Source organism: Aethalodelphis obliquidens, unplaced genomic scaffold (assembly GCF_003676395.1).
Source record: "Aethalodelphis obliquidens isolate GAN/ISIS:26980383/991018 unplaced genomic scaffold, ASM367639v1 scaffold43, whole genome shotgun sequence".
Classification (NCBI taxonomy): Eukaryota; Metazoa; Chordata; class Mammalia; order Artiodactyla; family Delphinidae; genus Aethalodelphis; species Aethalodelphis obliquidens.
Window position 1 is genome coordinate 11,911,503 of NW_020837987.1, and position 66,976 is coordinate 11,978,478.

General features: G+C 50.6%; 2 protein-coding genes across 2 annotated transcripts; both read right to left on the reverse strand.

Annotated features, from left to right (window-relative positions):
* Positions 1-760: 760 nt before the first annotated feature.
* Positions 761-1,520, reverse strand: NANOS2 (nanos C2HC-type zinc finger 2). Its single transcript, XM_027079265.1, has one exon. It carries the CDS (start codon positions 1,215-1,217, stop codon positions 801-803), a length of 417 nt encoding a protein of 138 aa, XP_026935066.1. The 5' UTR covers positions 1,218-1,520; the 3' UTR covers positions 761-800.
* Positions 1,521-27,285: 25,765 nt separating this feature from the next.
* NOVA2 (NOVA alternative splicing regulator 2) lies at positions 27,286-59,400 on the reverse strand. Its single transcript, XM_027079917.1, has 4 exons — positions 58,696-59,400; positions 49,808-49,951; positions 44,419-44,585; positions 27,286-34,549 (listed from the first exon to the last, which is right to left on the reverse strand). The coding sequence occupies exons 1-4, from the start codon at positions 58,973-58,975 to the stop codon at positions 33,467-33,469; spliced, it is 1,674 nt and encodes a 557-aa protein (XP_026935718.1). The 5' UTR covers positions 58,976-59,400; the 3' UTR covers positions 27,286-33,466.
* Positions 59,401-66,976: the final 7,576 nt, after the last annotated feature.

Consider the following 66,976-nt stretch of genomic DNA (forward strand, 5'->3'; position numbering starts at 1 on the left):
GGCAGTTGGGAGATGGCGGAGAGACGCTCTCTCGCTGGGGAAAGGACCCATCGGTGATTTGCCGTGTCCGGCACCAGTGCCGTGAAACGGAGTGAACGATGGGAAGAACAACCAGGGGGAGTTCAAGGGTATCGGCTCACTCCAAGGCTCTCCAGCCCCAGATAAGCCTGCGAAGACGTGGTGCCCCTCAGGCGTGCCCCGTCCTTCCCCCAGCTCCTGATGGATAGGCTGCTGAGAGCAGGGAAGGACCCATCTGGCGCTGTCCACGATGAAACGGTGGGTCTGCTGGTGGCTGGAGCAGACGGAGAAGGCTGGTTCAAGTCAGCATCCCATCTTGAAGTTCTTGGGCTGGAAGGTCCAAGCCAGCCTGTTCACAGCTCTCCAAATTCTGAGGGTTGCTCTGAGAGAGCACAGTGGGCTCCTGTAGGTCCAAGAGTCCAAGAATTCTGCAAGGAATGGAACCCTGAGGGCTGAGAGGTCAAAGGGGCAGGGCTAGTGTCCCAGAAGAACTAAAGATCCATGCACCGTGACCCAGAAGGAGCCACAGGGTTGTGTGGTCCAAGGGGCAGGGGTCCTGCTTCACCAAGAATCCACAGACACTGCCAGGACAGAACCCCAGGGGGTGAGAGTTCCAAAGGGCAGGGCTGGCCTGGCTCCCCATAGCCTCCGTTGTTTCAGGATTCAGCAGGGATGGAGTTCTGGGGGTCAGACATTCCAGAGGGCTGGGGGAGTCAGGGAAGTAGGGGAGTCCAGGGACTTGGGAGGGCTGGGGGGTGCAGGGGGTGGGCACTTGATGGCCCTCAGCGCTTGACCTTGCGGCCGGCCGAATTGCGCCCACTGCGGCGGTAGAGAGACTGCTGGCCTCCGTTTAGCGGGCAGTACTTGAGTGTGTGGGCCTGGTCCCCCGTGGCCCCGCACAGGGGACACACATAGTGCCGCAGGATGGGACACACCACCACGCCCTCTGGTGTCTTCAGCTGGTGTGAGGAGTACACGTGGCGAGATTCCCCATTGTGTTTGCAGAAGTTGCACAGGGTGGCCAGGCCCCCCCTGGCCCCCTGCCCTCCCTGCCCCTGATCCTGCCCCAGCTGGGGCCCAGGTCCCGGCTCCCCGGTCGCTTGGGCCTCCGGCCCTTGCCCCCGACTCTGGATCAGTGCCAGCACCACCTGGCTCAGGTTGAAGTAGTCCTTCCACATGTCGAAGGGTGGCTGCTGCATGGCGTCCAGGTGGAGGTGGTGGGCAGCTGGAGACAGGTGGGCTGGGGGCCCGGGGACAGGAGCAGCAGATGCTTTTCTGGAGCAGAGAGGAATTGCACCCCCTTTTATACTCCCCAAAGACCCTTCTAAGCAAAGGTGGAGCTTAGGATTTAAAGGGCCCAACCCCTTACCCTTGATCCCTTCTGACTTTAATTCCCCATGGAGATCTGGAAGGGGGTCATTTCCCTTGTTGCTGGTCCTTGCTTGGCCTGCAAGGTGCTCTGTGACCTCTGGAAAGACCCTTCTCCCTGGGCGTCAGTTTCCCTATCCATTCAGTGACATTCCATATCTGAAAATTCCCCTAACCCCCATCTTCCCTTACTCCAAGGCTGGGAGTCTGCTGCCCCCGTATACTCCAGAGCCATTCCTAATCATAACAACAGCCCCTTACTGTGAGCCAGACGTTGTGCTGCACAGTTACCTTCATGATCTGATCTAATTTTCACAACAACTCCATGTGGGTAACACAGTTATGATCCCATTTTAGAGACAAGTCACTAAAGCTCAGAGAGGAAAACTCAGTGGCCCGGAGTCATATAACACGCAAGTGGCAGAGCTGAGGCTCTAACCCCGGGCCATATGACTCCAAAGCAAATGCCTTCCTATCTCTTTTGGATTAAAACCTCATTTTTCATCACATCTGGAACTAAGAGCCACTTATTCACCAAGTATCCATTGAGTGCACACTACGGTATTCAATGTTTTATAAAAATGATCTCTTTGAACCCCATAATCACTCAAGGAGGTGGGCACCATCACTTCATCTTATAAAGAAGGATGTTATGCTCAGAGAGGTTAAGGAAAACACTCAAGGCCACACAGCAGGGAAATGGCAGAATTGGGATTTGCACCCGGGTCTGGCCCCAGAGACACTGGGGATTGATCTGAGAAGCAGCAGAGGACCTCGGCATGGCACAGAATCCCTTGGAATGCCCACCCTTCCCCCTTGGCCTGGTACATTGTCCCAGATCCTTCCTGACCTTCTGGACCCAGTAAAAGCCTTGCCTCCTGCCCATGCCAACTCCAGGATTTCTTCCTCCACCTGTGGTCCCCAGTTGGTCCCCTTGACCACTCAACATAATCATTGAGGCCCCTTGCATTGGGCTCTGGAAACTCAGCAGTGACCACAGCTATCTTGTACCTGTTTCATGGACAACCAGTCCAGTAGGGAAACAGCCAGCAAATGAGAAAACAATAGATCATAAAGAGCCGATTACATAGGCTGGTCTGGGAGAGGCGGCCTGGAAGCTGAGACCACACAGGACAATCTTCCAGGAAAAGGAACACAAGCTGTGGAAGCCTGAAGCCTGGGGACAGCTAGGGGGCAGCGGTAGCCAGAACGGAGTGAGGGTCCCAAGATGAGGCCAGCCCCGTGTGCAGGGGGTGTATGCCATCAGACTGTGACCTCCCTCAGGAGATGTTTTGGAAATGATGGGGGTGTTTTGGGTTTGCCACAGTGATTGGAGGTGTAATGACGTGCGATGAGATGTAATGGACAGGGACCAGGGATGCCAGATGTCTCAACCATCCGTATGACCAAGATCTGTCCCGGACACACTTAACTTTCCAACGTCCCACTGGACACCCATGTGGGTAGAAAAACCCACTTATGATGGTCTGAGTCTAGAGCTCAGCTATGTTTTACGTATAAACACTAAGTGTTTTTGCAATATTTTAAGATACACTGACCTTTCCTGAAATGCAAAGACCGTGTCCATCACAGCCTGCCTATTCTTGATTTTGTTGGGAACTTGATCCGGAGTTGCTCACTCTTTCTAGAAGCCACATCACCCCAGGCAATGCTGATTGTGGTGATTGTCCAAACAACACACAGTTTATTCCTATCTCGTTCATGGCGAGTCTACACGGAGATGCTAGTATCTGCCTGATGAGATGCTTTTTAGAGCGGCCATGCCTGAGCATCATTTCTACACCAAAATAGATGATTAGTTGATTATAAGTTGTTGCCTTTTTATTTTTCCTTTGTAGTTCAGTTAGGACACGATATTAATTTCAGAAAATAAAATTTGTGTGTTGGTGGGCTCTATTACCTCTGAGTTTAATTTCAGAATACTAAAGGGGCATCTTAAAATGTTAGATAAAGTGGGTGTCAGGCCTCACCCGCTTAAGAACCCGTGATATAGGCCAAGATCAGCCCATTGGTCTTTGCCTTCAGAGCAATAGGAAGCCACTGAAGGGTATAAGCAAGGGAGGGACGAATGAGAAATGTGTTTTAGGATGCTCCTCTGGTTACTGTTGATTGGATAGAGGCAGTGAGGCTGTGCCCATCAGCTCACATTGTTTCCGTCTAGTCAGGGAGCAAAGTCTGAACAAAGTCTGTTGAGAACTCCCTTTTGGCGGACACTGTCTTGCCTTCAGAAAGAGCTTAATACATGCTTGTAGAGTGAATGTATTCTCTCTGTGGATGGGCTCAAGGTTGGGAGATGACAAAGGGAGGAATTTGTGAATGTCAGAGGAAAGGTCTTCTTGCGGTGTGATCGTCTAGCTTTCTGTAATTTCCTTTTGAAGTAATGATTTGGATAATGACTTGTTTGATGTCTGTCCTCACCGGTAATCTGTGAGCCCAAGGAGGTCAGGGTCAGGGCTGTCTCGGTCACTGATGTGTCCCCAGCATCAGCCAGCACAGGGCCAGGCGAGCAGAACAGGAGATGTTAGCAGGAAGAATGTCCACAGACTATTAATACATCATTCACATGGGTGATTCCTGTGTCTTGAGTGCTTACAATGTTCTTCACTGCTCAGCTCTAACGTCTCCTCCTCCAGGAAGCCCTCCCGACCCTCAGGCTGGGTCAGCCTTCTCTCGGCGACCCCATCCCAGCCCTGCCCACTCTGGGTCATCACTGACTGGGGGTGGGTCTGTTTCTCCCTCTGGACTGTAAGGGCAGGGTTAAGGCTGTTCCCACGTTTATGTGTCTCCTGTCATTTAACCCTCATTGCTTTTATTTATTTATTTATGGCCTCGCTGCACGGCTTGCGGGAATCTTAGTTCCCCAAGAAAGGATCGAACCCTGATCCCTGCAGTGAAAGTGCAGAGTCCTAACCATTGGACCACCAGGGAATTCCCCTCATTGCTTTCTCGAGTTAAGTACCAGTATTATTCCTGATTTGCAAAGGCAGCAACTGATGTTCAGAGAGGTTAGGTGACTTGTCTGTGGTCACACAGCTGGCAGGCAGCAGAACTGGGATTCCAAACTGGGTCTACCTGAGTTCAGTCTTTGCCTTTAACCATTGCCCTACACTGTTCAGTAAACACTCATCAAGAGAATGAACTAATAAATGAATGCATACACAGCATCTTCCAGATCACCCGGTCCAGCTCACCTCACTTTCTTATTTTACAGAGGTGGAAATGAGGCCTCAAGGAGGATACAAGGAAGGATCCTTGGAAGGATCCAAGTTTCAGTCTCTTAAAGTCATGGTTCCTTGCCAAGGTCCCCGGATTCACAGGCACACTGAGTACCTTCTGGAAACCTATTAATGAAAACACACCAGTGGTCATAGGGTAGGCTGTGAGGTTTTCAGCTTGTTCATCTCCCTGAAGAGGTAAATCAGACCTTTGTGTTATTATGTTGGGATCATCGGGTTGGGCAGTGGGGTGACTTGAGCACAACTCCCCCCCCCCCACAGTTTAGGGGGTGGGCAGCATCGTGGGTAAACGTTCAGTGATAAGCTCCGAGTTCAAGCCAGGCTCTACCACCTGCTCACTGAGTGGCTGTGGGCTTATTATTTAACCTCTCCTAACCCCAGTTTTTTCATCTGTCAAGAGGGGATGACACAGGTGCGTGCCCCAGGGCACGGATTGTGTTTGCGAATAGCACATTTTGGCTGTGGGGTATGATTATTCAATGTTAGTCATGAAAATTGAGACACAAGGCAATAATCTTTTTTTTTTTAAGGCAATAATCTTAAGGGCACTTATTTACTGAGCATCTCCTTTGGGCCGGCATCATGCTCAGGGGCTTTCCTTGCTTCCCCCCCAGACCCTGTGAAGTTGGGTTTAGCAATAGCCCCATTTTACAGATGAGCAATGGGAAGCTCAGAAAGGCCGAGGGTCTTGTCCGAGGTTATACAGACAGTGAGTGGTAGGCTGGAGCTCGAACCCAGGGCTCGGAAAGCAAGGGAGCCAGGGACTTCCTAGGCGTAGGGACAGAATGAGGTGAGCAGCCAGGAAGGATGGGGGGGATTGGAGTGACAGTTTTCACAGGGAGGACCTGTCGATCACTGATGGACATACTCCAAGGCAGAAGAGGCCAGGCTCTCTCCCATGTGGAAGAATAAGGCTCCTGGAGGGAGGAACCAGGACGGGTGTGGGAGGCCTCTGCGGTAAGTGCTTTCCATAAAGTCACAGCCGAGACCGCCAGCTCAAGATGCATGCGTCCCCTGTGTGCAGCAGGGCGGGACCCGGGGACCCAGTCAGTGCTGGTCGCTGCAGCTGTGGCATCTGCTGGAAGTGTGAGAATCCCCTTAACAATCGCACCTATTGTTTGGAGACTCTCAGATTCTCTTGCTTGTGAAATTTTTTTTTTTTTTTTTTTTTTTGGCTGCAACTCAGGGCATGCAGGATCTTAGCTCCCCAACCAGGGATCGAACCCGTGCCGCCTGCAGTGGAAGCACTGAGTCCTAACCACTGGACTGCCAGGGAATTCCCAGTATTTTTTCTTTATTATTTATTTTTTCCCCAATTGTTTTCTTCTAGGACTCTGTTACTGGAGCCATGACTACCCTCCCCCCACCCCCAGGCTCACCCCCCATCCTGTGGTGTTTTATTGGATCAGTAACTGAAGGGCATCCCTTCTCAGGCAAGCCGCCTTCTGCAGGGTTGCTGCTGTGTACTGAGGGAAAGTCAAAGATGATATTGATGAGAAATTCATCAGCCTGGTGTTTACTTGATCATATCCTCCACCCCCACGGCAAGGCCCCATCACTCCCTGCTGCACAGACTCTGCAGCTGCCCTGTTTACTTGTGAGTTTCCCTCTCAGCCTCATGTCTGCCAGAAACAGCTCATGTAGGGTCCAGAGAGGGGTGGGGAGGAGCTAGGGGGAGTCAGGAGGAGAGAAACCCTGAGAAAGAGGGGGAGAGACTCCCAAAGGGACGGAGGGACACACTGGTGCAGAGACCAAGACAGGGGGGATGAAGACCAGGGGAAAGTGAGACACCCGGAGACCAAGGAGGTCATGGTCATCGTCCTCATGGTCTCTGTTTATTGGGTGCTGGCCTGTGAGGTCTCATGAAACCCTTGCAACAACCCTGTCAAGTAGTGTTATAATATCCCCATTTTACAGAGCAGGAAACTGAGGCCCAGGGAGGTGACATTTCTCACTGATGTCATCCCATTAGCCTAGACTCAAATCCAGGTCTGCAGAGAGAGAAGAGGGACACACTCACACTCCCAGGGATGGAAAGGGACAGAGGTTCCAGCAGAGAGAGATGGAAGCAAGGGGCAAAAAACGAAAATAACGTGGTTGGGTGTGTGGCTGCTGTGGCCAGAGGGCCTGGGTCAAATCTTGGCACTGCCACTTACAGAGATGTGGCTTTTAGCAAGTGATGTCACCTCTCTGGGCTTCTGTTTCCTCCATTTCACAAGAAGGAAGACCTTGTGAAGACCCCCTGCTCTGGGGCTGTTTTGAAGATGGCAGCTGAGAACACAGGTGAAGGCATTAGAACAGGTACGCAGTGAGCTTTAGCCATTATTTTTAGTTTTATTCCCTCGCTAAAGATTCATTGACGAGTGCTAGGCAGGGGGAAGGAGAGTGTGCAGGCCCCAGTAGAGGAATATTTGCTCATTCATTCAGCAAATATTTACACAATACCTAACATGTGTCTGGCCCTGTTCTAGGTGCCAAAGATACAGCAATGAACAAAAAATACAAAAGTCCCTGCCTTTACAGAGCTGAAATTTTATATAGATAACAAGAGAGAAAAGTGAAATATATCTCAGGTAAGACTGTGTGCTATAGAGAAAAAATAAAGGGGGTAGGGAGATAAAAGTGATCAGGGGGGACTTCCCTGGCAGTCCAGTGGTTAAGACTCTGAGCTTCCACAGCAGGGGATGCAGATTGCCTCCTTGGCTGGGGAACTAAGATCTTGCATGCTGCGTGGTACAGCCAAAAATTAAAAAACAAAAAAGAGTGGTCAGGGAAGCCCTCCTGGAGAAGGTGACATTTGAGAAGAGTCTTAAAGGTGGTAAGAGAGGGAGCCCTTGTAGATATAGGGGGGAAGAGTGTCCCAGACTGAAGGAACAGCCAGTGCAAAGACCCTGAGGTCAGAGCGTGACTGCTGTGTTCAGTGAACATCATGGCTTGGGTAGATTGCGAGGAAGAGTGGGGAGTAGGTGAGAGGTAATACAGGACCCCATGGGCTACTGCAAGGACTTGGGCTTGTGCTCTGAGTGAGGTGGGAGCCATGGGAGGGCTCTGAGCACAGGAGTGACATGATTTGATTCAAGATCTAACAGTGGCTTCTGAGGAAGGTTGGGCTCTAGGATTACGTGTGCGTTTGAATAAAACTCTGTGCAGTGGTTCTACTATTAAGCCCATTTTGCAGCGGAAAAAACTGAGGCTCAGAGATGGAAGATCCATGTTCCAGGATGGCAGAGTCCAAGGAGAGCCCAAGTCTGTCTGTCTGACTTTATCATCGCTGCTCTGGAACAGTCTCACATATCGCCTCCTGGAGGATGCGCGCGCGCACACACACACACACACACACACACACACACACACACACACACGCGCACCCCTGTGATTCTGATGTACCAAGGGCTGGGCTTTCTCAGTAGTCAGCGATGTGTCCCCAAGTATAAGGCCTGGTAACTCCCACTCAACCATCAGAGAGCACAGAGTAGGCAAACGTTTGTCGAATGAATGCATGAATACCAACCTGAGGACTTTGGACTTTGTGCTAATAAGGCCACTGGGAGCCGAGGAAGGTTCATACGCCGTGGTTATATCTGAGCTCTTTTTGTTTTGGCCGTGCAGCAGTATCTTAGTTCCCCTACGAGGGATCGAAGGCGCGCCCTCGGCAGTGGAAGCAAGGAGTCAACCACTGGACTGCCAGGGAAGTCCTGTGAGCTTTAGAAAACACTCTAGGCTTCCTCTCCATTCTGGGCCATTGCATCTACTACTCTCTCTGCTTGAAACATTTCTACCCGATAACACCGACTGCTCCTTCAAATCTTAGCTCCAACATTCCCTCTCCCAAGAAGCCCTCCCAGACCCCCCGCTGGGTCAGATGACCCCTCTGGGCTCCTGCAGCTCCCAGTACTTCCCCCATCCCAGCTCTGCCCACTCTGAGTCGTGTCTGGGGACAGGTCTGTCTTCTCCACAGGACTGGAAGCCCCATGAAGGCACGGCCAGGAGTGTCTTGATCACAGCTGTGTCCCCAGCACTGTCCTATACAGGGGCTGGGCACAAAGGGATATTTGGGGGGATAAATGAATGAGACCAAAACTAGAGCAGAATTGGGGAGGGCAGGGATGGGGGCCTGTCCCAGCCAAGGGCTCTGTCTCTTATACAACACTAACTGTCTTACTCTGAGGAGTAGTTGCCCAGTTTTTCTCCAGCCTTGTTTTGAACCACTTTCTCATTCACTGCAACCACCCAGAACTTCCAGACAGAGCAAAATTAAATAGACCAGGATGGAAATGGGGGAAACTGGAGGAGAGGAGGTATATGGGAACTCTAGTGGTGAGTGCAACACAGCTTTTCAGCATTCTAGGTTTTTGGTAAAGCTTTATATTAAAAAATATATTGTTTTTTGTTAAGTCAGACTATTATTTCAGTTTTTTTTTAAAAGACTTACTTCGAAGAATAGAGTGTGGAAAGAGGAAAAATAGTAACTTTACTTTTTATTATTATTTTAAAAATATTTATTTTATTTATTTATTTGGTTGCGCTGGGTCTTAGTTGCAGCAGGCAGGCTCCTTAGCTGTGGCATGCAAACTCTTAGTTGTGGCATGTGAACTCTTATTTGCAGCATGCATGTGGGATCTAGTTCCCTGACCAGGGATCGGACCTGGGCCCCCTGCATTGGGAGCACGGAGTCTTAACCACTGTGCCACTAGGGAAGTCCCCCAAAATAGTAACTTTAGAGTGGAGTGACTTGGCAGACATCACCTTAACCAGGTGATCAAGGTTAACATGTCCCATGATGTTATATTGATATTGCATACCCATGATATGGAAAAAACCTACATGTCTGTTGATGGACAGTCTTGGCTATTGTAAATAGTGCTGCTATGAACATAGGGGTGTAGGTATCTTTTTGAAGTATGGTTTTCTCTGGATATATGCCCAGGAGTGGGATTGCTGGATCATATGCTTGCCTCTCTGTTTATATTGGAAACTCTGCAGGCTTTTATCCCCTCTGTGTTTTCATCTTATCAATGTTTTTTGGAAAATTAAATTTTTCATTTTGAGACCACTGCAGAGTCACATCCAGTCATAAGAAAGAATAGAGATCCTGTATACTCTTTTTTTTTTTTTGCGGTACGCGGGCCTCACTGCTGTGGCCTCTGCCGTTGCAGAGCACAGGCTCTGGACGCGCAGGCTCAGCGGCCATGGCTCACGGGCCCAGCCGCTCCGCGGCATGTGGGATCTTCCCGGACCGGGGCACGAACCCGTGTCCCCTGCATCGGCAGGCAGACTCTCAACCCCTGCGCCACCAGGGAAGCCCCTGTATACTCTTTTTTAAAAAAATAAATTTGTTTATTTTTGGCTGCATTGGGTCTTTGTTGTTGCACGCGGGCTTTCTCTAGTTTCCATGAGCAGGGGCTACCGTTTGTTGGAGTGCCCGCGGTCTTCTCATTGCAGTGGCTTCTCTTGTTGTGGAACACGGGCTCTAGGTGCGTGGGCTCAGTAGTTGTGGCACACAGGCTTAGTTGCTCTGCAGCATGTGGGATCTTCCTGGACCAGGGTTTGAACCTGTGTCCCCTGCATTGGCAGGCGGATTCTTAAGCACTGCGCCACCAAGGAAGCCCCAATCCTGTGTACTCTTAAGGCAGTTTCCCTAAATGATAATATCCTACAAAATAATAATACAGTACCACAACCAGGATGTAGACGTTTATACAATCCACTGATCTTGTTTAGCTTTTTTTTTTTTTTTTTTTGCGGTACGCTGGCCTCTCCCTGCTGTGGCCTCTCCCGTTGCGGAGCACAGGCTCCGGACGCGCAGGCTCAGCGGCCATGGCTCATGGGCCCAGCTGCTCTGCGGCATGTGGGATCTTCCCAGACCGGGGCACGAACCCGTGTCCCCTGCATCGGCAGGCGGACTCTCCACCACTGCGCCACCAGGGAAGCCCCTTGTTTAGCTTTTGCCCTGTGAACTCGTGTGTGTTTGTGTTTACTTGTATGCAATTTTGTAAGATGTAGGTTTGTTTACGTACCATAGCAGTCAAGACACAGAACATTTCCATCACCCCAAGCATCACTTGTGTTACCCTTTTATAGACACACTCACTTCCTTCCTGGCTCCTACGCTCTCCTTATACCCTGGCAACATATTCTATTCTCCATTTCTATGATATTTGTCATTTCAAGAATGTTACAGAAATAGAATAATACTGCACTTAACCTTTTGGGATTGGCTTTTTTTCATGCAGCAGAATTCTCTGGAAATTCACCCAAGTTGTTGTACATGCCAACACTTCATTCTTTTTATTGCTGAGCTGTGGTCCATGGTTTGGGTGTACCATAGTCGATTTAACCATTCACTTATTGAAAAACATCTGGAGTGTTTTCAGTTTTGGGCTCTTTGAATAAAGCTCTTGTGAATATTCATGTACCAGTTTTATATGTGAACATTTATTTTCATTTCTTTGGGTAATTCCCATAGTGCAATTGCCGGGTCGTATGGTAATGGCCTGTTTAGTGTTATAAGAAACTGTCAGACTGTTTCTCCATAGTGTCTTTGAGATTAAAAAAAAAAGTCCAGCATTTCCATTGTGTTCAGCAGGAAGGGTGCTGTGACTAATTCAGCCAGCCATTACCCAATGCAGAAAAAACTATGTTAAACTTTCCAATTATCCGAACATATTCCCTTTAAGAAGATGGCCAGCCCGGGGGGTGAGTGGCGGCAAAACGGGTGAAGGAGATTAAGAGGTACAAACTTCCAGTTATATAATAAATAAGTCATGGGGATGTAATCTACAGCATAAGGAACGTGGTCAATAATATTGTAATAACTTTATATGGGGACCAATGGTTACTAGACTTACATGGTGATCATTTCATAATGTATGCAAATGTCAAATCATGATGTAGGACACCTGAAACTAACACAATACTGTATGTCAACTATATTTCAACTTAAAAAAAAGATGGCCAGGCCGTAACTTCTCCAGGTTAAAAGCTTTCCTAGAGATTCTACTGGTGTTCTGAACTATCTTCTTTTCTGTGGATGAGTCATTTGTATTCTCTGGTCCTTTGCTATTTCCAGGCATCCCTGAGGGAAGCATTTTAGAAGGTGGAGTAGGGATGGTGGGGAGGAACACCTGAGGAGGGGCTGGGAGGGGATGGGGGGCTCAGCTGGGAAGAAGTTCCAAGGAGCCAACATTCTAGCTATCACTGTTCTCCCTTTTAATTGCGTGTGGAAATTTGATATACTGATAAGTTTCTGTCCCTCAGTTCCCTGCTGCGGGAAGTTCCTGTTTGTCCCTCCAGATCCACTTTTTTTTTCTTTTTGCGGTACGCGGGCCTCTCTCACTGTTGTGGCCTCTCCCGTTGCGAAGCACAGGCTCCGGACACGCAGGCTCAGCGGCCATGGCTCACGGGCCCAGCCGGTCCGCCGCGTGTGGGATCTTCCCGGACCGGGGCACGAACCCGTGTCCCCTGCATCGGCAGGCGGACTCTCAACCACTGCGCCACCAGGGAAGCCCCCAGATCTACTTTTGCCCATCTCTTCCCATCTGTTTCTGTCCGGGATGCTGACCCGTACAGATTACATCAACAGGATTCAGTCAATGCTCGACCCCCACCCCATCCCAAGAGATGGGAGGAACTGAGACGAGAGAGAGGTCAAGGCATCACTACCTGACAGAGTTCATGCCCTTCCCAAAACCGTCTCTCTGTCCAGATCTGGGTCCTCTTCCCTCCCCTCACAGCTGTCAGCCTGGGGTGCCCACCTTTACCTGGCCCAGGGCACTGCACCATGCTTTGGGATGTCCCTATACCTTGCCCACACCTTTGTCAATAGCTCCTTTCTCAAACTCCTCAAATGACCCAATTTGAATGTGCCCTGTTTCTGCCGGAATACCAGTCTCTGGCCTCCCAGGTGGCAGGTGGGGGCATCCTGAGCTTTCTTGTGGGGATGACAGCCCCCTGCACACAGGCTAGGCACTTTATAAATCCTAATGGCCCTGCCCACCCCCTCTCCCATTATCTCATCTCAGAGGGCCCTTCACTTTCCAGAGTCCAGCACCCTTCTTCTTTGAACAAAACCTACACAAACACAAGGCCATGGCTCAAGGACCCCCAGCCTTCTGAGAGGCCCTATGGACACTCCACCTTACGGACCCCTAATATATTTTGTGTCAATTATTTGTTTAATTTAATTTTAATTTTTATCAAATCACTTTGAACTCTTGTAGGTGTTTCTCTGGGTATTTTACCCTCAGGATTCTAGGTAACATGTTTAAATTGCTACTTCTATGGAGAACAGTATGGAGGTTCCTTAAAAAACTAAAAATACGGGCCTCCCTGGTGGCGCAGTGGTGGAGAGTCCGCCTGCCAATGCAGGGGATACAGGTTCGTGCCCCGGTCGGGGAAGATCCCACATGCCGCGGAGCAGCTGGGCCCGTGAGCCATGGCCGCTGAGCCTGCGCGTCCGGAGCCTGTGCTCCACAGCGGGAGAGGCCGCAACGGTGAGAGGTCCGCGTACCGCAAAAACAAACAAACAAACAAACAAACAAAAAAACCTAAAAATACAACTACACTATGATTCAGCAATCCCACTCCTGGGCCTATATCTGGAGAAGACCATAATTCGAAAAGATACATGCACCCTGAAGTCCACTGCAGCACTATTTACAATAGTCAAGACATGGAAGCAGCCTAAATGTCCATCGACAGATGAATGGATAAAGAAGATGTGGTACATATATACAATAGAATATTACTCAGCCATAAAAAAATGAAATAATGCCATTTGCAGCAACATGGAAGAACCTAGAGATTATCATACTAAATGAAATAAGACAGAGAAAGACAAATGTCATATGATATCACTTATATGTGGAATCTAAAGAAATGAACTTATTTACAAAACAGAAAGTGACTCACAGACTAAGAAAACAAATTTATGGTTACCAAAGGGAAAAGGTCGGGGGGAGGGATAAATTAGGAGGTTGGGATTAACATATACACACTACTGTATATAAAATAGATAATCAACAAGGATCTACTCTATAGCACAAGGAACTATACTCAATATTCTTTTCCCTATATGGGAAAAGAATCTGAAAAGAAATAGACATATGAATATGTATAACTAAATCACTTTGCTTTACACCTGAAACAAACACAACACTATAAATCAACTATATTCCAATATGAAATAAAAATAAATCATTTGCTACTTCTTATTTTTCTATTTCACATTATCAATTGACTTCCGCTATGGAAGGTAAAGATTGAGGTTTCTTCATACACACCACTTCACAAATACACTTCCTCTCCCCTTCCTCACTGCAGAATCACCTCCCAATTGATCATGAGATCAATATTCACGTCTATATTATGATGACTAAGTAAAATCCTGTCCTCAGCTGAGCCTTAGCATATGCTATGATTATACTTCTTTTCTGAGATAACATTTGTTGTTTTCATGAGATGGAATAATTGTCATTTATGTTGTTGGTTTAGTTTTCCACCATGGATTCAAACCCCAAACTCTTCACTATAAGAGTAAAAAGACCTCTCCTATGTTCAAACACACCAGGTATCATATTAGTTTTATCAAGTGAGAGTAGAATTATTCTAAAAAAAATTTCAGGTGTGATCATTGTATTATAGCAATGTTTTTAAAAGCCCTTATTTTTATTTTTAAAATTTTAAGAAAATTTATTTTATTGAAGTATAGTTGATTTACAATGTTGTGTTAACTTCTACTGTAAAGCAAAGTGATTCAGTTATATATATATATATATATATATATATATATATATATATATATATACATTCTTTCTCATCTTCTTTTCCGTTAGGTTTATCACAGGACATTGAATATAGTTCCCTGTGCTATACAGGAAGATCTTGTTGTTTTAAAAAGCCATTATTTTATGGGACTTCCCTGGCAGTCCAATGGTTAAGACTCCGTGCTTCCAATGCAGGGGACTCGGGTTCGATCCCTGGTGGCTCCCTGGTTGATCCCTGGTTGGGGAACTAAGATCTCACCTCCCACATGGTGCAGCCAAAAAAACCCTAAAAAACAGAAAACTCTTATTTTTAAAAGACACATCCCGGAATATTTGTGGATGAAATGTTAGGAGGCCTGAGATGTGTTTGGTGTAACAGAGTGGAGGTTTCCATGAAGCAAGCCTGGGATCCCCTCCCCCAGAGTCTGCCAACCTCCTGCTCTCAGCGGGACTGGGTTGCATCCTAATTCCTGGACCTCAATCCTTGGCACTGTTTCTCCAAGACTGGGAGTGGAGTACGATGATGGTGGTCCACGGACTGTAAGAAGGAGCTTGGGACCTTGTTAAAAATACAGCCTTCGGGCTTCCCTGGTGGCACAGTGGTTGAGAGTCCGTCTGCCGATGCAGGGGACACGGGTTCCTGCCCCGGTCCGGGAAGATCCCACATGCCTAGGAGCGGCTGGGCCCGTGAGCCATGGCCGCTGAGCCTGAGCGTCCGGAGCCTGTGCTCCGCAGCGGGAGAGGCCACAACAGTGAGAGGCCCGCGTACCGCAAAAAAAAAAAAAAAAAAAAAATACAGCCTTCTGTGTCCCACACCAGAGAAGCAGATGTTTCTGAGGATGAGTCTTAAAATATTCCCATCTTTAATGTAACTTCAAATGGTGGTAGTCTAGAAATAGAATTCTTAGTGAACTTGTATGTTCCACGTTCTATATTTCGGTTTGATTGAAATGTGTACAGTCAACTCATAGCACTTTTCTAATAATAGAAAAATAAAAGGCCATCAGATGAATTATAAAAAAAATCTGCATTTTTAACCAGCACTCTGGGTGATTCTGACGCACATTGAGAGTTCTCCTTAAGAACTTTTTATTACGGAAAATTTCAAACACACGCTGTTATGGACTGAATTGTGTCCACCCCAGCTCCACCCCTCCCACCCCTACGCCCGCCAATGGGGTGGTATTTGGAGATAGGGCCTTTGCAGAGATGATTAGGGTTAAATGAGCTCATAAGAGTGGAGCCTCATCTGATGGATTCGATGTCCACATAAGAGGAAGAGACACTAAACCGACCTCTCTCTCCACCAGCACAGAGGAAAGGCCATGTAAAAGAAACTAAATCAGCTGGAACCCTGATCTTGGACCTCTAGCCTCCAGACTGTGAGAAAATTTATTTCTGTTTTTTAAGCCACCCAGTCTATGGTATTTTGTTATGGCTACCTGAGCAGATTAATACATCCACCCTCACCTACCCATCACACAGCTTCCACTCTTGTTGACACATGGCCATTCTTTTATTCATTTTTTATTTTGTTATTTTTTGGCTGCAAATAGTGAAATTATTCAGTGAAATTTTTTCATGAAGGTACCACTAGGTAGGTTTATTTACAAACTTTATATATAATATATATTTCTTCCTGTACTGATGTTTCAATGTACATTATAAATTTACACCACCTGAAAAATCCAGTTAAAATGAAAAAGAACCAGATAAAAATCAACAGTAGAAACAGGTTCTAATATTTCCTTCTAGCCTCCTGCTGGGCCATCTTGCACGCCCCCACTTGGGACAGTACTTGTATGGACCAGGACTTGGTATAGCATTTGTAAGTGCAGAATTTTCTTGCAATCTGTGGATCTGCTTCCCTGAAGTATTCATGGACACCCAAGATATTTGTGGACACCCTCAGGGGAGCCTCTCGACCACCGTGTCAAAAGTCTGTGCTCCCCAGTGAGATACCCTCCGTATATGAAGAGTCTCCTGTCTGCTTTCTGTGGTACCTTCCTGGGTCTTAGGCTTCACCGGGAATCTGCTGAAAGCTATGGCCACCCCACCCTCCCAGGAAAATCCACCCCCCCCCACCTACAACTTTGCATACAGATGCCCTGGAGCACAACCATAGCCTACCTTTACGGAGTAAGTGTCCTTGATTCATTCTCCCTCCCTCAACTTTTTAATTTGAAAAATTTCAAACTCACAGAAGAGTTGCAACCTAGTAGAATGAAACCCCATACAGTATGAACTGAGGCATCAATTTTTTTTAACTTTTTTTTTTTTTGGCCGCACCGCGTGGCTTGTGGGATCTTAATTCTGGGACCAGGGACTGAACCCAGGCCCTCGGCAGTGAGAGCGCAGAGTCCTAACCACTGGACTGCCAGGGAATTCCTCGAGGCATCAGTGTTTAACACTTGCTTCCTCTCTCTCACAAGGGTGTGTTTGTAAAGTTTATATGTAATACGTTTTACATATAATATTATATATAATATAATGTAATTATATATATATTTTTTTGGTTGATTTTTTTTTTTTTGAGAGTTAGTTCCAGACATCATGGCACTCCTGTACACGCTTCAGCATGCGCACACCCCCTAACAAGAGCTGCATTCTCTTAAACAACCACAGCACAATGATCCGGTTCAGGGAACTTCACATAGACGGACTACTATCATCAAATATACATGTTCAAAATTGCCTAATCATTCCAACCTTCCAATAATATAGCAGTGTTTTTTTTCCCCTTTAAATACAGGGTCTAGTGTAGGATCCCTGCTGCATTGTTATATCTCTTCAGTCTTTTTAAAAAATTTTTAATTATGTAATTATTTATTTTTGGCTGCGTTGGGTCTTCGTTGCTTCTTGCGGGCTTTCTCTAGCTGCGGTGAGCGGGGACTACTCATTGCCGTGGCTTCTCTTGTTGCGGAGCCCAGGCTCTAGGCGCGGAGGCTTCAGTAGTTGTGGTGCACGGGCTTAGTTGCTCCGCAGCATGTGGGGATCTCCCCAAACCAAGGCTCGAACGGGGTCCCCCCTGCATCGACAGGTGGATTCTTAAACACTGCACCACCAGGGAAGCCCCTCTTCAGTCTCTTTTAATCGACAACAATCCCCTACCTTTTTTTCTTTCGTGATACTGATTTTTTTTTTTTCAAGAAAGCCAGGTGTTTGGTAGAATGTCCTTCAATTTGGGTTTGCCTGATACTTCCTCATGATTAGATGCAGGCATTTGGGGCAATCATAGTGCATAGGTGCTGTCCCATCCTTCTGTGCTAGGATGGATGTCACATGGGGGGCACAGGACTTCAGAATGCCTGTCATGGGCAATACTGAGTTCTGTGCCTTGGTTTAGGTGGTGTGTACCAGACCTCACCGCTGTGTACTCCCTCTCCCCTTTGTAATTACCAAGCGATTGCTGGGATAACACTTCAAGATTATGTGAAGATCCTGCTTAGGATACATTTTAACATTTTAAAAAGTGCCTACCATTAGAGAGGAGACAGAAATGCCCCTCCTTCTCACCAAGCAACCTTTTAGCTGGGGGTGAGGTGGAGGGCGGAAGACAACAGACCAGCAAATAAACCAATCGTTAGGAGGTTCCGAACGTGAACTGGGTGAAGCCAGAGGATTTGTCTTGTTTACTGCTGCATCTGTGCCTAGAACAGCACCTGGCACATACGCTCAATAAAAACATGTTGAAATGAATGAATGAATGAATAACATTAAGTGCTATAAAGACTGCAAAACTGAGTATTTGTTAAAGAGACTCTGGGGTGGGGTGAGGTGCGGTGTGTGGCTATTTTAGGTAAGATGTTAGGAGTGTCAACATGCCCGTGCTTTTGAGTCAGAAAAAAAGGGAAAAGCAAATATAATAGGTCCCTGAGACTACACACAATATGGTGTATTTGATGAGCAGAGAGAGGGCTGGGGGTGGGACGGGGGTGGGGGTCAAGGAGAGCAAGTGAGGCTGAGCCCGGGTCCCCTCTAGATCAGGCTGGTGGGCTGGCTGGCGGGGTGGGACTTTGAAGACCACGTGGGTAGCAAGGACTTCACATGGGAAGCCACTGGGGTGGGGATGGGGGTTGTAAGCAGAGAGTGATGTGATCCGAGGTCCCTTTCACCCTTGCTTAGAAAGGGGCGTGTCTTTGTCTCTGTCTTTCTCTCTGCTTCTCTCACCATTGGGGAATCTGAGAAAAGCTGTATGGAAACACGTGCAATTCTGTGTGCGATTTCAGGGGGTTCATGGAACACTCAGGTGCGGACTGTGTGGTTTGGTCTACGCCGTCCCCCTCACACAGGTAAACGGAGACTCACAGCTAGTTATAATAACTCGCATCTACAGAGCATTTGGTGTGTGCCACGCTTTGCTCTGAGTGCTTTATAAGCAGGTAACTCAGGGTTCACAACAACCCAGGGAGGAAGGTCTTGGGAAGGTGCTTGGTGATCCTCATTATCCGGTTGGGAAAATGAGAACCAGAGAGGATAACTGCCTTTCCTATGATCACACAGGTAGTCAGGGACAAAGGAAGGGTGACAAACCTGGAGTCTCTGGTTTTAGCCATTGGGCCAGGACTCCCTCCAAGTTAACTCCATCTCAGGGGTCAAGGATGCCCTAGAATCCAACCAGGGTCTTCCCAGGGGTCTCAAGCCCAGTCAAAAACTCTGGTCGGTTATTTGACTCCAGCTCTGCCAGGAAAACTGGGCAAAGCAGAGGCTGTCACTGTTGGGTTAGGTGAGGACCCCAGGCTGGGGGCGGGGGTGGCTCGTTGGGGTCCCACAGTTGGCAACGTGGGCGCAGAGGGAGGATCATGCGGTCAGGGCGTGCATCGTGTGCATCTGTTGCTTTTACCTTGACTCTGCCCCTGGGGTCCGTGGGAGTATTTGAGTCTTAGTACATCAAAGCATTGGCTTGGGAAGGAGGTTGCATGGCTTCAACTCCAAACTCATGTCTCACTAGCTGGGCGACTTTGGGCAAGTTACTTAGAGTCTCTGTGCCTCCTTTTCTGTAAAATGGAGATAATCACAATTTCTGCTTCACATGGCCTCGTGATGATTCAAGGAGATGGTGCTTGTCAGGTGTCAGGCATAGGGCCCAGCCTGTGGTTCATCAAGGGCAGCCTATTTGATTCAGTGTGTCATTCTGCCGTGTGTGCTGGGTGATACTCCCTAAGCTTCATTTCCTGTCCATTGGATGTTATTATGTTTGCCTTCCTGTGTATTCCTGAGCGGTTGGAAATGCCACATCGATACTCTCTGGATCTTCCACTCCAGGACTAGTTACAGGATTAATTCTCCGCATCCACTCTCCGACGCTAGTACGAACCGGACACTGGTCCGGAATCACGCCCCCTCCCCAACCCTCCAATCCCAGGGCTAAAGAAGGCAGCTACCTCCCTTGTCCCGAAGTCCCGCGTTCCCTAACCACGCCCACAGCCCTTGGACCACGCCTCCAATCGCTCCTCCAATCCCAGACATAAAGTCCTTAAACCACGCTTCCCTGTCAATTCCAGGTCTGGGTCAGCCCAAATCCGCCCACAGAACACCATGCCTCCTCCCCGCCCGGTCTATCACCGTCCCCTGCCCACTAGGTTCTAGGTGCCTGAAGCCCCCCGCAGCCCCCTCAATGCCCTAGACCTTGAGTAATCACTAGTTTGGATGAGTGTGGGTCCTGGAGACTTTATTTGCCCCTGGAAAGGCGCTGCCGTGGGGAGTGGGCGAGGTACATCCTTTCCTAGAGACACATGAATCTCGGTGCCTTGGAGGGGTGTAGGCAGAGGCCTTGAAGGTCATGCGACTCACAAGCATCTGCCCACCCCCACCCCCTTGTCCGTAAGCGATCTTTCAAAAACATCTGGGGGATCAACCTTCCGGTGGGGAGAAAAGAGCTGCAGGCACCTGGGGATGTGCAGATACCCCTCACCAAAGGACACTTGTCTGCTACATTCATCCTCAACGTTCTACCCAATCTCTGAGCTCCATAGCAAGAGAGGAAAGGGTTAAGGTTTTTTTGTTTTTTTTTTTTAAAGAGGAGTGGTCAGGATTGGAGAGGCTCCCTTTCCTTGCCTCTAAGATACAAAACTTAAAAAGAAAAAAAGGAAAAGAAAGAGAAAATGGCAATTCATCTATTAAAATCAACAAATGAACTACATATAGATATTACTCAGACCCACCCAGTGTGTGTGTGTGTGTGTGTTGGCGGGGAGGGTCACACCTCAGTAAATAAAAAGGGAGGAGAAGCTGGCTTAGGTGACGGTGAGGAGGGGACTTCTGGGCTCCACCTCTCACCACTCTTCCCTGAATTTCTCTGTCTTTGGTCCTTTCTCTCTGGGTCTCTATCCTCTACCCTTCTGGGTACCTATTTTCTCCCCCATCTCCCCCTCCCTCTGATTCTCTGCCCCGCCCCCCCATCTTTGTTCTCTTTCTCTGGATCTCAGTCTCCTCCTGTCTCTGGTTCTCTACTCACTCCCTCTCAAGGTCTCTGACCCCTTCTCTCTGGTTCTCTGTCCATTCCTCTCTAGTCTCTAGGCTTCCGTCTTGGTCTCTGTCTCCCATCTCTCTAGATCTCCATTTCCCCTTCTTTGTTTCTGTCTTCCCTCTCCCTGGATCTTTGTCCCCTACTCTCTCTAGGTCTCTGTCCCCTCTTCTCTCTGAGTTCTCCCCCCCATTCTCTCTGCTCTCTGATCACTTCTCCGTGTCTCTGAGTTTCTCTTTAACCCCAGTTCAGTCTTAGATCCAAACCCAGTCCTAACCTTAGCCATAATCCTAGCTTTGACTGTGATTCTTGCTATAACCAGTGTCTTAACTCTATACTTCATCTTTACCCTTATCCTACATACTTAATCCTAACCCCAGCCATGGTCATAACCCATACACCAGGGCTGGTTGTCATCTTTGCCAGAATCTTAACCCTGTTTTCAACCTCAAACCAAACCCCACCGATAACGATTGCTACTGACCCTTAATCTCAGCCTTAGCCTGATTCTTAATTTCTAATCCTAATTGGAACCAAAATCCAGTCCTAAGAGCTTTATGTGACTTAGAGTCATCCCTGACTTCTTTTTCTCTCACTTCTCACATCCAGGCTACCAGCAAATGTTGTCAGTGCTACTTTCAAATTCTATCAGTATCCAACTATTCGTCTCCATCTCCAGAGCCACTATCTGGTCCAGCCACCATCATCTTCTACTTGGACTACTGCAGTCACCTTCTCACTGGGCTCCTCCTGTTTATTTCAGTCTCCTAGCCCCCATCCCCTACAGACTGTTTCCCACATGATGGCCAGGGGGATCCTGTTAAAACCTGAGTCAGCTCACATCCCTCTGGTCAGAACCTTCCTGTGGCTTCCTTCTCACTAGGAGTCAAAGTCTCACAGTGGCCCCCAAGACCTTAAATAATACGGCCCCTTTTGTCTCCCCTCTGACCTCATTTCCTCCCACCCTCCCCTGGCTCACTCTGTCCCAGCCACTCTTGCTTCCCTGCTATCCCACACGTATTCCAGGTATTGATACATCCCACCCCAGGGCCTTTGCACTTGCCATTCCCTCTGCCTGGAATGCTCTTTCCCCAGATATCTACATGCCCACTCCCACCTCTCCTTCAGGTCTTTACTCACATGTCACGTTTTCCATAAAGCCTTTACATTCACCGTATTGAAAATTGCAGTGTCCCTCCCTTCCAGCACTTTCTATTTCCTGTCTCTGTCTCATTTTTCTTCATGACATGTATTATCATCTAGTGTACTGTATAATTTATTTATCCTGCTTATTGTCAATTTCCCCCAGTAGGGTGTAAGCCCCTCAGGATAGAGAAATTTGTTGTGTCTTTTGTTGCCCAATGTCTAGAACAATGCCTGGAACATAGTAGGTGCTTAATGAATGTTTTTGAAGTGACTGTGTACCTCCTGAGAAGGATGCAGCTTCATTTCCCCGAAGTTCTAAGATCATTGGGTAAGAAGAAGAACAGTGAAGAGGGGAGAGGGTGGAGGTCACCACAGTTTCTGGGAGAGCAGGTTGAGTTGTCAGTTACTGGCCGAATGAGGGCTGGGCTCTGTTCCCAAAACCCTGTGGCCACTCTAGCTCTGGCTGGGAACTCACCAAACTTTTTCAGTTCACATTGCCACCTGCGGGGGCTGGATGTTCCCACCTGCAGGCAGAGCAGTTGAGAAATTCCATAGCTTGGGTCGTCTTGCTGGCTTGTCCGTTGAACCGCTGAACCGAGGGGCACGCATACCTTCCCTCCCTATAGCTCCGGGCCTCCATTTCAGCTTACGATGGGATGTGGGTCAAGAGAGAGACTCCCTTAAATACTGGAGCTGGAACTGGGGAAAGAGGTGAGGGTGAGGCAGGGAAACCAGCGATGAAGAAAGAGACAGAGAAAGGGCTGAAATAAAACCGGACGGTGAAAAAGAGGCAAAAAAACCCAACAACAAACAGAGACAAACAGAAAGACCGAATGTGAGAAACACATGCACATAGGAAGAAAGATGGACAGACAGACTGCGTGCAATAATGGGGAGTCAATGGGCTCCCTCAACATCTTTTCCACTTAGTGTCTCTCTATTCCACTCTCCTACCGCACTTTCCTGGGACTGAAGAGGCTGGCAAGCTAAAAACTACATTTCCCAGAATGCCATGTGGTGGGGTTCGGGACGGGGGTTTAGGTTCCACCAATCAGATGCCTCCGCGGGAAGCTTGAATTTCCAACCAAAGTAAATGGGGAGAGAGGCAGCCGCGAGGCCGAGCCCCTGCCAGTGCAGATCTCAGCGAGCTGGTACGGTTGTGGGGCCAGTGGCCGGCTTCCTGATCGCGGAGGGGAGCAGTAGCTCCTGCGTGGCCCATTCTGGATTTGGAAGTGCCCTGGAAGCTGTTTCTTCTACCAGGCTCAAGGTCCCTTAAAAAGTCCCTTTCTGCTTACACTGGCCCGAGCGGATTCTTTTTGTTGTTGCTGTTTTTGTTGGCCGCGTTGTGCAGCTCGCGGGATCTTAGCTCCCCGACCAGCAATAGAACCCGTGCCTCCTGCAGTGGAAGCGCAGAGTCCTAACCACTGGACCGCCAGGGAAGTCCCCAGAGTGGATTCTTTTTGCTACTGCTGAGCAATAATAATGGGTACAGAGACGGGGGGAAAGAGACTCAGGCGCGGGCAGAAACAGGGAAAGTCAGAGAGGCACACAGAGACCTCAGCCTCCAGCAGAAACTAGGAGAGAGACAGGACTTGCAGGGATACGATGGAAACGATGGAAAGGAGGAAGATATGCTGAGTGAGACAGACACCCAGAGAAATACTGAAGGTAAACTGAAGCAGAGAGGAGCGAAAGGAGAGGCAAGGACAGGGGGCCAGAAAGTGACACAGAGACATCCCCAGAATGCTGGAGTGGGAGTGGTGGTAGAGAGGACCCTTTAGCGACTAAACTTCTCCGGAAGGCACGGCAGTTGGAGGCAGGACGATGGAAGGGATGCTGGAGAGGGAGGTCCCTGACTTGCCAGAATCCCCAAGGCCCCGCCCACTGATGGAGCACTCTTCTGACAGAATCTCTTTTCCCAAAGCCTAGACGCAGCCCCAACTTCAACAGCCCTGCCCGAGGAAGGAGTAGTGGCCCCGAATGCAGCCCCCACCTCTCTTGTCACTTGTCCCTCAGGCCTTACCGCCAAAGACCAGCCCCTTTGATGACTTGGGAAGTGGTGATGACGGTGACTTAACCACTTTTGATGTCTGAGGCAGATTCCTGAGGGGAGTGGAAGGCTGAAGAACTAAGAGGAGTGGAGGGATCAGAGAGAGGGTTTGAAGAGAGGGAGGCTTTGTGAAACAGAGAGGGGGCCTTAGAGGCAGAGAGCTGGGGAGAGTGAGGCAGAGAGAGGGGGAGACCCAGGGGCAGAGAGAGGCAGTGAGCTAGGCATGCCGGATTTAGGATTCCAGACAGTGGACCTGGATGACCTGGCTCCTCTGACTAGCTCTGGCTTCGTTGTGGCCATTCAGATCTCTGTTCTTCGCCCTCTAGGGTTGCCAGACAGAACACAGGATGCCCAGAGACACTTGAACTTTGCGGGCCTCTCACTGTTGTGGCCTCTCCCGTGCGGAGCACAGGCTCCGGACACGCAGGCTCAGCGGCCATGGCTCACGGGCCCAGCCGCTCCGCAGCATGTGGGATCTTCCCAGACCGGGGCACGAACCCGTGTCCCCTGCATCGGCAGGCGGACTCTCAACCACTGCGCCACCAGGGAAGCCCGCAACGACTAATACTTTAGTAGAAGGATGGCCCCAATATGGCATGAGGTATACTTATGCTTAAGAAAACTAATCTTTTTTAAAATTTGAAATTCAAATCTCACTGGACATACGCGTATTTTTATTTGCCAAATCTGACAACCCTATCTCCATCTCTGTCCTGTTTCTGCCTCATTTCCGTTTCCGGTTGGTGCTTGTTTTCCCTCTCTGCCAGTCCACCTCTGCCTTCTCTGTTCACTCTTTTTTTTTTTTTTTTTTGCGGTACGCGGGCCTCTCACGGCTGTGGCCTCTCCCATTGCGGAGCACAGGCCCTGGACGCGCAGGCTCAGCCACCATGGCTCACGGGCCCAGCCGCTCCGCGGCACGTGGGATCCTCCCAGACCGGGGCACGAACCCGCGTCCCCTGCATCGGTAGGCGGACTCTCAACCACTGCGCCACCAGGGAAGCCCTCTGTTCACTCCTAATGACCTCGCCATGGCCTCTCAGAGCCACCCCTGAGACCCCCCCATATCCCCACTCAGGTCCCCTCCTCCCTCCATCCTCCTACCCCAGCCCTGTCTCTAGAGCCGTCTCTCTCCTCCAGGCAACTCCCCCGTCTTCTTTCTTCATCTCTCTTCTCATCGAGGCCCCCCACCCCTTCCTTCCTTTCTCCCCTTCCCTTACCAGACGAGAAGGTCTGAAGCCTTGTGGAAGTGAGGAGTCCCCGGTTACTCACCTGCATCCTGACTTCATCTCCTTTCCTTTCCATCTCCTGGACCAGAGAGGTCATGAGAGTTTCTCCAAGTCACACAGCTGAATTGAGACCTAACTCCACCTCCTCGACTCTGATCCCCCAAACCCTTCAAAGTTCCCAGGTTCCTGATGGAAAATTCATTTACTTTTCCTGAAAATGGGCCTGGCTTGGTGATATTTCTGAACATCAGGTAATCCCAGAAGGTCACAGGCCAGGACCAGAGGTACCTGTGGCATAAGGGATGGGAGACTTTTGAGCATCTACTATGTGCTAAGAGTTGGGGTTATGGTGCTCAGGCTGTATGCCTGAGAGCGGTGACTTGTCACGGTCGTTGCCATGTCCCCAGGCCTGAGAACATAGTAGGTGCTCAACAGATGTCTGTTGAATGAATGAATGAGTGAATGAAAAAACACACCCCAAGCAGTTGAGGACTCCTCTCCATGTCTTCCCTTCTCTTCATCCCCATCGCTGTCTCTTACTTTGTCCTAGCCTCAATCTCCTTTTTCCTCCCATCCCCTCTCTTGGTTTCTGTCCTTTTTTAGAATCATTTTTATTGTTATTTTTCAGCTGGAGGGGACGCTCCAGTGGCCACCATGTGCTGAGCATCTCCCCCGTGACAGATACTGATGGAGCGATTTGCTTTCGGAATCCTTCTGGAATATTTCAGAAGGTAAGTACAGCTTGGTTGGGCGTTTTCCAGATGTGGAGACTGAGACCCAGAGAGAGGAAGCGAGGTGCCCTGGTCACACCGGAACCACAGCCTCTGCCCCCCCCCACCCCACAGCCGTCTCTTTTTGTCTCTCCGCCTCAAACTTCATCCTTCCTCCTGCGTGGCACATCATCGCCTGCCCAGCTGCATCTCTGACACCTCCAAGATATAAGGATGTTAGCATTAAACATTTACCACAGGGGTTGCAAACACAAATGCATCCAGGGGCCAGGCACAGGACACAAATCAGCAGTGCAGGTCAGGGAGGGACTGAGGCTGCCTTCCCTGGAGGATGGAGTGACTGCTCTGCTCCAGCCCATTATGGCTAGGTGACAATCGCCACTCAGAGAGGCCACATCTGATTTCTCCAAAGGGGCACATGTGTAGGCGAAGTCTCCCAAGGTTTAAATGCTGCTACCAAATTCACACGAAACGCTCTTCAGGCCAAACGAGGTGATATGTGCAGCAGACCTGTCTGCTGGCCAATGGTTTGCAACCTTTGAATTGTTTTCAGTCCCTTGTGCCAGGTTCTGTGCTGAAGAAGAATCTGCAGATTCCAGTAGAATCTCTGCTGCATGAAGGCACAGACATTTGAGTCTGTTTTGCTAATCGCCTTCTCTCCAGCACCTAGAACAGTGCCTTACTCGTAGTAGGTGCTCAATAATTTTTTTTAAAGCTAATGATACGTTGAATTCTAGCATAAACTACAGAAATAACATTAAAAAAAAAAAAGTTAAATGGAGGCTCAGAGGCTCAAAGTCCCACGGTTACCTAGCAGCACTGGGATCTAAACTCACCTGAGTCCAAAACCTTAACCCTGGGCTCTCCTGGCTCTACTTGGGGTTGTGCATTTGCAATGCTGTGTGGGGATGTGCGTCCCGGGATTGTGGTGTTGCGTGTGTGTGGCGGTGGTGGTGTCTGTCAATCCTCCTGATTGGACACTTAGGCCCTGGGAGCTCAACCTGGATCCCTGGCTCCCCTCAGACACTTGCTCTGGGTGCTCACCCAGTCCAGAGAGAACAATCCGCCCCTCCCCCTCCCCCCTCCGGGGCCCATCCTCAGGGGTCCCCCCACCCTCCTCCCCTAGATGCCCAGAGCCCTGGGGGAAAGGGGGAAAGAATTCAGGATGAGGGTGGAGGTGGGGGGAGGAGGGAGAGGGCAGGGGATGGGTTAAGAAGGAGTGTGTGATGTTAAGCAAAAAAGACAACATTAGACACAGATGCTGAGATGGCGTTTATCGCGGCAAAAAAAGGTGAAGTCGCCGAGGGAGAGGGGGTGGGGGAAGGGGTGTGGTGGGGGCCGGGGGCGGGCCATGGAAGCTAATACATGGTGCACTAGGTCACACGACGGACACTGGGGGTGGGGTGGGGAGGTGGGCATGGCCCAGGCATGGCAATGGGGGGAGGGGAGAGGAGAGGGCAGTGGGCCCCAGCCAGGAGCTTCTGGAGGTGGTGGGGGGGAGGTGGGCGGCGTCTCTGGTCGCAGAGGATGGAAGGAATCAGTTAGAGGGGGTTGAATGGAGGCACTGGAGGCATGGCCACATGGCAGATGGTCTGGGGCCAAGAAGTGGAATGTGGGAGAGGGGCAGCAGGCAGGGGGCCAGCCCTGGGCTTCAGGCTTTGAATCTAAGGACTGGGGGTACCCAAGGAGCCTTAGAGGTCCTCCAGTTCCCTCCATTTTCCAAGAGAGAGAACAAGCCCGGGAGAAGCTAGCTTGAGGTCCTAATAAGGATTTAGCAATCAGCTCTCCAAAGACAGTCCTACCCACCACCCCCATTCTTCTCCTACCCTATCTGTCCCAAACAGAGAAAGCGGAAAGAGATTCTAACTCCTCTGACTCCACCATTATCTCACTGAGGCTCCTGAGGGAACTTGGAGGATGAACCCATTTCGCAGATGGGAAAAACTGAGTCATCCTTTCAGGCTACACCTTTCCACACCTCTCCCACCTCCCTGCCAGGGGATCTGTGCACCCCATCCCTTCAGGAGTAATACTGATATCTTGAAATCCTCAGCATTGGGGGCAGGTGAGGGGACGCATCTTGGGATTCTCCCAAATCAAACTGGGATGTGGGCCATGCCTCCAGTGGCCTGAGATGCCAACACAAAGAAAAAAAAAAAATGACTCCCCACGTCCCCTGGCTCAAACCAGTACAAAAGTGACTATTTACAATGAAGGGGTGGGGAGTGGGGGGGGGCACAGAAAGGAGTGGGGCCAGAGTGAGCTCTCCACTCGGAGGAGGCCACACCCCTGACCCTGCCTTGAAAGGGACAAAGCCAAACAGCATAGATATTTATAAAGGGTCTCTATCCCCAGGCCGGGGAGGACCCTCGGGGTGAGGGATGGGGGTGGGGCATGGGATGGGGTGCGGGTGGGGAGGCATGGGCGGTGGGAGGCGATGGAGGAAAGGTAGCTATTGCCCCTCGCCTCCCCCCTCCCCCACGCCGGACACACAGTTTTCCGTGGGATGAACACAGAAAGGGTTAATCAGAAAGAGTTCGATGAGCGAGTCTGACGGTCGAGTGGGGCGGGCTGGAGCAATGAAGCCGCAGGTCCCGGTGGCCGGTGGTGATGGAGTCACTTAGAAGATGAGAGGTTGGTGGTTTTGGGGGTGGGGGAGGAGAGGAGAAGCGGGGAGGGGAGGGGGATTAGGCAGTCCCACCCAATTATCTCTGGGAGACAAGAGCGTCCTGGACTGGCTGAGAAGGGTTTAAAAAGCAGCAGCCTTCACCACCCCCATCGCCATCGACGAGACTTTCCCCATCTCCCTCCCTGCCACCCAGCAATCCCCCACGCAACGGGCGGAGGGCACAGAGACCATACACACACCTGCATAGGAGCCACGGAAAGAAACCTCCTCCACTACGGCGTCCAGGCGGCTGACTGCAGTGGAGAGGGATCGCGATAGCCGGGCTGGGTGTCGCGACTCCACGAGAGCCGTAAAACCAGCGCCCCTGGCCCGCAGTGCCCCAACGTGGGCATCGCGATCCCGTTCTCCCCATCGTGACATCCAGTTCAGGCTTTCGCGACAGCCGGCCTTGGGGTTCCAGACGGCAGGGGGGCAGATGCGTGGCCAACAGCGAAGGCCTGCCTGGCTGTGGTGATAGGTGTGCACCCAATCAGCAGCCTGGAAGCCCCAAATGCCATCCTCATCGCCACTCTTATACTCAATACTTTTTCCACCTCTCAGTCTATCACAACGTCTAATCCTGGTCTTGACAGAGCAGTACCCAACGCAGGGGAATCCTCTCACTTTCCAAACAGTAGGCCACCAATCAGAAACAAAATAAAGAGGGTGGGGGATGGAGGAATAGGCAGGAGAAACGGAACAAGGGGATGTTGAGTGATTTGCGGGTTAAGAAGGGGAGAAGGTATACCACTCAGAGAAGAGTGGTACCGTATTCTTCCAAGTATAGGTCCGCAACCATCTATTAAGTCGACTCTTAACCAAACTCCATTGGGGATACCCATACTTCCCACCTACAAGTCCAGGGCAGGCATTAGGGCAGATAAAGATGGCACGATCTTTGCCTTCTGATTCCTTAATAATTATTGCAGTGAAGCCTCCTTGCCCATGTAGAGATGGCTGGGACAGGGCAGAAGAAGGTGGCTGGGGCAGGTTGGCTCAGAGCCCCCTGGGACAGGGGATGAAGGAGGTGAATTTGGCACATTGAACCCCTTCTTCTCATAAGTGCTTTGAGGTCCTTCTCTCGAATCCAGTTGGCACTGTCCCTCAGGACAGCAGAGGAGGGGTTGAGCTTGTCTCCCCCTCCCCAATTTCTACAGATTTGCCTGAAGGAGGCAAGTGGGGTTCTCCCTGGCTGGTGGAAATTGGGGGGAATCCAAAAGATTAGGGGTTAGCTGAAGGAGAGTTTTTTTCTCTTTTTTTTTTTTCTTACAAAGATTCTAAGAAAAACTCGGGGGCGGGAGGGGTGAGGAAGGGGGACGCAATTGAGCTAAGTGTCCACAGACGTTTTCAATGCCTCTTAGGGGCCTCTTCAAAGGAAGATGGTCCCATTTCCTCCCCTCTGTCTGAGGTTCCCTCCCCCCCAGAGCGGCTCAGTTCCAAGGAATTTTGGCACTTTTCTTTTTTAATTAATGGGGCAATGGAAGAAGGGAGAGGATTGAGAGTTGAGGAAAGGGAAAAGACAGACATAGACGAAGATAGAGACAGGACAGGTAACAACGGAAGCCACAGGGAGAGAAAGTGAAAGTCACAGGGAGCCAGAGAGACAGGAAAATGCTGGTGGCGGGGTGGGGGTGGGTGGGAGTTGGAGGGCAAATGGGAAAGAACAAGAAGACAATTCAATGCAGCAAACACTTATTAAGCACCTATTGGGTGCTGAAGAGTAGGGTGCAGGGAGGCCACTCAGAGTCTCTGAGATCTGACTGGCTAACAGGGAAGAGGAGGGGGGAGAAAAAGAGGTGATGGATTTTTCAATGATCTCCATCCCTGACCCCACATCTGCGTCCCCTCTGGACAAACTGCAGCACAAAAGATTGAGGTCAGATTGCAGAAGGGACTTTCAAGGGATGGGGAAGACCACAGAGTGAATTTCATAAGGTAAAATGGGGAAAGGTGTGTGGCTCTCCACTCACCAACATAGTGAGTGAACTAGCTCACTGAGCTGGCAAACTACCTTTCAGATAGCCCTGGCTGGCGGGGTAGGGGGTCCCCGAAAAATGTGAATAGGGAGGGGGCTGTCACACAGATACACCAAGGGAACACTTTTCAGGAGGCCCAGCCTCCAGAGACGTGTCTGTGTGAGAAGAGTACTGGACCCCGCTGATTGGGACCCAGAAATAGGTCTACAGAAAGCATCTGACAAGCCGGAGGGCAGCTGAGGATGCAAATGATATGCAAATGAGCGCTTTCAAATCCCACCTCCCCACTCCCAGACCTTACTTCACCTCTCCCTGGCTCCTTCCCCTCCTTATGGCAGCTCGGGGAGTTGTAGGTGGGGATAGTCCAGCTAGAGACTGCAATACCCACATGTGGGTGGAGATGTTGTGAAATACTGTAAGGTCTTTTGAGAGGTGGAGGGGAGCAGTGGCCCATAGGGCCACCTCCACCTCCGACCCCAAGAGCCCCCAACTGCAGAAGATATGTACAAAGTTACATCAAGAATTGTTTTGGCACTCAAATCTCCATCTGGGTTCAGTCTGGAGATTAGGGGTGAGGGCAGCAGCGATGGGAGGTGAGGGATGGGGAAATGGGGCCTGCCCCCCACCCTGGAGATGAAGAGGGCAGGGAAAAAGTCACCCTAGTGCCCAAGCTACAGCCTCCCATCAGGTGGAAGGGCTGGGGTGGGAAATTCAGTGCAAGGTACCTTGAAGGCTATTGCTCTCTAGGGATTTTCACATTTTGATTTGGGGGTGGCTCTCTCGCAAGGGGCAGGGGTCTCCCAGGCTTTAGGGGTGGGAATTGTTTCTGGCTTTTCTCCCCTCCTTTGCCGGGAGAGAGACGAGGAGGCTGGATTCCCCCAAAGCCATGGAGAAGAGAAGGGTCTGGAAGACCTAGGAGGGGGACAATTGGGGGAGAGGGTGGGCATGGGGTGCCCCTCCCCCAGAGATGCTGATGATGGAACCAGGGCACTGGGAGGCCCTGCCTTGGGTTGGAGGAAGTGGAGGTGGTCTCCATGGGGGAGGGGGAGATGGATGGGGGTAGAAGTGGGTCTCAGCTATCCTAAGTCCATGGGGTTGTCAGGCCCCGACATCTCAGCCTGCCAACAAGGCCTTAGAGCTGATTACAGCCGCAGTGCCCAGGGAGCCACTCTCAAACCAACTCTCAGGGCTGCCTGGCTTGGCAAACTCCATTAGAACATTCTAGATCCTCAGAGTCTGGTGAGAGCACCAAAACATTCCAATCCATCAGATACCACCAAAGTACTCCAGCTTGCTGGAAACCACAAGTCAACTAATGCATTAGACTACACGAAGCATTCCGGCTCAAGGGACCCTACCATGGCTCACTGAATACACCTGGGCCACCGTGGCCTGACAGAGCCACCATACATTTGGCCCACCAGACTTAATGAAACAAAGCCACGCAGACACAAGCATGCACACAAAAGGCAGGGGTGGGAATGAGGGTCTTTTAACAGTTTTCACCAGCTCCATCTCCCACCCCCTCCCTGCCAGGTGAGTTCAGACTTGGTACATTTGCATGGAGATGACCCTGACAATAGTGGGTCTTCTTCCTTAGAGTCCTCCGGATTAGATCCAACTCCCACCCCTTATTCTCCTCCTAGGAAGATCGCCAGGCCAAGACCCACCAAAGAGGGGTGTGGGTAGAGAAGGAGGATCAGTGACTGGCCATGGCCTGATACAGGAAGTGCATGCCTCACCCTGGTGACATCATAGGAAGTAACCTGGAGACACCACAGGAAGTGCACGCCCCCATGATATCATGAAGTAACCTTCCAGGAAGGCTCATTGAGACATCATAGGAAGTACCTGTCTCTCCTATCATCACAGGAAGTGACCTCCAGGGAACTACTTCCTGTGACATCATAGGGAGTGCCAGAAGCACCCCAGAAAGTACTTGACTCAGTGACAGCACGACAGGGACCTTCATGCCCATTACTCAAGGAAAAACCATAGGAGATGCCATAGGAAGTTGTTCCAGCCTTGTGCCAGAGCCTTGCCCACCGGACTGGCCCAATCCCAGAGCTGGCCTCATTCCCAGCAGCACCGCACCCCTCCCCCCATACAACCTGACAACAAAAAAGTGAAAAGTCCCACCTAGGAGGGGCAACTTCAGTGAGGGGAGAGTAGCTGAGAAAATCTGGGAACTCTGAGGTCCCTGCTCCAAATGTCCCACTTCAACTCAGACTCCTCTGCTACCTCTGCTCCCATCAGGTCCCTCAGATCCGGAGCTGAAAGCAGGAGAGGCGGGGTGTTGTTTGGGGGCAGCCCCTCTTTCTAGGTGACCCAGAGGCTCCCTCCCCTCCTCCCATAAGGAAACAAAAACTTATAAAGGGGCGGGGGGGGGGGAATCCTTATCAAAGGAGGGGAAAAAAAGGAGGGAAAGAAAGAGAAAATAACGCTTTGTTTTCTATTAAAATCAACAAAATGCAATATATACAGATATCACACAGACCTGGGCCCTGGGAGAGGAGGGTCAGGCCCAGTCAAGCATAGGGAGGAAGGAAGAAGGGGTCAGTTCAGGGCTGGGGAGGGAGCTTCTGGGCCCCATCCCCAGCCATCACTCAATCCTGCCTATGACTACCAGAAAGGGAGGGTGCAGTCAGGCCTACCCCAGCCCCATCCCAAGAGGAGCAGGACTCTACCGAGCTGAGGTCAGGAGTTGGGGGGCAGGGGAGGGGGAGGGGAGAGGAGGAGGGGGAGGGGGAGGAAAAGGAGGGACAGGGAGCCGGGTGGGAGCACACACCACAGGCCTCATCCCACTTTCTGGGGGTTTGAGGCCCTCACTCCCTGCTCGTAGGTGACCCGCTGGCTGATGAGGTATTGAGCGGCTTGCGTGGCCGCGGGGCTGCCGGTGATGGTGACCCGCCGGTTCCGCGTGCCTGGCAGGAACTCTCCCTTCTTGGAGATCTGGATGCGGGCGCCTGTCAGCTCCTGGTACTCCACCAACGTCTTGCCCCCCTTGCCCAGGATGGCTCCCACCAGGTTCTCAGGCACCGCAATCTCCACCAGCTCCTTGGCGCTCTCAGCCGCCAACTTCTCCGCCGTCAGGAAGCCCCCAGCCGCCCCCGCTGCGGCTGCAGCGGCCACAAGCGGGCCACCCCCTCCGCCCGCCCCGCCGCCCGCCCCGGCCCCGAGGTAGCCGTTGGCGGCCGCGGCCAAGGCGAAGGACCCCAGGGCTCCAGGTGGCGGGGGTGGGGGTGGAGCAGCTCCGCCCGCTGGCCCGGCCCCTGCTTCCCCGGCGTAGGATGCCAGGAGATTGGCGGCGGCGGCGGCGGCAGGGTTGGCACCGGCGGCCACGGCGGCCAGGACCCCAGAGGCTGCGGCCGAGTTGAGGCCCAGGCCGAGGGAGTTGGTGTTGTAGCCGTAACTGGCCAGCGTGTTAAGCGCCGTGCTGATGGCCAGCAGGTCGGTGCCCGAGAAGGCAGGCAGGGCGGCAGGAAAGGCTCCCACGCCCGCCAACCCCGCCGGGCCCAGCAGGCCAGAGGCGGCAGCGGCCGAGGCGGCGGCAGCGGCGGGCAGCACATCCGCGGGGCTGGCGTACGGCGAGCCGGTGGGGTTGGAGTTGGCCACAGGGCCAGCCACGTTGGCGTAGCTGATATTCAGGCAGCTGCTGCTCTGGGGATCTTCCTGTACCTTCTGCACGATGGCGCTCACGGCCTTGTGCACCTGCTCCGGTTCGCCGCTGACCGTCACCACGCGCTCCTGCAGGTTGATGCCCTCCGGCTTCTGGGACAGCTGCACCCAAGCACCCGACTGTTCCATCACGGCTTTCACTGTCGCGCCCCCCTTGCCGATGATCAGGCCCGCCGTGCTGTTGGGGACGATCAGCTTGGCCTGCGTGGGGAGCCAGAGGGAGGGTCTTTAGGGGGGTAATCGGACACTGAAAGGCAACGTTAGTCTAAGACTGGCCATCTCAAGTCATTTCCCACCCCTGCTCTCAAATGTCCAAAATCAGGCCCAGCACGCCCCCTTGATATGCACCAGTATGATTCTACTGGTTAGAAATATTGAAATATTTCCATATTCATTGGTAAAAAAAAAAGGAGCTAGTACTCCATCTCTCCTTAGTAGCCTCTCAGCCACCCTGTTCCTGAGACCCCTGGGACCTCCCTTCCATCTGGGACCTCCCTTCCATCCGGCACCTAGAAGCTGAAAGACTAACCCAGTGGGAGCCCTCCAGGACCTCTCTCCAATCTTGCACTGGTGCCCATGTCCTTCTATATCATTAAGTACTCCGATTCCCAGCCCCAGAAAAGGCATCATTAGTCTCACTTTGCAGATGAGCCACTTGAGGCCTAAGAGGTGAAGGGACTTGCCCCAAGGTCACCCAGACAGCAAAGGAACTGAAATCCAGCCTCCTGGATTCCTGCTCCATTGTGCTTTCCACCCTATGACATGGTCACCTCGCTTAAGCTCTTCATTGTTGTTATGAGCTGAATTGCTGTCCCCTCCCACCCCAATTCACATGTTGAAGTCATAACCCCTAATACCTCAGAATATGATTGTATATGGAGATAGGGTCTTTAAAGAGGCATTTAAGGTTAAGTGAGGTCATTAGGGTGGACCCTAATCCAATATGGTTGGTGTCCTTATAAGAAGAGGAGATTAGGACACAGACACACACAGGGGGAGGACCATGTGAAGACAGAGAGGGGGAGCTCCCTGGTGGCCTAGTGGTTAGGATTCCAGGCTTTCACTGCCGTGGCCCAGGTTCAATCGCTGGTCCAGGGAACTGAGATCTTGCAAGCTGTGTGGCGCGGGCCCCCTGCCCCGCAAAAAAAAAGGCAGAGAGACAATGGCTATCTACAAGCCAAGGACAGAGGCCTCAGAAGAAACCAGCACTGCCGATGCCTTGAGTTCAGATTTCTAGCCTCCAGAATTGTGAGACAATGAGTTTCTGTTGTTTAAGCCACCCAGTTTGTGGTACTTTGTTATGACAGCTCTAGCAATCTAATATAGTTGTCTTATCTGCAAAATGATGATAAAAAAAGCTTACATCAGAGAAGATGGAGAAAATTGGTCACTTACATATGAGGGTCCCCCTTCTCAGTTGTAGAGCAGCCCATCCTTTGCAGCTACAAATCGGATCATTTTTTAATAAATTTATTTATTTTTTATTTTTGGCTGCTTTGGGTCCTCGTCGCTGTGCGCGGGCTTTCTTTTAGTTGCGGCGAGCGGGGGCTACTCTTCGTTGCGGTGCGTGGGCTTCTCACTGCCGTGACTTCTCTTGTGGAGCATGGGCTCTAGGTGCGCGGGCTTCAGTAGTTGTGGCACGTGGGCGCAGTAGTTGTGGCATGCAGACTGTAGAGCGCAGGCTCAGTAGTTGTGGTTCACGGGCTTAGCTGTTCCGTGGCATGTGGGATCTTCCCGGACCAGGGCTCGAACCCATGTCCCCTGCATTGGCAGGCGGATTCTTAACCACTGCGCCACCAGGGAAGCCCCCGTATCAATCCTGAGTCCAGTGGGGATATTTCAAAACCAAACGTCTCCTTTCACATCTCCAAGAGCATTTTTACACACAAATTCCTCCTTCTCAATCCTTCTCACGTCCCCTCAGACCTGTGGATTCTACCCTCTGAAGCTTTCATCACTGCCTCTCCTTTCCACCCCCAAGCCAGACCCTGGGGGTGTTAGGAAAATTGTGGGAGTGGTTTTGGTTGTCTGCAATAACTGGGGACAGATGCGGGCACGCAGTGGGCAGGGTCAGGGATGTTTGCACCCGGTAATGTGAGTCAGTTCCTCACAATGAAGAACAGTCTCAGGTCCTGTACGACTTTTGAATGTCCCCCTGGACATTCATGTTGGTGAGAAGTCTGTTTATAAATCTCGCAGCCAGAACTGAGCCCCATGATACATGTAAGTACCAAGTAGTTTTTTCTTTTGCAGGTTTTAAGATCTACTGAAATTTCCAGGGATGTAACTATTGGTAAATCAAGGGAAGATTGTACTTTATTTTGTTCTGAATTTTACCAAGAGTCATTCATCATTTTCGAAAACCATGACATCGTGCAAGCTATTATATATAGAATGGATAAACAAAAAGGTCCTCCTGTATAGCACAGGGAACTATATTAAATATCCTGTCATAAACCATAATGGAAAAGAATATAAAAGGGAATGTATATATATGTATAACTGAATCACTTTGCTGTACGGCAGAAATTAACACAATACTGTAAATCAACTATACTTCAATTAAAAAAAAGAAAACCATGACATCGGAGTAATGCCTGTATCATTTAAGTCTCCAATACTACGCTCTGTCTCACTCAGGCCACGTTAGGTGTGAGCAGCTGACTGTTTCATTATTTATTTCTACTGTGGCCCTGGCTGAGTATTTACATATTAAAATTCACCTTATTTTATAACAAATAACCTTCCTTTCATCTCTCCTTTATTTGAAAGTCTTATGGGATATAGAAAATGTACATCCGTACGATGGAGTATTATTTGGCAACCAATTTAAATGAAGTGAAGGACTGATGCATGCTACAACCTGGATGAGCCTAGAAAATATTATGCTGCATGAACGAAGTAAGGCACAACAGACCACATATTGTATTATTCCATTTCCATGAATGTTCAGAATAGGCAAATCTATAGAGACAAAGTAGATTAGTGGTGGCTTAGGGCTTGGGTGGGGAGAGCTGGGAGGATTGAGGGGTGATAGCTAAGGGGATCAAGGTTTCCTTTTGAGGAAATGAAATGTTCTGAAATTGATTGCGGCGATGGATGCCGGACTCTGAATATAATAAAGCCGTTGAACTGCACACTTTAAATGGGTCACATGTATTTATGTGAATTATATCTCAATAAAATTGTTAAAAATCTTATAGGGCTTCCCTGGTGGCACAGTGGTTAAGAATCCACCTGCCAATGCAGGGGACAACAGGTTCGAACCCTGGTCCGGGACAATCCCACATGCCACGGAGCAACTAAGCCCGTGCGCCACAACTACTGAGCCTGAGCTCTAGAGCCCGCAAGCCACAACTACTGAGCCTGCGTGCCACAACTACTGAGCCCGCGTGCCACAACTACTGAAGCCCACGCACCTAGAGCCCGTGCTCCCCAATGAGAAGCCCCCGCTCGCTGCAACTAGAGAAAGCCCGCACAGCAACGAAGACCCAACGCAGCCAAAAATAAATAAATAAATGTAAATAAATTTTAAAAAATCTTATAGATTTTTTTTTTTTTTTTTTTTTTGCGGTACGTGGGCTTCTCACTCCTGTGGCCTCTCCCGCTGCGGAGCACAGGCTCCGGACGCGCAGGCTCATCGGCCATGGCTCACGGGCCCAGCCGCTCCCCAGACCGGGGAATGAACCCGTGTCCCCTGCATTGGCAGGCGGACTCCCAACCACCGCGCCACCAGGGAAGCCCTAAAAATCTTATAGATTTTTAAAAAAATAAATTTATTTTCATTCATTCATTTATTTATTTATTTATGTCTGCGTTGGGTCTTCGTTGCTGTGCGCGGGCTTTCTCTACTCTTCCTTGCGATGCGCGGGCTTCTCATTGCGGTGGCTTCTCTTGTTGTGGAGCACAGGCTCTAGGCGCGTGGGCTTCAGTAGTTGTGGCACGCGGGCTTCAGTAGTTGTGGCTCATGAGCTCTAGAGCGTAGGCTCAGTAGTTGTGGCACACGGGCTTAGTTGCTCCACGGCATGTGGGATCTTCCTGGACCAGGGATCAAACCCGTGTCCCCTGCATTGGCAGGCGGATTCTTAACTACTGTGCCACCAGGGAAGCCCCAGATATGTTTTTTATTTATACAAATAGACATATTATATATATAATTTCAGAGAGTAAAGTGGGCATAGGAAAATATTTGTAGGAGAAAGGGGACATTGGCTCCCTTCAAACAGGCAAACAGGGCTGAGAACCACTGCTCTGACATGCTCTGTTCCCTGCTGATCTCTCTGACTTCACTCTTCCCTCCCTCTTGCTGACTCCACTGCAGACACACCAGACTCCCTGCTGTTCCTCCAACTTGCCAAGCTCTGTCCAGACTCAGGGACTTTGCACCTGCTGTTCCCTCACCTGGAATGCTTTTCCCCAGAAAAGACGGCTAGCCCCTCTCTTCATTCATTGCACAAATGCACCTCCCCAGAAGGGCCTTCCCTGACCACCTGATTATCAAAGCTTGTCTGTGTTTATTTTACAGCTCCAGCATGGATACCTCCAGACTCATAACTGCTAACCTCACATCTCTAGTATGATGTTGAGTGGACACCTCAAACTTAAAATCTCATCTTCCTCCTCAGATGTGTTTCTGCCATGGTGTTCCTCATTTCAGCACATGGAAATGCATCCTTCCACTACTCAGTCCCGACCCTTAGAAGTCCTCTCTTTCCTTTACACTCAGCATCCAATCAGCAATTCTGTTGGCTCTACCTTCAAAACTACATCCTAGGCTATGCTAGATTAAAAGAGATTAAGGAGGTATAACAACCAAATGCAACGCATGAACATTAACTGAATCTTTAATAAAAATACTTTATAGATATAAAAGATATTTTGGGGTAATCTGAATACGGACTTTTTATTAAATAATATTATGAATTCAGTGTTAATTTTTATAGGTGTGATAATAGTAATATAATAACATAGGACACTGTCCTTGTTCTTGGGAGATATACACTGAAGTATTTAGAGGTGAAGAGTCATGAGATCTACAACTTATTTTCAAATAGATCAACAAAAAAACAAACAAAAAACCAACGTGTGTGTGTGTGTGTGTGTGTGTGTAGAGATAAAACATGTGTTAACAATTGGTGAATCTAAGTGCAGTATATAGGGAGTTCATTGTAACGTTCTTTAAACATTTTCCAAATAAAAAGTTAAGAGAGGGGACCTCCCTGGTGGCGCAGTGGTTGAGAGTCCGCCTGCCAATGCAGGGGACACGGGTTCATTCCCCGGTCTGGGGAGCGGCTGGGCCCGTGAGCCATGGCCGATGAGCCTGCGCGTCCGGAGCCTGTGCTCCTCAACGGGAGAGGCCACAACAGTGAGAGGCCCGCGTACCGCAAAAAAAAAAAAAAAAAAAGTTAAGAGAAAAAAAGGCCCCAATACTTCCTTTCCTTTTTCTCTGTCTTTTCTTCATAATACTTTTCACTCTCTGACATCCTATACATTTTATTTATTTACTTATTTTCTGATTCTCCAGGAAGAATTTAAGATCCACAAGGGTAGAGATTTGTGTCTGTATTGTTTACTGCTGGGTTGTCAGTGCCTAGAGGAGTGCCTGGCACATACTCAGCCAAGAGTGGGTGAATGAATGGCTGGATGAAAGAATGGATGATGAAATGGCCAAAGGACCAAGCAGGAATGGGACTGGGTGTAGGCAGCCAGGTGCATCTCACCTGGTGGTGGTGGTGGTCTCTGTGTGTGTGTGATACTCAAATTCAGCCTGATATGAGTTTTACAGATCAACTGGCAATTCCGACTTGTAAAATGTGAAGCGGCCTAGTTTTTAAATGTTGGTAACCACTTCAAAACGTCTAAGAATCACTGTGTAGCAGCCAGACCACCAGTCTGCAGCCCGTTGCACACAAATCCCTGAAAAGCTGCCCTGGACTCTGGAGGCACCTGCTCAGGTTCAGATCCTGGCTCCACCACTGATTCTGGGCAAGGGACCTAATCTTTTGGAAACTCAGTATTCTCTTCCATAAAATGGGGATATTCATACCTCTTCCATAGGATTACTGTGAGGTCTAATAGAGATCATGCATGAAATGATGAGCTTGAAATTCAAGCATGGCCACAATTAGCCAGAACTGAGTATGGCTGCCCTCCAGATGACACATAGTGCCTACCTCTGCCAGGTTACACCAGACTACCTCCCCTCAGTCATGTTTCTGCTTGGTCCCCATGGGCATGTCATCACCCATTCATTCAAACAAGCAACATTTGCTGAGCACCTACTATGTGCCAAGCACTGGATGCCATGAGAGCAGGCAATTCATATGTGCCCACAGTAGGTACACATGAAATGGTTGTTGTCATTGTTATCCCCATGGGCGGACCTGGATTTAAATCCCACATCTGTGGTACAGCCACTTTGGAAAACAGTCTGGCAGTTCTTCAAAAAGTTAAACGTAGATTTATCATATGACCTACAAATTCCACCCTGGGTATATATCCAAGAGAACTGAAAACATACATCCACACATATGTCCATTAGCAGCATTATTCATAATAGCTAAAAAGTAGAAACACCCCAAATTTCTAGCAATTGATGAATAGACAAAATGTGGTATATCCATACAGTGAAATATTATCTGGTCACGAAAAGGAATGAAGTTTTGTTATATGCTACAGTACGGATGAATCTTTAAAAAAATTTTTTTTTTGGCCACATCATGTGGCTTGTGGGGATCTAAGTTCCCTGACCAGGGACTGAGCCTGTGCCCTCGGCAGTGAAAGTGTGGAGTCCTAACCATTGGACCGCCAGGGAATTCCCAGTATGGATGAATCTTGAAGACATTATGCTAAGGGAAAGAAGCCAGACTCAAAATGCCACAGAAATATCATTCAATCTATATAAACTATTCAGAATAGGGAAATCCACAGACACTAAAAGTAGATTAGTGGTGGGAAGGGGCTGGGGCAGAGGCACTTGGGGGAATGGAAAATGACTGTTAATGGCTATGGGGATTTTTGGGGGGTGGTAAAAATGTTTTAGAATTACATAGTGGTGATCAATGCACAACCTTGTGAATATACTGAAACCGCTGAATTACACACTTTAAAATGGTGAACTTTACAGTATGTGAATTATATCTCAATACAGCTGTTATTTTAAAGAAATCATTGGAAAAAAAGAAGTCTGACAAGTCAAGGGGATAGAACAGAAAAAGGTACAAAACCAGGCCTAAGGGCAAAGAGGTATCTAGTATGTGATACAGCATTTCAGAGCAATGGGGGAAGGATGGAACCTTTTCATCCAAGGAACTGTGTTCGCCAAGCAACGGTGAAAGCAAATGCCTTCACCTCTGTGTGCTTCCGTTTCCTCATCTCTGACATTGACATAACCACAGCTACTCTGTACAATTATTGAGAATATTCAGTGACTAAAATGCCTGGCACATGGGAAGCCCTCAGAAAACAGTAGCTGCCTTCCTGATAGGCCCAGATCGCAAGACCACAGCATCTTAGATCTGCACGTGCAGTTCTATGGCATCTTGGATGTTAGAACAGTAGGCTGTTAGAATAATACAGGTCTAGAATCTTGGAATCACAGAGCCACAGAATTGTAGGTGTCTTAGAGCCAGAAAGACCTCAGAGACCATCTGCCTCAGAGGTCTGCAAGTCTGGAGATTTAAAAATAATAATAATAACAACAACAATAACAGCAGCGGCCGCTAACGGTGCTTACCACGTGCCAGGCACTTTTTAAAATACTTCCATATAGTAACTAACTGAATTTTAGCAACAACCCTACGAGGTAGGTACTGTTATTATCACACTTTATAGATTGGAAAACGGAGGCACAGAGAGGTTAAGTAACTTGCCTAAGGTCACACAGATAGTGACCAGTAGAGCCAGGATCTGATCCCAGGCCAGAGTCCATGTTCAGATCCCCACGCCTTCTCCCCAGAAACTCTGATTCAGCGGCTCCAGGCCACGACTCAGGAATCTGTGTTTTAAGCTACCCAGATGACTCAGATACCAGCCAGGGCTGAGAATCGCCGCTCTAGCCCAGAGGTGGCAAACTGGTGACGCTCAGCCCATAGCCGGCCCACAGCCACACAGTGTTTTCAAAACTGAGCCAACCTTGAAAAATCAGTTGATTTAAAATATTTTTGACTTCTCTGGAAAAATGAGGAAGATGTAATACTCTGTCCCCATTCCCAAATGGCGAGAATCAAGTGCAGGTGAATAGCAGCTACCCCCTTTAGGGATGGCATGATATCTCTATGTTGAGTCCAAGGTCCTCAATCCCTTATGTTCCCTTTCTGAATCCTGGAGGCATTTCCATTTATAATCCCTGGCTCGGCCCAGCTTCCCCACTGTAAAGAAAGGGAAACTGAGGCATACAGAAGGGAAAAAGACACAGAGCAACACAGCAAGTCCAAGGCAGAAAGGGAATAGACCTGCCTCCTGACTCAAAAATCCCACAATAACGATAACAGCGACCATGTTTTGAGAACTTTCTATGCATTAGGCATGCATGATAAGTGCTTTTCAAATGTTAATGAACACTAGTCACCACCCTTAAGTGGGTACCATAATAAATCTCATTTTACATGGAGAAATCAAGTCACCTGCTCAAGGTCACACAGGTAAGAAGCATCAGAGGAAAATTCAACTCAACATCTGATTCCAGAGCCTGAGCCTTCAGCCATTATCTCTCTCATTCTTTGGAGCCCCGGAGTAATAAGGCAGAGGAAGAAGTCCTGGTTCTGTAACCTTTCGACTCCGCTATTTCAGACTTCCCGTGGCTTAGGTGGTGGAGAGGGAGGCTCAGGCACAGATGGTGCTGACCCCATTTTCCCTGCAACATGTACAAACTCTTGATGAACCCTGAGCCCCTAGTGGCCACGACCAAGGCGGAGGGAAGAGGCAGTATCCTCGCCTCCCTGTAAACTGTGGGTAAGCTGTGGCCTGCTGGTGGAAAGGGATTTGGGAGAGGCCTGGCAGGGCGCGAGGAGCAGAGATGCTTCAGCACCAAGGACAGCAGCCGCGCTCCAAGCCCCAAGCCCGCAGTCTTTGCGGGGAACGCTCCGCTCCGAAGCCTTCTTCCAGAGCTTTCTGCCCACTGTTTCCCCACGAGCTCAGAGAAACTTAGACCCGTGGTCTCCCCCACCTCAGGGCAAAAAGAATTCCCGGGAATTCCAGCTTCCTTTTACCGAGGCCCTCTCTCTTGTCTTTGCTTTTAGGCAGACTTTAAGGAACCCTCACAAGTGGCCTGTCCGCCTGCCCGGGTCATCGTGTGCACATGTATACGGGAGCGGAGAAGGGGAGAGAAAACGGGGAGTTTACTGCAGCCAACCCCGTGCTCTCTTCCTCCTTGGCCCTCTACGCAGTCAGGACCGTGCTGCCAGGGGCTTTGCAGCAAGCCCACCTGCCCGGTGTGCATGGTGGTCTTGGCAACGGGAGAGGCCCAGGAAGCGATCGGTCACCTCCTTGCCACTCCCCTACACCACGGCTTCCAGGTAACTGAGGCAACAGAGAGGCTCTGCCATTCCTTCTCCTTCCATCCCTCCTTGAGAGGGCTGTGTAGGAGAGGGACCCGCCCCCGCCCAATGGAACACCTTCTCTCCAAAATGCTGGCTACTCCTATTCAGTCATTAATGGAGAGAGGGAGTACCGGAGGCTGCTTCTAAAATTTTCTGCCTATGGATGGGGGTGTCGCTGAGGTTACTTCCGGTGAGAACAGGAAGTGGGAAGCAGGTGGTTTTGAGAGACAATGGGAAGATGTGGAAGAGAGAAGAGGATCTGGAGAATCCTAGGAAGGAGGAATAAGTAAGGGGGTCTGGGTCAGATTCTCCCAGACCTTCACTCTCTCTCTGAATCAAATCACACTAAGAGGTCTGGAGTCCTTAGGCTGACTCTCTAACAATAATACTAACCACTACCACGTATCTGACTGGTAAATGTTTTATAGCCATTATCCCGTTGAACCCCCATCGCAATCCAGTGACGTGGAAGAAGCGTTTTCTCTCAAACCCCACCAGCTTTACAGAGACTCAGCCTCTGCCCCTGCTAACCTGCTTGGCTCTGTCAGGATTCATTGTGGTTTGGGGTTGAAGGATATTGACCACCTCGGGCTTGGTCATCGCTTGCGGGATTTCTCGGACCTTCTCGGCAATAAAGCTGTGCACAGCATTCAAGGCCTCTGCTGTACCCTGTACCAGGCATACTCGCTCTGTGGTTCCTGTTGAGCAAAGGCGAGAGAGGGCACACTCATCAGACAGGAAGGGGAGCATTCCTGAGAGACAGGCCCCATTCAATGGACGGAGAAGACTGAGGTCCAGAGAGTGGACCTCACTGGCCCCAGGTCACTTGATAAGCCTGGGCAAGCTGGCATGGGCTCCCAGACCATGATGGGTAGCTGGGAGAATGAGAGGAATCCCTGTTTTATTATCTGCACTTCCTCTCCCTCCCTTAAAACAACCCCAGGGGATGGAAGAATGATGCTTAAGTACTTTGCTATGCCCACAGCAGCCCTGGGCAAGGGAGACAGGGCTCAGCTGCCTCTTCCCAGTCCTTGCCGGCTCTCTCGGTTGCTTTGGCAACCATTCACTCCCCCCCCCCCCCCCACCTTCTAGAAGCCGAGAGCTCAGGCCTGCAACGGTTGCCACAGTAACTGGAACCCCCTTATCGGTGTGGCTGGCTGGGTCCTCAGCCCACCCCCAGGGGGACTAGGGATGAGGCCCCGTTGCCATGGCAACCCCTGAAAGCCTGCAGCAACGGCCTCTGGGCTTTTGGAGAGGATGGGGAAGGGCTGGGGGATGGGGGAGACAGCAGAGAGGCCTGAGTGCCTGCCTGGACCCACCAGATGGAGGGCTGAGGGGTGGGGGAGGGCAAGGCTGTGGAGAGGGGAGAGCAGAGTGGGGCAAAGGCAACTCATGGAAGAGTGGAGACAGGGGGATGGAGAAAGCAGGGTGAGGTGGGTGCCTTTGCTGGCGATTCTCCAGATATTGGCTGTGGTTCTGACCTGGGCATCCTTACTATGTGTATTGGGGGCGGCCAGCAGGGAGAAGAGACACTAATTCTGGGTGATGCTGGGATATATGTGTATGGAAGAGACTCTGGGTAACACTGACTGACCAGTGTGAGTACATCTGTGAGGCTGTTTGGGTGAGTGGTGTGTGTGTGCATGTGTATACTTGGGCAGGACTGGCTCAATTATCTTTACGTGTGTGTGTGTGCGTGTGTGTGTGTGTAAAAGAAAGAGCAGGAGAGACAGAGGTATAAAAAGACTGTGACATAGTGATTCCAGTAAAGACGTTTGTGTGTACTCTTGTGTGGGGGGAAAAACTTTGGGTGTCGCTGTGACGTTCAAGGTTATGTACACTATTTGTGAGACTTGAGCTGGGTGTGCCCAAGGGTTTGAGAGTAAGAAACAAAGCATCCCAGGAAGTGGCATTGAGGCTGTACGATGAACGTATAGCACTTGGAGATTGTATGACTCTGTGTGTGTGTGTGTGTGTGTGTGTGTGTGTGTGTGTGTGTGTAAGGGAAAGAGATATCCAGACATCCCTAGGTGTTCAAAAGACTACTTGGATGAGTGGTATATGGAATGCACACATATGTGTAAGGGTGCGTGTATAGGAAACAGGCAAGACTCTGTGACTGATGTGTGTGAACATGAGGAAGAGAAAGAGACCAACAGGCGGACCCAGGGGTCAGTATGTAAGACTGTTTGGAGGACTGATGTATTCGTGTGTGTGTCTGAGTGTCTGAATTACAGCCAGACAAAGACGACTCCACCAAGCCTGGCCGGGGTGAAGCTGTGAGCGCCTGGCTGATTTGGACGTATTAGGTGTGTGGGGTGTGTGTGTGTGTCTCTTCCTGGGTGAGAATCTCTCTGCAGGACCAGTAAACTCCCTGGGTCTGTAAAAGGTCCTGAGTGTGCGTCAGGCTCCATGTGCCTGTGTGTCTGGGACACTTGGGGGTGAGTGTCTGGTGTCCTGTGGGCATTCCAGTGTGGCACGCTAGTGTTACCACCCTGACCCCTTGCTTGCCATCTCTCAGCCCGGCAAGTGAGTCTCGCCATGTGTCTGAGTGTCACTGTCTTGGGTCACCGGGGTAGTTGACATCCCCCATCTCCTTTGGGCCGCTGTTCCTCACTCGTACTCCCCTCCACCCCAGAACAATGGCTTGGTCTGAGCCAAGCGTGAGTCAGCGTGCAGGCTGCCTCTGTCTGGGTGTAAATAGGAAAGGGTGTGGGTCAGGGTGGGAACTAGGGGGTGGGGTGGCCCCAGGGAGAGCCTGACTGAAGTGGCCCAGCTCTCCATCTCTGGGAGGCTTCCTTCCAGCTCACGGAGTCTGTGATCTCACAGACTTGTAGTTCTTAACCAGGGTCCACAGGGGCTTTGGGGGACTCAGTTTAACCCTGAAAGAGTATCTAATAGTAACAGCTGGTGCTTACATAACACCGATCACCAGGCATCATTCTAAGCACTTTATATGTACTTGTTCACTTTAATACATGAGGCGGGCAATATTATTATTCTTCACTTACTGCTAAGGACACTAAGGCACAGAGGGCTGGGATCTGTCCAAGTTCACTCAGCCAGTAGTGAAAGATCAGCGTTTTGAACCCAGGTGTCTGGCTTCAGAGTCTGGGCTTCTAACCATTGAGCCATCCTGTGCTATATGTGGGGTGGGTGGAGTGTGTGTGTGTGGTGGGGAGAGGCATACAATGATTGCAATTCTGCTTTTGTATTTTTGATGGTAAAAAAGAATATGTATGAATTTATTAAGTAGTCACTTAAGATTTTGCACTTGGCTGCAGAGATGTTATAAATCAATAAAAAAATTTAAGAAGTGTATGTGTCCGTTTTTCTTCTGGGGCTAGGGTCCAGGGCTTCAGGCGGCTCCTCAAAATCAGGAGGAGTTTTAGAATCACTAGAATGTCTGGTGAGCTACACAGAAGACTGTGTGGCTTTGGGCAGGTACCTGCCTCTTCTGGGTCTAAGTTTCTCCATGTATGACCGGGAAGGATTGAATCTGGGGCTTGGGGTTTCTGTATCAAGGAGGGGACACCCTTTGTGTGTTCTACCCCTCCCTTTGGGTAAAGGCCAGGTAGGTTTTTGTTTCATGGAGTAGACACATCAGTGTGTGTGTGTGTGTGTGTGTGTGTGTGAGTGTGAGAGAGAGAGAGAGAGAGAGAGAGAGAGAGAGAGAGAGACAGAACCAACTAGGCCCAGAGGACCCTTTCAATTTCTCTATTATCAGTTTTTACCTTTTTACCTTTCACCAGCCACACTGAACAAACTAACCCCCACCCCCAGCCTTTGAACATGCTCTTTCATCTCCCTGGAGCACCCTTCACTGCTGCTTACCTAGCTCACTCTTATTATTCTGGCCTCCTCCTCCAGGAAGCCCTTCCTGATCTCCTCAGGCTGGGTCGGGTGCCCTGTCTGGGCTCCCTCCATCCTCTGGGTTTCCCTGTCCCAGCTCTGACCACTCTAGGTCATCAATGGTGTTCGGTTTATCTCCCCCACTGGGATGTGAGATCCGGGAGGGCTAGGCTGGGGTGCCTCAGTCACTGCTTGTGTCCCCATCTCGGTCCGGTATGGTGCTGGCATAGAGAAGATGCTCAGAGAATATATGTTGAATGAATGAATGAAAGGTATCAGCCAGGAGCAGAGGAACACATGCTTGCGCAGTAGCATCTCCATTTCTTACGTTCCTGTGGGTCCTGGGAAGTCCTAGGGACAGGACCAGGATGTAGGGAGCTGTGTCCTGCATCTCTGAGCCAGGAGCTAGTATATGCTGTATGATCTGGAAGTTCCAACCTGGGGATGGGGAGCGGGGCTGGCTGCACATCCAGGGGCTGGGGAGAGATGCTGGCTCACGTTGCTTGTTTGAACAGTGTTTGGCCCAGGAGAGAGGCAATGACTGTCCCATCCTCTGGGGTTCTAGGCTGCCTGGCCAGTGGGATGTGTCACTGAGTTGAGAGGGAATGACATGTGTTATGTCACAGAATGTGATCCAGGGGCAAGGAACCAAGTGTCCTTGGATGAAAGTCCCAAGCAGAGGTCTCATCCGTATCTTGTGGGCTGGGGGAGTGAGGGGGAAAACTGGGCCAGGGAGGAAGAGAAAAGGGGGTTGTGCCAGGTTCCCTGGACTGTTCTCTAAACCTCTTGCCAAAGCTGCTTAGTTAGATGGGAGGCAGGGGGGTGGAGGGAGGAGAGAGAGAGAGAAAGAGACACAGAGAGAGAGAGAGAGAGAGAGAGAGAGAGAATATGAATTTGTCCTGACCCTCGGCTCCAGCTCTGGTGTTTGACCTAAAAAATCCAAGGGGATTAAGGATGAACTAGAACCAGTGCTGGACCAGAGATGCAGTTCAGGGGGCCTTCCCTGGATTCCTAGATGTCAAAACTCAGGCATAGGTCTTGGGAGGGATATATGAAGGGGTGAGAGATATTGAGGGAGATTATAGAGAGTGGAGGGGCCTGGAAAAATTTATGATTGAAGGAAGGGAGATAGAGCTGGAGGAGAGGCAGAAAAGGGGCTGATTTTGGAGAGAGGGGAAGAAAAAAAACACGAGGGAGCTGAGACTTAGGAGAAAAAGAGAAACATAAAGGGAGAGATGGGCAAGCAGGGGCAGAAAGAAATGAGGGGCAATGCCGGCAAAGAATGACCCCATTGAGGGGCGCTACCAACTACTGCTTGAATGGGTGACTGAACAGAGAGAGTTGGGAGAGGAAGACAGAGAAAAATGTGAGAATAAGAGAAGTGGGGGAAAAGGAAAATATGGGGAGAGAGATGGGAAGACAGAAAGGGAAGGGAAGAGGAGGGGAGGAAGAGGAAAAAGCCAAGACAGACAGACTGGCTGGGAGGCTAAGAGAACAGAGATGGGGGATGTCCAAACGGAACCAGAGAGACAGAGCAGAAAGCAGAGCAGGAGGAGACAGAGAGAAGCCGATGGGAATGGAGCCTAAGGGAACAGGAGATGGGAAAGTCAGAAACAGAATGAGAGACACATAAAGAATGACACAGATGGAAAACCAGAGCGACTCAGATTGGGGCAAGATGGGGTGACAGAGAAATCCAAAGGGAAAGAGTCTATGTAACATGCATGGCTGGCCCCCCAAGTCCTGAGGGACACCCTAACACCTGCCTCCTTGGCCCCCCGCACCAGCTCCTCCAACTGACCCAAAGGGGCAGGTGTGTGGGAAGGGGCACATCTGCCAGCACATCATGCAAATGAGCTCATGAATATGCAGCAGCCCCATTGTCTTGCCCTGCCCCCACCCCCATCTGCTCAGGCCTGGCCCCTGGGGCCGAGGGCAGCTCTGTCCCCTGAGGGGGAGGGGAGGCCCCCTACCACTCTCACTGCCCCTAGGGCAGCCCTTCCCCCTCCTAGAGGGCCCAGGTGGGAGGGATGGGAGGCCGGAGGAAGAGGGCTGGGCTGGGGCTCACCCGGATAGAAGTCTTTGGACTTGGAGAGCTTGATGGTAGCTCCCGTCTCCTTCTGCAGCTGCACGATGGTCTGCCCGCCCTTGCCAATGATGGAGCCCGCCGCGTAGCTGGGGATCAGCACCTTCAGGAAGTATTCGCCTTCCTCTGCAGGGGCACACAGAGGGGACGGGAGTCAGGGGAGAAGGCTCTTCACCTTTGGACGGTACCTCCAGGGAGGCACTGGCATGGGCTGGGCTAGGAAACCACTGGGATCACAGTCACACAGAGAAGCAATGACCAAGAGAATAGCAGTAGGAAAATGAAACACGCCATGATCTTCATTCGCTCATTTATTCATTCATTCCGCAAATAATTCCTGAGCACCTGCTACGTGCTTGGCACCATTCTAGTGAAACAGCCATGAAGAAAACAGACAAAGCTTCCTGATTTCACAAATAAGGCAAATAAGGCCAAAAGAGTTTTGGCGGTCCAGCCAAGAGCTCACACAGCTACACTCTTCTAGAGGGGGGAGACAGACAGTGTGTGTTACGTTGTCGGATGGTGGTAAGTACGAAGAAAACCAAAAGAGGCAGGAAAGAGGAAGGGGAGTGTAGGTGCTGCACTGTCAGATCCGATGGCCAGGAAAGCCTTCCCCAAGAATGTGGCATTCTTTGTTCATCAAACATTTCTATAGCACCCAATATGCGCTAGACTGTGTTCCAAGTAATTTACAAATACGAGTTTTTTTTCATTTTCACACTGAGGCTGAGGGAGGTACTTAAAAAAAAAAACCCATTCTCCAGATAAGTAAACAAAGGTGAAGAAACTGCTCCCATTCACATAGCTAGTAGGTGGCAGGGCTGAGATCTGAACCCCACCTGGCTCCAGAGTCCATGCTCTGAACCATTATGATACACTCTTTCCAGACAGTCGAGGAGGAAACAGAACTATGGGGCTATGTGGAGGAAGAGCAAGTGCAAAGGCCCTGGGATGGGTTTATGCCTGCGTTGTTTGAGTGAGAGAGAGGTGGCCAGTGTTGCTGGGGCTGAGTGAGAGAGGAGGAGAGTTAGAAGAAATGAGGGCTGAGAGGGTTGGAGGTAGTGGTGGAGTGTTCAGGCTTGTGGACCAAGGTGGTTTTTATTCCAAGTGAGATGAGAGCTACGGGAAGGCTCTGAGCAGAGGAGGGATGTGATCTGTCTTAGATTTTAAGAAGATCCGTCTGATGCTCATGAGGTGAGCAGACTGTGACATGCATGGGTGGAAGAGCATGAGGCAACTGCAATGGTCCAGGCAGGGAAGTGACGGTGGTCTGACTGGTGGAAGCAGCGAAGGGGGAGGGGAGAGGAGGGCTGGACTCCGGAGAGGTTCTAACACTCACTACTGAGCCAGTGCTCTGCTGAGTGCTTTGCCAGCTTGATCTCATCCATTCCTCACAACCGTCCACTGAGGTGGGTAGAATGAGCTCCATTTTTACATAAGGAGAAACTGAGGCACAGAGCAGTGAAGGTACCGGCCCAAGGGCACCAAGACAGTTGCTGGGCTGAGATTCAAATGCAACTCTGATTCATTTTTCGCCCACCCATGCTTAACACTTTCCCCTGCTGGTGGCTAAAGACCAATGTGCTCCAGGACAGACTCAAAGACCTAGAGGTGGTGAAGTCGCACCAAGGACCCTTTATGGGGCTTTGGTCATTCTTTGTTATGGACCAGTTTTCTTGGTCACGTGTAAAGCCCTTTGTTAAAGCAGTCTCAAGGCAAGTGCCTAACCTTTCCCACCTTCTAACCAACCGAACTGTCGCCCCCAGGGTAGACATTCGGGAACTTTCGGAGTCTAAGTTACTTTGTGATTTGGCCCCCCGTCCACATTTCCAGCTGCAAACCCTCATCTTCCTCCAGGTGCACTAGACACATTTTCCTTTTTGTTCCTCAAACTTCCCTCCTCCCTCTCACCTCAGGGCCTTTGCACATTCTCTTTGCCTGGAACTCCCCTCCCTCAGTGAATTCCTCTTGTCCTTCAGGTCCCCCCTCAAATGTCCCTTCTTGGACTGGAACCCTGAGGAGGGGAAGGATCCCTCTGTCTCATGCCTTCGGAACGATGTACCACAGTCATCCAGTGTGGGCCACATCACTGAAGCTCGCTCTTGTGTCCATGGACTCATGCAGCGCCCAGCCCTAGGTATGCAATAAACACTGGGAAAAGGAAGGGATGAGCCAGGCCATTTTGCTTCCAAAGCTTAAGGTCTTAGGCCATCATTCCCCACTGGTTTTTCAACTTTTTCTTTTAAGCAAAGGAAACCTATTTTCAATGTCTCCCGTGAAACTCCAACATCTAGAGCAGATAAAAGAGAAACTGCTCTGTTGAAAGTGGGGGCAGGGTGGGACTTCCCTGGCGGTCCAGTGGCTAAGACTCTGCGCTTCCACTGCAGGGGCCGCGGGTTTGATCCCTGGTGGGGGAACTAAGATCCCGCGTGCCGCACCGTGAGGCCAAAAATTTTAAAATTTAAAATAAAAGTGGGGGCAGGACTGGGGACTGGGAGTCATGCCCATCTCCACCTGGTCCCTTAAGATTGAAAGTTCTGGGTTCCCTGATGTGTGAAGATGGAGGTATGAGGGCAGGATGTGGCTTTGCAGGCATGGGGAGGGATCCAGAAGTAAGGGGTTTCCTTTAGCCCAAGGCAATCCTCTTAAACTTGCCTAATCAGACCACTAAGCCTATTAGGTAATTAGCCCTCCAGGGTGCCCTTCCATCAATCATCCTGACACCTGACCCCCCCAAATTACTTCCTTCCTTGGGCTCACAGAGGTGGCCCCTTGCCAGCCCTGCCCCTCAACCTGACAGAGTTGGGGGGCTAGTTCTCCACCTTTGGAAAGTTCAGAAAGATGGGAAGGTGTTCTCACTAGAACTCCATCCTCTTTCCTTCTTTGATTTCATTCCCCATCTTTTCTCCAGCCAGAGCCACTTCCCCAGCTTCCCTCTTGAAGATGGAAGGTAATCGTCTGCTCTGAAGAAAACTGGGGACGCCCCCCACTCCCCTCCTTCACATTTCCTCAGGTTTTGTCTGAGAAGCTCCGAATGAAATGGCAGAAACAGCCCTAGACTGAGTGCAACTTTTGTCACTGATGGGTTGTGTGGCCTTGGGCGAGTCTCCTCACCTCTTTGGGCCTCTGTTTTCTCATCTGTAAAATGGGGACAGGAGAGTGCTAGTTCCTGGAATTATTATCATTAATGAAATGCTAAACTGTAAAGTACTTAGGAGGGTCTCAGGCACACAGACCACTTGAGAAATGTCAGATATCATCATCATCGTTATTAATATTACCTATTTCACGAACACAGGTAAAATTCTTATCACAGTGTCTGGTACACAGTAAGTGCTCTATGTCAGAGAGACTTACTGGTAAATGGGGAAATGAGCCTCCAAGGTTTGGGGTTTTGTTAGGAAATAGAAGGAGGGGAGACCCCACTTCCTTCATCACCTTTCCCCAGGCTTCTCCCTGCTTTTTGGAGGAGGAATGTCTTCTCACTGATAGAAACGAGGCTCTGCTTCCACTCACCCTCCCAGCATCTCTGTAACTCTCTTCCCGAATTTGGCCCTTGTTGTATCCCTCTGTACTATTATTTCCTTGCTTCTTCTCTCCCTCTTCCCTCCCTCGTTCCAACAAATCCTTCCTGAGCATCTGCTACGTGCCAGGCCTTGTTTTAGATCCCGGGGACATAGCAGGGAACAAGACAGACAGTCCATGCCCTTTAAGTCCACTCCCTCTTAAAATGTGAATGCATCTATTTAAAGAGGACATTTAAAAAATCATTGCTAATAGTCCAGTTTGAAGGGCTGGTTATATTTTTTTCTCCCAAAGCACACTGATATAAACTAAAAATGATCCCCCAAAAAAGTCTGTCTGTGGACCCCCTTAAACCACCTTGTGGGCGCTTGGCAGTCCTTATATCAGACTAGTGGAAGTTTGGAGGCCCCTCCTCAGAGGCCAGAGTCCTCCTCTCGCCTGTAGAAGCTCAGGATTCTAAGTCCCAGGAGTCCCCATAGTAGCCCACAGTCTGCTCTGGTTTTCTTCAGAATCTTTTGCATCTCCCACCGTGGGAAGCCCACCTCCCCCAGGAAGAAGCCAGGCCTTTATCTGCCAGCCTGCCTTGTAGCACAGGGCAGACACGTGACCTCACCTCAGCTAAACCCGGAGTCCCCAGACCTCACACATCCCACCCTGTTTGAGAAACCAAGGCTCTGCCTGTGAAAAAGTGCTTCCTTCTACCAAAGCAAAATCTAGATGCCAGAACTTTCCACCCACCCACCCTTCCCTTCACTTTTCCTTTGGGGTTCAGGCAGCTCCCTCTACACAGGACAGCAAATGAAGATGCCAACTTCAGCGCTCCGGGTTCCCCTCTGCTGTGATTTCAATATTTCCACCTCGGGATCAAGCCGCCTTTCCACTTTCTAGTCATTCTGAGTCTCTGGTCCCCCCTTCCCTTTTGTGCCCACCCTCCTCAGGAATGCTTATAAAAGTTTCCAAAAAGTAACCAATATTCCCCCACCTCCACAAATAATGTTAACCTACCCAGAAGATTTGAGGTGCTATGGGAAGAGTGGCACTTTATACAGAAAGTTGATCCCGAAAGGTGGCTCGGATTTGGGAGACGGGGCAGAATTAGATGCGGCAGAGGTGTTGTTTTGGTGACAGTATATTTCAGGGGGAACCAAAGTTGGGGTGTTGTACTCGTGGTTCCTGCTCTTGTCTGGGGGTCGGGGGTGGAAGCATCGGTGTGTCCTGTGGAGGTATGAGGAGGCTGGGGTGGGATGTGCGTGAGGATGTCGCTGGCGGAAGACAAGATGGCAGGGGTGTGGTTGGGAGTGGGACCCCTGAGGAGGGATGGGATGTTGGCTGGGTGACACCTTTCTGTGAATGACGGTGTTGCCTGTCCATGTGAGAAATGTAATCCAACTGTCTTTGAGTTGTGACATTGTCTCCAAGTGAGAGAGAGGTGGATGGGGTATGATTTCCTTGGGGCGAATCACCACTGGATGGTAAATCAGGAATGTGACATTCTCAGTAGCAATAATAATGATGATGATAATAGTAATAATAATAGCTATTGTTTACTGAGCGCTTACTATCTGCCAGGCCTGATGCCGTATGCTTCACATACAATCTCACTGAACCCACACAACAGCCTGGAGAGGTGGAGGTGCCTCTTACAGTACCCATTTCCCAGATGAGAACACTGAGGCTCAGAGCAGTGAAAGAACTCACCCGAGGGTCCCACATCAAGCACATGACAGTGATGAGAGGAACCCTGGAAGCTCTCATTCTAGGGCTCTTAACCTTGGTGATACTGACTTTGTGTTAACGATCAAGGATCTTGGGAGCAAGGCCTGGCTGCTGTAAGCTACATTTGGGGTGTGAGGTGTGTGTGTGCGGTGGGGAGTTGCTGTTTCTGTGTATATGGGGCTGACAGAGGTGGGAATACAGTCAGGAGTATGGAGGCCATTCTAGTAGCACCTTAAGAGTTATCATCTGTAGGAATTCCCTGGCGGTCCAGTGGTTAGGTCTGAGCGCTTTCACTGGTCAGGGAACTAAGATCCCGCAAGCCACACGGCGTGGCCAAAGAAAGAAAAAGAGGTATCGTCTGTACTCAAGAGAGACACTCTGTTACCGTGCCACCAGACTGGGATTATTTGTTTCTCCACTGAGTTCCCAACTGGAGTTTCCATCCAACCTCTTCATTCAAGCCCTCCTGTCCTTAGCGCCTCGTCTCCTTCCCGACGTCTCCTTCCCGACGGTGTCTGCCTGCCAGTTACAGTGCCCAGAAGCCAGTTTTAACAGCCACCATCTCCTCTATCAGCCCCTAGGCTGGCACCATGGGTAGGAGCCAATCTGCCCAGGCTGGCACGACTTGCTGTGACACCCTAGAAAGTCCCTTACCCCTCTGAGCCTTGGTTTGCTTGCCTGAAAATGGGGTTCACTATAGAGTGTACCCATGCAATGGAGCCAGCCTCCTAAGTTCAAATCCTGGCTCTGCCTCTTATTAGCTGACTGACCTTGGGCAAGTTAATTAACCTCTCTGTGCCTCAGTGTGTCACCTGTAAGATGGGTAACATAATCAGATTGTAAGGATTATTAAATGATTGGTCCGTGCTCAGTGTTTTCCCTAATACTTCTGGTGCACTGTGGCACCATAACTGGCAGCCATTGTTATAATTTATTATTATTATTTATTTATTATTATTAGTATCACATCATAGAATGTTGGGAGAATTAAATGAAATATTGCATGTAGGGCAGTAAGCAAGAATACTGGTAGCTGCTGTCATCTGTAACTATTGTTATTTCCCCATTTGGCAGATGGTGACGCTGAAGCTCCGAAAAGGCGTGAGGTTGACCCAGTGTCCCACAGACATGAAAATATTATTGGAAGGAGCCGTCAATTTTGAGATGAAAGTCCTGGACAGTTGCCCAGCCCTGGCCCTGAGGGTTTCTGCAAATGGAGGACTGTCCTTTCGCATCTCTGGGCCTCAGTTTCCCCTGGGAAGAGTCTGGAGGAGAGGGTCCCTAAGGGCTCACCCTAGTTTCCCCACAGCTGAAGGAGGCAGGATGCACAGTGCCTGAGCACATGAGCTCTGGAGCCAGGCAGCCCAGGGCTGGAGAGATCCCAGCTTCCCCACTATGAGCTGTGTGAGTTCGGGCTAGTGGCTTCATTTCGCTAAGCCTCAGTTTTCCTCATCTGCAAAAGCAGCTCAAATCATCTCCCCCAGGGCTGTACTAGGAAATTAACCCGTATCTCAGAGCCTGACGCGTAGTAGGTGCCAAACACTTGGACCTGACCGTCCTGGCAGCATCACAGTTAGGTGGTGCTGCTGTGCTCTGAGTGCTCAGATTTTGAGCATCTCAGCCTCTTTAAGAGAAGGATGAGACCTCCTCCCCTTCCCCCCAGCAGGGGTGGGGCTGGACCTCCAGGCTGGGTTCAGGGACCGCCTGGGTACCCGACCCTTCCTAGGGCTGGGAATGGCAGTGAGGCAGGAAGGAGGCAAGGATGTGGCAGGGACACATTCATGTGTGTGCTGGGGGTGGGGGAGCAGGAAGAAGGACAGGAAACTCCCTCCCACCCCTCCCCCAACTTCCCTTTCCTCCAATTTCTGCTGGACACCCTCACAGGCAGCCAGGGGTTCCCCATTTCCTATCGCACCTGGCCAGGGGCGGCAGGGGGCTGGGACGGGAGGAAGAGATGGCTCCTGTTCATCCAAGGAGAGGAGGTGGGAGGTCCCCACCCCACCCACTACAATGCCCGAGGCCATCCCTTTCCCATCCGGAGGAAAAGGCCAGAGGAAGCAGAGATTTTGGCCAAGGTGACCGCTGGGAAGGGCTTGTCTGTTCTGGGGTCTCCCTCCTTCCAGGGAGCTAATGGGCTGGGCTCTGAGTCCCCTGACAAACCCTACCTCACGGGTAGACATACACCTAGAGTTCCCAGCTTGGCTTTTATTCTCTGGTACACATACCTCTTCACACACACACAGTGAGGGTCCCTCTTGTCTTACACACACACCCCTCTGTGTTGTCAAACATGCAGCCATCACACACACACACACACACACACTCCCTTGTCACACACACACAGAATCATCCCCACACCAACCATTTCACACACAGCCCCTTGTTACACATATACACACACTTGGGTGTCACACATACACCTTCCCTTTTCCCACCCCCTGGGTGTCACATGCACACGTTCCTGCACCCTGTCACATGGGTCCCCATCCTTCCCTTTCCTTGTTACACACCCTCATGAATTTCACCACAGAGCCCCAGTCTCTCCCCTGTCATACACCCACCTTCCCTTGTTGCACACACCCCCTCTGATGTCACCATTGCACACCTCCGTGTGTCACACCCAGCCACAGCCTCTCTGGAGTCACGCCCACACTCTTTTCTTGTCATATACCCACACCAGCTTCTCCTGGTCCCACCCCACCCGGGACACGCCTGTGTCACACACACTGAACTGCCATCCTCTGATCCACACAGCCTCTCATGGCTCACACCCAGAGCCGGCCCATTCGGCAGCCCACACACACCTCCTTGCATGTCACACACACTCTCTCACTCATGTGTCACACTCTGCCACAGTCCCCTCTGGAGTGACATGCACGCACTTGTCACATATACCCCTATGGGGGTCTCAAACACGGAGCCCAGCCCCTCTCACCCTCTCATCTCTTACACACACACACACACACACCCTCCTTCCTGTCATATCCATGATCCCTAATGTCACACATCCAGGCCTTACAGGGCTCACACGCACACATGAACACACACACACACCTGTCCCAGCCACACATTCTCTCACTGAGCTTTACACACCCACCCTTTCCTCCATGTCACCCAACACACCCACCTAGCTTGTCCCCACGCAAAATCCCGCCCATGGCCCACACATGCCTCCCTCCGGGACAACCCTTGCTCAGGACATCCCCAGGGAGGGAGGCTGGGAAGCTCCGGGTCCACAGGCCTCCTCGGCTCCTTCCCCTCCCCCCGCCAGGACACGCCAGCCCGGGAACACCCCTGCCCCGAAAGGGTCACATCACACACCCCTCAAGGACACAGAGACACCCGATCGGAGGCACCCACGCCCCCCATCCTTTGCGCGCCCCCAAGGACACTTACCACCCCCTCCCCCCCAAGTCCTCTCAACGCAGACAAAGCTCCCAGCCCAGGGCCGCGGCGAGAGGGGGAAGGGGTCCTGTTCCCTCCCCAACTCCCCTCTCCGTTCCCCAGTCTAGGGAGGGGCGCCCTTCCCCTCCCCAGAGCCCTTGCACCTGCCATTTGGGGGGGAGGAGGCTGGAGAAAGGCGCGGCCCCCTGCCCGCTCCCCCACCCGGAGCCGCAGCCCTTTCTCACCTCCCGTGTTGCTGCGCTTGGTGCAGACCACCTCGGGGGGCGTTTCGAGGGGCCTTTTGCGGGAATCCGGGGCCTCGGGCTCCATGGGGGGGGCCTGGGGCGGCGGCTGCTGCTGCTGCGGCGGCTGCGGCGGCGGCGGCGGCGGCTGCTGTGGCGGCGGCGACGGCTGCTGGGGAGGCTGGGGTTGCGGCGGCGGCGGCGGCGGCGGGGGCGGCGGCGGCTGCGGGGCCGCGGAGGCCGTGAAGAGGCCGTGCACCGCGCCGGCGGCCATCATCCTCATGGTGGGGGGGGCTGGGGGACGGGGGAGAGGGAGGGGGAGGGAAGGGGATGTGGGAGGGGGAGGGGGCGGTGGCGGAGGGATGGGGGAGGGGGAACCCCGGAGAGGGGAGGAGGGAGGGAGCTGCTTCTGGGGGGCTGACAGAGCCTGGAGAGCGGATGTGAGCGGGACGGGAAGGAAAAGGGGGTCTCGGATAGGGCCCAGAGAGAACTGAGGGGTGGGGTCTCTCTCAAGATTACGGAGGCCGGGGGACTGGCCGCGCCACTGTGGGGGACGGGACCCCCTTCTTTGCTCCCCGGGGCAGAGGGCCTAGCCCCCCAGACCCTGCCCGGGGCAGGGGGCCGGAGGAACGGGGCCGGAGATGGGAGGCGGAGGCGGCCGCTAGTGGGGACCCGGGGGGCGGCGAGCGCGGGCGGCAGCGGTGGCTGGGCTGGCGGTGGCTGCTGGCCCGAGCATCTTCTTCCCGGAGGCTCCCACAGCGGCCTGGCCCCTCCCACCCGCGCAAGGTCACGCCCATGCAGGTCAGGGCCACGCCCTTCGACGCCCCATTGGCCTGTCCTTGAATCCTGGACCACGCCCCCGGAGTTGACTACGCCCCTCCCCGCAGCTACGCGAGGGACCAGGCTCTCCCAGGCTGCAATAACCCTGGGCTCCTCCAGTTTCCCCACCCCTCGCCTGTAATGAGCGTTTATTGAACAAGTACTTACCATGTGCCAGGTCCGGTTCTAATTACCATGTGCCAGTTCCGGTTCTAAGTAAGCACGTCACAAACATTATCATATTTAATTCCTAGAGCAACCAATTCTGTGAGGTACTCCTGTTACCCCCGTTTTACAGATGAGGAAACTGAGCCTCAGCCACTTGACATCACTTGGTTGCTAAAAGAAATCCCACTTCACATATCTCGCATCCCCGACAGCTGGGAAATTGCTCCTCAAATCTTTCATCTATCCCTTGAAGAATCGACACAGAGTTACTGCAAGGGCTTAGGGGACTGAGTTCAATGAACACCTGACTTACAAAATGTAGTGCTTGAGCCTAGCACCCAACTGACACTCAATTCAATCAATGGCACTTATGAACCTACAAAGTGCCAGGCACTGTCCCAAACACTGGGATACAACAGGGGACTAAACAGTCTTGGCCCTTAAAGAGTAAGTATTACTATTCACGTCATTAAGAAAACCTGATTTTCATATGACAGATGGAGGCCCAGGAATGTGGAGTGTAGCTTGTCCAAGGGTGTATAGGTAGACAGAGGGAAAACTGGGATTCAAACATAGGCCAAGCTTAATTTCAGAGCCCAAAGTCACTGGAAGTAGGGGCCCCTTCCTTAGAATGGATCATTGCTAATATTTAAATTTGTCTGATACATGAATTTTCTTCTCCCTGGATTTCTGGTCTCCAAGGATTCTTTTTCCTTCCTAGGTCAGCCAGAGGCAAGATTAGGCTCAGAGGGGGCCTGGATGGGGGTAATTGTGGCAGCTGGGGGGCCCCTCCCTCTGCTCCACCCCACTCCTGTCCCTCCCTTGCCACGCTCTCAGGTCCCCAGGATGGGGAGGGTAGCAGATGGCCTGGGGTGGATGGGGTGGCCGCCCATCTGTCCCCTCCCCCCCATTGTCCCCAGAGTCAAAGGGGATGGGAGGGGGTTGTGGTCCACTGCAGTCTGGATCCTCCCCCTTCATCTTCTTGGAGGGAGCTGAGGAGCTGGTTGCCATGGAGACAGAGAAGAGGCAGAGGGATGCAGGGAGATACTGGGGTCAGGCAGAGATCCACACCTTAGACCTTCGAGTCACATGTAGTCACACCACACAGGTATATATATCCCAACATCTGTGGAGTAAGGTGTGAAATTCCCCCCAACACACACAGAGTCACACAGGTCCCCCTGCAGACACACAGGTGCACACTCAACAATTTTACACAGGCACACTCTAATGTATGAAGAAGACTCACAGGGAATAGGCATACACACACATACACACACACCCATAATGCACCTTCACTCGTGAATGTGCATTGCATTATACACATTCACAAAGCCACGCCACAGGTTCTCATGCACAAATAGATACATAATCTAATATCTGAGTATGTCCCAGGTGCACCTATTCAGAGCCAAAACAAATCCACACTTGGCCACACACATAATGAGAATTTACACGTACAGGATCAAAGCTACAAGACATACACAACCTATGTTACATAAGGCATACATGTTAGTGACGTGATAGATAGACTGACAAACAGACTCAATTGTGTCTTCCACACTAATTGCGGAATCACACACATTTAGATACATGACCCACGTAGACTAATGCACAAAATGCATGGGACCTCGCAGGCCACTCAGCAACACACACAGCACACATGGAGTCAGGGTGCTGCTCAGCCCCCACCCTCAAGTCATGCCTGCAGCCCCAGTTCCACACACACACCCCAAGCCCTCCCATTTGGACACACACAACAGCACGGTCGGTCACGCACTCACACTCACACACAAACACAAACCTCCTCCTAGATATTTTTAAACCCAGGCTAGTTCTGCTGCTATGGCAACCGCCCCAAACCCATTGCCATAGCAACACAACGTCAGCCTTCCAAGCACCAAATCCTGGGGGATTGCAGGGCCCCAATCAGAGGCCAGTGCAGGGGGAGGCTGCACCCTCTGCCATCATCTGTGCCACCCCAGTACCCCCACCCTAGAGCCTTTAGGGAAGCAGTCACCCTAGGCTGGTCAGGGGCTGGAACCAGGGATACAAGACCCCCAGACTGAGCTGGAGACAGGGGCAGCTCTCGACTTGCTTTCTCCTCCTGCCCCCCCAGAGCTTTATGGAGGGGCTCATGGGACAAAAGTCAGCCTGTACTGGACACACACAAGCCTGGCTTTGAAACCTGGCTCTGCCATTTACAGGCTGTGTGACTTGGGCACGTCTTTACCCTCTCTGAGTCTCCTGTTCCTTAATTCGGAAAATGTCGTTGCTGCTGATACTAACATCCCGAAGGACTATTGTGACTAGGTGGTTAAAAGCCCAGGCAGATCTGCATCTAAATTCTGACTGTCCTGCTTCCTAGCTGTGCGAACTCAGGCAAGGGCCTCCCTTTCTCCGCGACAAACTTCGGGGGCAAATAGTAGTCTAATTACATAGAGATGTTGGGAAGATTCCCAACCAAGGGGTGTGGCCACTGATCTAAGAACTTTACACTTATCTCAACTTATTTAAGTCTTGAGCATGGCTTTATGGGTAGTTACTATTATTATTCCTATTTTGCAGTAAAGGAAACAGGTTCAGCGAGCTTGCCTCGGATCACACAGCTACAAAGTTTTGAAGCGTGAGATTTGAACCCAGACAGTCAAAGATGCGTCCTTAGCCATTTCTCTCTCTTGCCTCTCAAAGAGGGGAGTTTGGAGAAGAGTGATAGAATGGTGGATTCTTGGAAATGCTTTCTGGTCTCAGTTTTCTAGCCTGCAAAATGGGGATTCAACCAGTACTGCTGGCTGGGATGTTGAAGGATCTCTGAGTCAGCTTGCACCTGGAGGCTCTGGGGATGAGCTGGCACAGCTGAGTTCTTTGTGTAGGTGGGGAGCAGACTAGGAGGGGCAGGGCCAGCGGGCGAGTGAGCAGGCTCAGGGAGAGAGGTTGGCTGGGACTCAGGCCCTGCTCTCCTCCTTCCCAGCCTGGTGACCTCAGGCATGGGCTTTCTCCAGTATGAGCCTCAGTCTCACCATCTGTCAACTGGGAATCATTAACAGTGCTTGGGGTGTGGCCGGGTGTCCAAGACCAAAGCAGGTAAAATCACTTGGCATGGGTCCCAGCAAAGAGAGAAATCTAAGCTGATATTAACATCATCCATCCAGTCTGTACATGGGATTTAGGAGAGGCAGGTCTGTGTAGTGCGGGGTTTGGCAAAATGTTTTGACCCACAGTAAGAAATACATGATTCCAAGACATGTGACACTGAAACAAAAGTTTCTTTTTTTTTAAATTTTATTTGTATTTTGGCTGCGTTGGGTCTTCCTTGCGAGGGCTTTCTTTAGTTGCGGCAAATGGGGGTTACTCTTCGGTGCGGTGCGTGGGCTTCTCATTGCGGTGGCTTCTCTTGTTGCGGAGCAAGGGCTCTAGGCGCACAGGCTCAGTAGTTGTGGTGCAAGGGCTCAGTTGCTCCGCAGCATGTGGGATCTTCCCGGACCGGGGATCAAATCCATGTCCCCTGCATTGGCAGGCAGATTCTCAACTACTGCGCCACCAGGGAAGTCCCCAAAAGTTTCTTGAAATCATACTTCACCTATACCTTAGTCTATACTATGTCTATACTATGTGCACAGACTCTGATCTAGTCTAGGCTATTGAAAAATGCTTGTCGATTTCATAGTCCACTAACCAGTTGTGACACGCAGTATGAAAAACCCTGGAGTGGAGGTTATGAGGTGGAATCCTCGAATCATTGGAGGATTTTAAGCAGGGGAGTGACATGGGCATCAAAGGGGCAATGGAGGGGAAGGAGCCAGCCTGGGGGCTGGGATTGAGCCAGAACAGACTCCAGGGAGGAGGGGTTCTTTGCCTGGACCCCAGTAGGGGCAGGAGAGATGGAAGGGTGTGATCAGAACCCAACGTACAGGGCTTCCCTGGTGGCGCCGTGGTTAAGAATCCACCTGCCAATGCAGGGGACACAGGTTCGAGCCCTGGTCCGGGAAGATCCCATGTGCCGTGGAACAACTAAGCCCGTGAGCCACAACTACTGAGCCTGCGCTCTAGAGCCTGCAAGCCACAACTACTGAAGCCAGTGAGCCACAACTACCGAAGCCCGTGTGCCCAGAGCCCGTGCTCAACAGGAGAAGCCACCACAATAAGAAGCTCGCGCACCACAATGAAGAGTAGCCCCCGCTTGCCGCAACTAGAGAAAGCCCGTGTGCAGCAACGAAAACCCAATGCAGCCATAAATAAATAAATTAATTAAATTAAAAAAAAGAACCCAACATACAGAGCAGTTAACGCAACGTATAGTAGCTACAACGTATAGTAGCTACAACGCAACGTATAGTAGCTACAACACAACGTATAGTAGCTACAAGTGTCAACCCTAAAGGCAGATCTCACTCATCCACCTGACAAGAAAAATGTTTGAGCACTTACTATATGTTGGGCATTGTTCTAGGCACTGGACATATGGCAGTAAACAAAACAGACACAAATTCCTGACCTCATGAGCTCACATTCTGGAGGTAGACAATAAACAAGCAAAAGAAGTAAAACATAGTCTGTTTGATGATGGTAAATGCCGTGAAGAAAAATACATTAAGGAAGGGGGATGAGGGACTGGGGTGCAGGGGAATGGAGGGAGGCTGCAGTTTGTTTTTTGTTTGTTTGTTTTGTCCGAGCAACGCAGCTTGTGGGATCTTAGTTCCCCGGCCAGGGACCGAACCTGGGCCCTCAGCAGTGAGCGTGTGGAGTCCTGGACCACTGGACCACCAGGGAATTCCCTGCAATTTTAAACAGGGTGACAAGGAAGGCTTCGCTTGAGGGGGTGACATTTGAGCAAAATATGAAGGAGGTTAGGGAGTGGGCCATATGGGTCTCTGGGGGAAGAGCAGGTGCAAAGGCCCTGAGGCTGGAGTGCACCTGGTCTGTTGGAGGAAGAAGGAGGAGCCCAGGGAAGCTAGAGAAGCGTGGGGAGGCGAAAGCAGGAGGGATGAGGCCAGAGAGTTAGGCAGGGAACACACTGTATCTGCCTTGAGGGCCACTGTAAAGACTTAGCTTTGACACTGAGTGAGATGGGCAGCTTGGGGGGGTTTTGAGGAAAGATCTCAGTTGACTTAGGCTTTATCACAAGATCCTTCTGGCTGCACGTGAAGAACACTATGTGGGGGGCTGGGGTAGAAGTAAGGAGCCCAATGAGGAGGTGAGAAGTGCTGGTGGCTGGACCAGGGCGGTAGATAGCAGTGCAGCTGGGGAGACGTCACTGGAGTCCTAGTTCTTCCATGTGACTCTGGGCAAACCATTTCACCTCTCCAGAGCCTCAGTTTCCCCATTTACAAATGAGAAAGCACTCACCTCTCAGGGCTCCTGTCTGGTCTCCGTGTGGCAGAGCATGAATAGCCCTTGACACAGAATGTGTACTCAACAAACATTGCCTGCCATTGTCATTGATATTATCCTCCAGGCTCCCAGACCAGGAAGGTTCCGTGTCCTGTCCAGTGGGGCAAGGATGGGCTTTGGGAAAGAGGATGAAGAGAGGAGGTCTGATCTTGAGTGATGATCTTATGTTTATCTGATCCTGGGTATATTTGAGTCAGAGAATCTTGGAGCAAAAATTCTTGTGCTGAGGGTCTTTTATTCCTAATAGCCTTTTTTGTAGGATGGGGAAATGAAGATCTGGAGAACGGTTGTATCTTGTCCAGGAGCCCACAGTGAGTTGGGGGCTGAGCCAGGGCTAGACTCCATCCCCCTCTCCTGTCTCTCAAGCATGTGTTCACGATCCTGGCTGCCTCCTTGGTGATCATGGCATCTGACCACATCCCCTCCTCCCCCCACGCCCGCCAAGCCTCAACATCTTCCTATGACTTCCTACTGCCTCTGGGATAAATTCCAAACTCTCCCAGTCGCTCGGGCCAAAAACCTTGCATTCGCCCTTGACACCCCCTCTTTCCCTAACACCCACATCCAATCCATCAGCAAACTTTTGCTGCGGCACCTTTAAATTCCAAGTCTGACCCCGTCTCGCCACCTCTATCAACATCATCAAAGTCCAGGCCCCCATCGGCTCCCATCTGGACTCCCACAGGGGCCCCTTTCCTGGGATCCTGGCTTCTGCCCTTACCTATCCTTTTGACAGCAGCTGAGCCATCCTTAAAAAAGGCAAGTCAGATCAGACACTGCTGTATGCAAGAGAAACAAAAATGGGGTATCTGTAAGAACACTGAGGGACGGACGATATAGATTTCTTGCCTTAGGCCTGGTGGAGGGAGAAGTTTTCTTTGCATCTTTCCACCGCGTGTGGTTGGGGAAACCGAGGCATGAAGAGGTTAAGTCACTTGCAGCAGAGCTTGGAATTGAACTCTGACAGCCTGGCTGATGAAGCTACCCCCTTAACTTTATCACACTGCCTCTCTTCCTCAGGAGTTCTTCTCTTTTCAGTTGAATTTCTAGGTACACCCTCACCCCTTCCATAACCACCCCCCTCCCTGGGAACTTCCATGCTTCTCGAGCTTAGAACCACCAGTGCATAGGCTGAAACTGATTCTACACAACTGCCTTTGGTGGAATTTAATTTTAGTAATTTCCCCCCTTCATCTGCCCACTCCCATAGGCACCCACTCTAGCGTGCTTAATTTGGGGCCCCCAGTCCTTCTATTCTTTTACAAAGATCCCTATGTATCCTTAAGGTCAGTCTTGTTGTCTGTGTTTTAAATTTGCAAAAATGTCACTGAGCGAAGAAACTCATTACTTTTCTTTCTTTGTGTGTGTGTGTGTGTTTTGTTTGTTTTGAGAGCTCTTGATGTGGCTGTGCTTATTTCTAGCTCCTGAGGAGTGAGTCTTATAGACTCTGGAGAGGCTGCCTGGGTTCAAGTCCCAGCCCGGCTGCCCACTAGCTGAATGACCTTGGACAAGTTACTGAACTTCTCTGGGCTTTGGTTTCTCTATCTGTAAAATGGGGGTTGTTAAATCATGGTACCTTTCTCACAGGATCGTTGCAAGCTGACATCTTAAAGCATTTAGGAAGCATTATTAAGCATGGCATGAATGTCAGCTTCTACCTCTTATACTACTGTGGGATGTTCCAGGATATATTTTCCATTCCACTTATTTAAAAATTTATTTTATTGAAGTATTGTTGATTTACATTCCATTTTTTGAGACTTAATGATGGACATCAAATTCTTTCCAACTCTTTGCTACCTAAACTCCACTCAAGGCTCATCCTCATACACATCTCATTTGGACAGTGGGGAAATGAGGTTATCCGGCATCGTCAGATTTTTTTTTTTTTTTTTTTTTTTTTTTG

Excerpts from the sequence above, each read along its gene's own strand:
- NANOS2 (XM_027079265.1), bottom strand. The coding sequence starts at position 1,217 with ATGCAGCAGCCACCCTTCGACATGTGGAAGGACTACTTCAACCTGAGC.
- NOVA2 (XM_027079917.1), bottom strand. The coding sequence starts at position 58,975 with ATGAGGATGATGGCCGCCGGCGCGGTGCACGGCCTCTTCACGGCCTCC. Across the intron at positions 44,586-49,807 it reads GTCCAAAGACTTCTATCCGG|GAACCACAGAGCGAGTATGC; the intron begins GTGAGCCCCAGC and ends TTTGCTCAACAG. Across the intron at positions 34,550-44,418 it reads ATCCTGACAGAGCCAAGCAG|GCCAAGCTGATCGTCCCCAA; the intron begins GTTAGCAGGGGC and ends CTCCCCACGCAG.